The 72,089-nt window shown below is 46.9% G+C and overlaps 1 protein-coding gene across 1 annotated transcript; it reads right to left on the reverse strand.

Moving 5' to 3' along the window:
- Positions 1-20,408: 20,408 nt before the first annotated feature.
- On the reverse strand, positions 20,409-50,073 carry AKAP12 (A-kinase anchoring protein 12; the record flags this gene model as incomplete). The annotated part of the gene is made up of 5 exons (XM_084261332.1): positions 20,409-20,555; positions 21,168-23,072; positions 23,850-27,655; positions 40,263-40,449; positions 49,927-50,073. 5 exons carry the CDS (start codon positions 50,071-50,073, stop codon positions 20,547-20,549), a joined length of 6,054 nt encoding a protein of 2,017 aa, XP_084117458.1. The 3' UTR covers positions 20,409-20,546.
- Positions 50,074-72,089: the final 22,016 nt, after the last annotated feature.

Genomic DNA, 72,089 nt, shown 5'->3' on the forward strand with positions numbered 1-72,089 from the left:
AATTGAATTTGTTCTTAACCAAGTTAAAGTATTTTTTCTTGGTTGTATTTCCACACCTTTTAATCCTAAATAATAAACACAAACAAAGGAGATGTCATTTGGAGTTCTGTCACTGACTGCTATTTAGAGCTTCCTAAAAGTTGACAAATGCTTCCACGTGGCAAGATACTTCATAGCTATGAATGGAGCTATTTAGGCTACTTAAAGACAACAGTTCAATTTAACATTCCTACTTCATCACTCTAAGTATTGAGTATCTAACCCCATTGGTTACAGCAGCACACCTTTATAACGAAATCTAGGTGATAAAGGCAGGCTGTTGAAAAAGCCCAGCTGTCGCCCTACCCAGGGCAGTGTGTTTCCATTGATACAGTTCATCTTGTTCATTTGTGTTTGTGTGTAAAAATGTGTGGTGTAGTCACTGGATAATGAAGGCCCACTCATGCCAAAACCAGAACAGCAGCAAGACATCTTCTGCAGCACGCTTTGGTAATGTGCATTTGCCAGATGATCCGTGATCATCTCTAGAAGAGAAACTAACTGTCTTGATATCAAGTTTGCCATTAAAAAGGATGCATTTTAATAACATTTAGTTAGCTTCCTCCTCAGTAGAGCCTTGCTGCCATACTGGCTATGCATCCATGCTTTTGAAAAGACCATGTGTGCCAAGACGCAGACCTCAGCATGGTCTTTAGAGCAGCTGTCAGTGACTCTTGCCACTCCTTGCAGTGCCAAAGGAGCTGCCTACAGGACTTCCTCATACTCCACATCTGTTACCATGGCTGAAACTGAAGCTTTTCTGGAACCTTTGGACAGTTCCACATAGAAGACAGCAGAGCCACAAAAGGCATGTTAACACGAATGTACATTTACTGTACTGCTCCTCAGGGTTTGGAGGACGTAACCTGCCACTCCAGCATGCTCAAACACAGATCCATAGCATGTCTCCCATCAGCTTACTGTCAGGCCTGGTTTTGAAGTAGTCCTTATGCTTTCTAAGGCAGCTTCCTGATAAATCTGTGTTTCCTTTCACCCTGTCCTTAATCTCTCAACTATATAGTTAAGAGTGTTTTTGATTTTTGTTTCTACTGCACTGTGTAAATCAATTTTCATGAGTGAATTAATTATTTTGTGGATTGTCATGGTTCATTTGGGTCTCTCAAATTCACAGAGCAAGGTAGTCTGTGAATCAAACTTGACATTTCATGAACTCGTTAGATGAACATCAAACAAGGGCTCGATCCCCTTGCAACAAGCTATGAATTATCAATTCTCCAGTCAGCATGGATTCACCAAGGGGAAATCGTGCTCGACCAATCTCATAGCCTTCTATGATGTCATCACCAACTGGGTGGACGGAGGGAGAGCAGTGGATGTCGTCTACCTTGACTTTAGCAAAGCTTTCGATACTGTCTCCCACGACATCCTGATAGAGAAGCTGAGGGAACAAGGGTTAGATGAGTGGACAGTGAGGTGGGTCGAGAACTGGCTGTCGGACCGGGCTCAGAGGGTCGTGATCAGTGGAGTAGAATCTGAATGGAGGCCTGTGACTAGCGGTGTTCCCCAGGGCTCGGTGTTGGGTCCAGTCCTGTTTAATATCTTCATTGACAACCTTGATGAGGGTATAGCATCCACCCTCAGCAAGTACGCCGATGATACAAAGCTGGGAGGATTGGCTGACACGCAGGAACACTGCGCTGCCATCCAGCGAGACCTTGACAGGCTGGAGAGCTGGGCTGGGAGAAACCAGATGAGGTTCAACAAGAGCAAGTGTAAAGTCTTGCACCTGGGGAGGAACAACCGACTGTATCAGTACAGGCTGGGGGATGACCTGCTGGAAAGGAGCTCTGTGGAGAAGGACCTGGGGGTCCTGGTTGATGACAGGTTGGCTATGAGCCAGCAGTGCGCACTGGTGGCGAAGAGAGCCAATGGGATCCTGGGATGCATCAGGAAGAGTATGTCCAGCAGGTCGAAGGAAGTGATCCTCCCCCTCTACTCTGCGTTGGTCAGGCCCCACCTGGAGTACTGTGTCCAGTTCTGGGCTCCATGGTATAAAAAAGACAGGGATCTCCTGGAGAGAGTCCAGAGAAGGGCCACGAAGATGATTAAGGGCCTGGAACATCTCCCATATGAGGAAAGGCTGAGTAAGCTGGGTCTGTTCAGCCTGGAGAAAAGAAGGCTTAGGGGAGACCTAATTAGTGTTTATAAATATCTTAGACTTGGGACGCAGGGGGATTTGGCCAGCCCGTTTTCAGTGGTCTGTGGGGACAGGACTAGGGGCAATGACTGTAAGCTGGAGCATAGGAAGTTCCGCACCAACATGCGGAAGAACTTTTTCACAGTGAGGGTGACGGAGCAGTGGAATAGGCTGCCCAGGGAGGTGGTTGAGTCTCCTTCTCTGGAGATATTCAAGTCTCGTCTGGATGCCTATCTGTGTAATATGAGATAGCGAGCCTGCTTTGGCAGGGGGGTTGGACCCGATGATCTCTTGAGGTCCCTTCCAACCCCTAAGATTCTGTGATTCTGTGATTCTGTGATTTATTGTTTCAACAATTCATTAATTCACTAAGTCATTAACTCACAAACATATGAGCAAAAGAGATGTCTCACTGAGAGTAAAGGTGCTCATTCTTCCCTGTCTGTCACGCTACAGGTGTCCCCCCTCTATTACCCCGGGAAGCAGGAAAGCCTCAGCAGTTCGAGAGTTTGCCGGAGGCAGCGCTAGATGGTGCAGTCAGACCGGCACAACCACCCAGGCGCCCCGGCTCGCTGCCCGCCAGCCCTGCGCAGGGACAGACACGGCGCGCCTCAAAGAGCGGGTCCCTAACAGCGCTCCCGTACCCAGGGGCTGCACTGGGAGGCCAGAGGGAGCAGAGGGGCCTCTCGCAGCCCTGCCCTGCAGCAGGCTGGGCCCAGGGAGCCGCGCCCTCTGCACGGCGGCCGCAGAGTGCTCAAAAGCGCAAAGTCCCGAGGCTCGGAGCAGCAGGGACACAAGAGGGGCACCTTTTGTATCATCGGCCAAAAAAACCAAAAAGTAATTTTGAATATTAAATCCTGCTTTGTGTGTTTTATAGAGAGATATTAATTATACCATTGCATCTGCCATTCACAACTGACCAAGGCCATTTCCTCTTAAAATAAGCTGACTCCAATTTGGGTCAATTTCATGGTGGCATAGTCAGTCAGCCCTGCAAGCACAGCCCTGGATGAGGACAAGCACAAGCTTCTCGGAGGCCCTGAACATCGACTCTAGGCACAGTGTCTGTGGTGGTGTTAAACTGCCTGCTGCTTGTCTTTCCTGACTGCCCTACAGAAGGGTAAATCCTGGAAAACGAGAGGGCTACACACACACACTGGGTCAGGTCCTTCCACACCGACAGCAGTACTTCGCAGGCGTGAAGGGAAATAGTCACTCAGAGCACATGATCTGCACATGCTGGTGAGGAACAGAAGGCGATGCCCTCCTATCAAACCACCATCACCCCAGGAGATGGAACACAGGCCTCCACACCCAGATGTATACACAGAATACTGAGCCAGAATTGGCCAATAGTAGCCTTATGCTTCCATATGACTGCATTCTTACACGATATTTTTTTCTTAAATCTTATTTTGAGGCACACATGAGAAAGCTTTGGCAATATTGGTAATGGAAAGAGACCTGGGACATGTCCCTGGTGTGAGTGATATATGTCCATCCGATTCGTGTAAATACGAAATAATGTCGGGGCCACATAGTGCGACGTGACATTTCGGGGGCAATATAAATCGTTTCTGGCGGGAAAAGGGGGTTACGTACTGGCTCGAGCCGTCCTGCAGGTGCACGCTCGTTGCTTAGTTACCAGGTGTTGCATTGAAACGCCCGCGGGAGGCGCATGCGCAGTCACTGTTACTAACTGGACGGGTTCAGGCGGGGGAAGAACACCGACACATCGCAGGAAGTGTCTGCTCCGCAACAGTAAATAAGTATGAGATGAAGACGTGCGGGTGTGTGCGTCCTGGGGGAGTAGGAGGTGCCTGACACACCCAGCTCTGCCTGTGCACCACAGAGCTGTTTGCTTGCTTTTATTCGTTTGATAAATTGTTCAGTTTGGTTAAAATCCTGTTTGGGACCAAGTCATGTATGGCACGTGTATGCGGGAACTGAGAAAGAACCTCGGGAGAAACTTCATCCTTGTTTGTGGAGGTTATTCAAGCTCCAGGTTTTCCTGCCCTCCCGATTGTTTTTCAGTGTAGCTGTAGTACAACCCGCCTGTATAAAACGCTGTACCACAGGTATGTGTGACTTGAAGGGCGTGTCGCCGCCCAACACTCCCCTTACCTATGTGCACTCTGTGTACCGGACACGCTCCTTCTCCCTCCAACGACACGCACCGACAGCTGTGGTGACAGAGCAGCAGCCCACACGCTGCATCCCAGCTCTGAGAGGCCAAAGCGTTCAGCTTCACCCGAAAAAACCGGCAAGTTACCGGCACTCGCAGCTCGGCGCCGTCGGACGGCCCTCGGTACTTCCAGCGGGGGGCCGTGAGGAGCAATGCAGTAGCGGTAAGGAGCGGTGAGGGGCTCCGGGTGGCGGGCGGGTCAGGCCCGCAGCAGGCGGCCGGCTCCGTGAGGCAGCTGTAAGGCAGCTGCAACTGAGGGAGCGGTAACGGCCAACAGCGCCGCGCCAACCGTCTCCAGGGCAGCGCGGGGGAAGGGGTGCCGCGCATGCGCAGGGCGGGAGGGCAGCGCGGGCGGTGCGGCCGCTGGGTGGTGGGCGGCCGTTAGCCCCGTCCCGCCGCCTGTCGGAGTGAGCGTGGGGAGGCGGCGCCTGAGGAGCTGCCTGCGCTTGTCCCACCCGAAGCCAGCTGCTGGCGCGGGCAGCAGAAACTGGGGCTGCCCGGTGGGCTTTTGGTGACCCCACAATGTGCCTTCAAGCCGGACTGACTGGGGCTTTGTGTCATCTTTCCCATAGGCCAGCGTATGGCTGCCTAGGGGCAAAGGCGTGTCTCGGAGCGAAGGCCGTGATGTCACCCGCCTTCTTGGAGCCCCGTCTGCTCCAGAGTGAAGCGAAAGCAAAAATCAGCCGACGGGATCGCCCGAGATGTGGGATCAGGTTTTACCCGCAGGCGGAGCTGTGGCCGTGCGGAGTGCAGACCTGATGGGCGGTGAAAGTGCAGCCCGACCTTAATGGGGAGAAAATGAGAGGCCACTGGGCAGTGACTCAGGGAACAGTCACCTGAACTGTGAAACCCTGAGCACGCGTCTAAGGACACCACCTTTCCTCTTCCAGCGTGGAGGATGGGGTTTTTTTGTCTGGGCATTTGCTTTATTTTTATCTTACATTCTATTAACTGATTCTTCTTAAGAGAGTGGGACCATACAAGGCACAGGAGTAATGGTGAGGATTTTATATTTATAGAAGATTTTGATGTCGCAGAAGTTTCTGTGGTAACTTAGCAAGGTGGATACGTCTCACTTGGGCAGCTGGCAGTGACTGCAGTTTCACTGTGCAGTTAGTCCAGCCATGGTCTCATCTTGGAGTAAGATTGGAAGAAGGAGCTTCTGCCTTTGAATGTCTTTCACAGATGGAATTGAGAAGATGTGGCTTCTCCTCTGCTAATAGAATAGCAGCAGCAGTCCGAGGACTGGTGCTTTCCCCTTCCCTGGCCTTCCAGACAAGAGAAGGATCTACCAAATGTGGTATGCTTTCCTTTGAGAATAGGAGCACCACCCTCACTTCTCCTTAGCTCAAGGGTGTGGTGGTTTGACCCTGGCTGGGGGCCAGATGGCCACCAAGTCTTTCTATCACTCCTCTTTTCAGCTGGTCAGGAGAGAAAATATATATTGAGAGGCTTAGGGGTCGAGATAAAGACAGGGAGAGATCATTCACAGTCAAAACAGACTCAACATTGACTAAAAAAACCAACTAAAACCCAACAAGCCATCTAATTTGTTACGCTACTCTACACACACAGAGTAAAACCAGAGTAGGATAATGAGAAACAAAACCAAATCTGAAAGCATCTCTCCCCACCCCTCCCTTCTTTGCAGACTTAACTTTATTCAGGATTTCTCTTCCTTCCCCCTCCCCCAGGTGTCACAGGAGGAGATGGGAATGGGGGTTTTGGTTGGTTCCTCACAAGTTATTTTCCTTCTTTGGGGGAGCATTTCTTACACCCTTCCCCTGCTGCACCGTGGGGTCCCACCCACGGGAGACTGTCCTCCATGAACTTCTCCAATGTGAGTCTTTTCCATGAGGCATCAGCTCCTCTACCAGCTGCCCCAGCATGGGTCACCTCTATGGGGTGCAGTCTGTCAGGCCCATGCTGCTCCAGCCTGGTCCCCAAGGGAGTGACAAGTCCCTTCGGCAAACCTGCTCTAGAATGAGCCTCTCTCTCCATGGTCTGCAGATCATGCCAAGGGCTTGCTCCAGTGTGGGTCACAGCATCTTCCATGTCTCAGCCTGCTCCAGCATGAGGATCTTTCCACAGGCTGCAGGTGGGTGGGATCTCTGCTCCACAGGCTGCAGGGGGACAGCCTGCTTCTCCACGGGCTGCCAGGGAATCTCTCTCTCTATGAAGTGCCTCCTTCCCCCCCCTTCACTGACTGTGGCGCCTGCAGAGTTTCTTACATCTTTTCACTCCCTTCTGTGGTGGCAAAAAGCAGCTGCTTGCAGGTTTTTTTCGTCTTAAATGTGATTCCCAGAGGTGCTGTGACTATCGCAGATGGGCTCGGCCTTGGTTAATGATGACTCCGGCCTTGAGCCGTCTGGTGTTTGCTCTCTTGGGCCTGCAGAGAGCTTCTGTCTGCTTCTTGCAGAAGCCACCCCTACAGCCCCCTCCAATTTGCCACCAGAATCTTGACACCCAAAACCACAACAAAGGGTCATAAAAAGCATATTAGGAATTTGGAGTTGATGCTTTTTCCCCCTTCAGAAAGCATGAGAGATGGTTCCTTTTGCTCTTGAAGTAGTTGCTTTCTGCTCCAAAAAGAAGTTGTCTTACAGGAATTAGAAATTCCGAAGACCTGTGTTGGTGTCTCAGCACACGTGCTTGGTAGACCCATGAGAAAGTCGCCTTGTGTTGCAATGCCATGTACGTTTTCCTGTTGCAAGGGAGCATGAGGTGATGGCTTATTCTGCTGAAGGTCTCCTCCGGACTGCTTACAGGAGCTGAGGTTTTGCATGGTGGTAGAAAAACAGTGCAGCTGCTGCTGCCAAGAGGGTTTGTTTGCTCTGGCATGTAGCTGCTGGTAGCGGTACTCTCTTGCAGTACCACACCTCAGCGGTGACTCTGAGCTGAGTTTATTTCCTACTGCTGTCAAGGAATGTGAGAAAGCATGGCTCTGAGGGCCAAGAAATAGGGATACAATACCACTGGGGCTTAGCACCGATGTCTCTGCCATTGAGCATAAGGGAGAGAGGCCATTTGCAGAAGAGTAGCACTCAGTGTTTTAAGCTGCTTCACAGATAGTGTTGAATTGCCCTGACTGAAGCAGGAACTTCTGGAGAAAGCCCAGCTTGAAAGCATTATAGGGGAGGGCAGTTCCTCATTTTGTCCTTAAAACCTACCAGGTGAGCGGCAAAAACCTTCTTCAATGTGTGATGGGACCAAGAGGGTGTATTGGTTGGTATAATGCTGCAGTGAGAAATGTATTAGGATTACACAGGCAAGTTGCTCCAGCTACTCAGAAACCTGAGAGAGGCCCCAGTGAACCACCAGAGCAAGTCAAGCACCTGCTGAAGAGACTGCTAGGTCCAGGAATGACACTGCCTCTCTAGCTGACATGGGTGTTTGTGGCAAAGGCTTATGCTGCAGCCAGCCACACTGAACCTGTCAACAAGGCCACAATGTCAGCCCTCTCTTAGACTCCAGTTTTGATGCAGAAAAGCTGCAACTGAGAATAAGGCATCTAAATGTCACCTAGGTGCCAGTCTCGGGATCTCAGGGCAGCTGTACAGACCTTTGCCTGGAGCACACATGTAGCATTAAAGGCATTGCTTTTTGATGACCACGAGAAAAAGGTGAAGTCCTCAAAAAAGCAGGTGTTAGCATCCCTGAATTAAACCTCCCTGGCTCTGCCACAGCCTTGCCAGTTGTTCTCAAAGACTGGCAGGTCTCCCAATGGCACATGAATTCTCAGTGCACCTAACAGAGAGAAGACAATTAAAAAAACTTTACTCGTGACAACTTACTGTCTCAAGACCGTCTTACTTTCCCAAGCAGAGATGATGATAACAAAGGTCTCAGTTAAGCAAGTGCAGGGAATCTAGGGAGAGACTATACCTATCACCTTTTCTGATTCAGATTTCAGTGAAGTGCGAAAAGCTTTGGGAGTGAGGCACTCCGTGCTTACCATGGAAAGACACTTGTGCTCTTTAGCATTTTCAAAAAGCTTCACTAGAGGGCAAATGTACTTGTCCTTGTGATGACCCCACTGCCCAATCTCATGCTCTTCCTGCAATGACATAATCTCTGGTTTCCTATTCAAAATTAGGATTTATTTTCATGATTGTTCACTGCTGGACTTACTGCTATGTGTGGCTGCATTCTTACACAAAACTCTGCTGTGATTTGTAGCCCACAGTGACAGGGTATAGCATTTATCCAGGTATTCCCTATTGCTGCAGTCCCCACCAGTATCTCCGCTCCCACCTGGACGTGTGGTAAGAGGCCACAGAGAGCAGATGAGTGCCAGTGACTGAGACACATTTTACAGTTTCCTTCAGCTGTTCTGAGGGCTGCATTATGCTCTGAGGTCCGTTCCCAGATTGCGTTTTACTTTAGTAAGTTATGGAGTGGTCAGGAATATGTGCCCTAGCACAGCACATAACTCCTTTCTTATTCTGGGGCAGGGGTAACCATTGGATTTCTTGTAGCACCTCATTGTGGGCTGTTTTTTCTCCCACTTAACAATCTGAATTTGTGACCCTTGTTTCTGTTGTCCTGCTACCTCCGGTATCAATATCCCAGTTTACTCTGTGTGTATTGCAGCAAGCATCCACAGCCCATTTATGGGCTGCCCCACAGTGACCTCCTGTGGAAATTTTAACATTTACAGCTGTTTACTCAACGCACCATGAGCTGCACATGCGGTGGGTATATGGTTTAAACCTTAAAATAGGCCAGAAAATTTATGTTGGAGTCCCTGGCAGATGAAATCAAACCTCATCATATCTGCCTCCGGTGCCAGGATCATAAAATCCAAGCCTTTCACATTGATATTTGCCATCCATCGTTAAGAGGAACACTGGGAATAGCCACAGTGAGCAGTGGTTAGGCCTCCATCATCTGGTGTTAGTCACTGCTTGCCATTAGGCATTAGGTTTGACCTTGGCTGGAGGCCAGGTGTCCACCAAAGCTGCTCTATCAGTGCCCCTTGGCTAGACAGGGGAGACAAAATAAAATGAAAGGCTGATAGGTGGAGGTAAGGACAGGGAGAGATCATTCATTGATTACTGTCATGGGCAAACCAGATTCAACTCAGAAGAATTAATCTAAGTTATTACCAAACAAATCAGAATATTGAGAAATAAAACGAAATATTAAAACACCTTCCCTGACCCTTTCCTTGTTCCTGGGCTTAACTTCACTCCAAATTTCTCTCCCTCCTCCCCTCAATCAGCACATGGGGACAGGGAATGGGGGTTATGGTCAGTTCATCTCACATTGCCTTTGCCGTTCCTTCCTCCTCAGGGGGAGGACTACTAACACTCTCACCCTGCTCCAGGTACAGTCCCTCTCACAGGAGACAGTCCTCCATGAACATCTTTGATGTAAGATCTTCCCACAGGCTGTTGTTCTTCCCCCATGGGGTCACAAGTCCTGCCAGCAAGCCTGATCCAGTGTGGACACCACTTTCCACAGACCACAGGTCATGTCAGGAGCCTGTTCCAGCATGTGCTTCCCAGGGCATCGCAGCCTCTTTTGGGTGTATCCATCTGCTACAGCGTGGGGTCCTTCACAGGCTGCAGGTAGATATTTGCTCCACTGTCATCTTCCATAGGCTGCAGGGGGACAGACTGCCTCAACATGGTCTTCTCCACGGACTGCAGGGGAATCAGTGCCTGGAACACCTCATCCCCCTCTGTCTTCAGTGACCTGGGTATCTGCAGAGTTGTTCCTCTCACATCTTCTCACTCTCCTCTCTGGGTGCAATTGCTCTTGGTGGTTTTTCTGCCTTTTTAATTACGTTATCCCAGGGGTGCTATCACCACCACTGATGGGCTCCACCTTGGTGGGTCCATCTTGCGTCAGGCTGGCTCTGTCAGAGATAGGAGAAGCTTCTAGCAGCTTCTTGCAGAAGTCACTCCTGTATCCCCTCTGCTACCAAAACCTTGCCATGCAAGCCAAATACACTGCTCATACAGGAGACTTGTATGTTAAATATCTCCAGGGATGACGGCTAAATCACTTCCCTGGGCAGCCTGTTCCAGTACTTGACAACCCTTTTGATGAAGAATTTTTTCCTAATAGCGAATCTAAACCTCCCCTGGCACAACTTCCCTCTTGTTCTATTGCTTGTTACTTGGGACAAGAGGCCAGCCCCCACCTGGCTACAACCTCCTTTCAGGTAGTTGTAGAGAGTGATAAGGTCTCCCCTCAGCCTCCTTTTCTCCAGGCTAAACAACCCCAGGTCCTTCAGCTGCTCCTCATAAGACCTGTGCTCTAGACCCTTCACCAACTTTGTTGCCAATGATTCCCTGTTCTTTCACCTGTTTTGTCAATTCCATAAGAGGCCAGATGGCATCAGGAGGGATGTTGCAATGTGGAGCACTAACTAGATTGCTCTGGGCAAAAGTGACATCTGTTTGTAACAGGCTCACAGGAGTGCATCAATATGAGGCAAACTGTGCAGTGAAGGGGGTGGTTGTCCTTGATTAGTATTTTGTCCATGGGTCCACCCACAACTAACCCTTCAGGAAATCTTTACCTAGAAGGCAACTGTGGTGAGGAACTGTAAGTAAGATCAGGCAGACTGCTGGTCCATTAGGCAGATTTAATTTAGCCCTGGCCAGTGGGAGGGTAGTGACTTGCCTACGATCAAAACTAATTGTTTCTTAAATAGAGACTGTCTTTATCTACCAGTGACCCTAAGATCCTCTGCCTAAGTCATTACTTTCTTAAGTTGCACCGTGTCACTGCCATCCCTGGGTACAGGTCCCGGAGGACTGTCATGAAGAGCTGATGAGGGAAATTCAGCCAGTTGCTGTAAAACAGGTGCTGTCAGCATATTTAACTGACTCTGAGATTGTTCCTTATCTAACCCCATTTCCCATATCCACTTATGCTCAGTGGTGACTCTTACTGTTCCCCATTCTGCTTTCTCATTTACACAGAGACATGTGAGCTCTTTTCTGTTGTGTTTACTTTAGCTGAGATGTTCTGGGGTTTATGTTTTTTGGTATATGCTGGTGTGTCTGCTGACACACAGTGGAGGACCTCATGGATAGCATTACTCCTTAACCCTGGCTAATGATTCCAGTGCTGCCTCTGCTCCATTTCCATCATGCCACGGGTGTCCCCTCTATCATCTCAGGAAGCAGGAAAGCTTCAGCAGCCCGGCTGCTGGTGGATCCACTTCCAAAAGCTCTTTGGGGTAGGCTGGCACATTCCTGCCTTTCCGCTTGGCTGTTTGCTCTACGCCTTTCCTGTGGCTTGTTGGCAGTTCACTCGAAAGCCTTTCAGGCTTGCCAGAAACTACCAAACAGGTAGTCTGCAGGGCTGTGGAGAGAGCAGACCTGACTGCCTTCTGGGCCCCGTGTGTCCAGCGTACAGGCGGCTCTTCCTGCAGCCGAGCGGCTGCTCCCAGCACACGTCAGGCTGGTGTATGTCACCGCGGGCGGGCTGTTTCCTCTTTCGCGGCCGTCCGAGCCGGATGAAAGCTCACCCAGCGGGGAAGGCACCGGCTACAGCTCGCTGCCTTCGCCACATCGCTTCCTCCAGCTCTCCGGGCGCTAACGAAACAGGCAGCTTCGTAAGGAAGGTTCTACTCGCATTTGAGGCTTAATCCCTGTGGCTTGTAGGGAACCAGTGGAGCCGCCTCAGGGCCCGAAAGCAAGCGGCGACTTTGCCGGAGGCAGCGCTAGATGGTGCAGTCAGACCGGCACAACCACCCAGGCGCCCCGGCTCGCTGCCCGCCAGCCCTGCGCAGGGACAGACACGGCGCGCCCCAAAGAGCGGGTCTCTAACAGCGCTCCCGTACCCAGGGGCTGCACTGGGAGGCCAGAGGGAGCAGAGGGGCCTCTCGCAGCCCTGCCCTGCAGCAGGCTGGGCCCAGGGAGCCGCGCCCTCTGCACGGCGGCCGCAGAGTGCTCAAAAGCGCAAAGTCCCGAGGCTCGGAGCAGCAGGGACACAAGGGGAGCACCTTTTCATATCATCAGTGATGAGAAAAACGTTTTCTTTATGGTGTCGCACCTGCCGTGCAGCACCGATCAGGAGCAGGCTGGGGCCTTGGTGTCCTTACAAACATTCAGAAGGCAGGAGATGACCCTTTCTCTGCCACCAACCTTCCCTTGTCCTCAACATCTTGGCAAGGACACTGTGCCAGGGAGAGTCCTGTGTGAGGGCCTTGGATGAACATCTGTAAGCACTTGGAGGTAATGGTGGATAGATGCATGGATGGATGGATAGACAGGTAGATAGATAGGAATATATATGGGAATCGCTCATTGTTCTTGAAATTTTTGCCTCAGTGGGGAAAACAAGGCCTTTCTCTGGATCTGAGCATACAGTTCCTACAGGAAAAGATACTGAAGGCAGGAGGAGGTGTTAGTCCCCAGGAAGCAGCCCCCAAGATGCTCAGGTGTGACACGGTGTCCTTGGCCCTGAGTGAGTAGAACAGGACAGGAAGGGGAAATGACCCTCGAGGGGGCTGTTTTGTGTACCCCACACTCTGTTGGCAGCACTGCTAAGAGTGACCCATGAGCTGACGAGCAGGTGGCAGAGAAACTTCATCTGTGAGGAAACCCTGGCACTTGCCTGCAGGCTGTGTTCCAGCCGTGCCAAGGGGAAGTAACTCTTTAGGCATCGATGTGGCTGCTGTAGCTCTCTGTCCTTAGGTCCAGAGAGGGGACAGAGCCTGAGCAAGTCCTGCCAGTGGTAGTGGACGGCCACATGCACGTGCACACACAGAGTACACTAGTGTCCAGCCATTCCTCCAGCTGGGTGAGTAATGTTAATTCTCCGAGGATCAGCACTGCCACCCCCTCTGCCTGAAAAAGCCAGTGTCTTCTCCCTTTAGGGACACTCTGTTCCCATGGTTTGGTTACATTTTGAACTCACAACAGAATTAAAAAGTGTAGATTTTTTTTTTTTCTGGAATATTAACATAGGCGGCACTGCCCTTTTGACAGTCTATCTGAAGCCACGCTGAGCTGAAGAATCATTAGTATTTCAGTTTAGCTCATTTAAAATTCAAACATAACCTTCTAAATTTTGGTCTGTACCCTATATCCAGGGTAAGAGCCAGCTAAGATGGTTTTGGTGTCTCCTATTACTTAAGAAAATAGGTAATGAGGGGAGAAAGTGGGGTGCACTGAACTTTACACTACACAGGTCATAATTAATTGTCCAGGTACTTTAATATTTCTTGATTTTCGCAAATTTTAAAAACTCTTGCCCCTCTGTGGTCCTGCAGAAAGGAAAACTACTAGCTTCACAGCATCTTTGGTTCATTGCTAAGTGTTAGTTTAAAGATGCGAACTTATCTGTAAAATTAAGATATTCTTACTTCAGATGGTCATATGTATGTATGAATATATTCTTTAAAAAGCACTTCACAGAGATGCAACTGTGTCCATAAGGCCTTTATCTGCTCCAGATAAGTATTTATTGATGGACTTTGTTCTAAAGCTAGTTTTCTCTCCATTGTATATACGGGGAACTCACTTCATTTTGAGGTTTTGTTGTTTGCTTTTGTTGGGATTTGTTTTGCTTTGTGTGGGGTTTTGGGGAGGTGGATGTGGGGGTTTTTAATGATGGGGCTATGTACATAGCACGGAGTGCTTCAGAACGTTTCTGCTTGGAGAAGCAGCTCCAGGTCACAGCAGGCTCAAGTTCTGGAAAAGCATACAGGGTTAATATACAGGTGTCTTGAGGGCAGAGATTATACAAGTTCAGTACATAAAACACAAGAAGTTCCATGGAATCATAGAATGCATTAGGTTGGAAGGAGCCTTTAAAGGTCATCTAGTCCAACCCCCCTGCCTGTACTGTGTATTTCCTGGCTGCAAGACAAAAGGTAAAGAATAAAAGAGACAAGATCCTACCTTTCTCCTCCCGTTTCCCACTCATCTCTACAGAGAGGGATCTGCAGCCCCCAGGAAGCTCTCACTCGTTGCATGCCACTCTGCTTCCCCCAGCTGTTCTGAAGAACTGTTTTACTTTCTTCTGTTGCCACAAAAAGCTCACACATTAATGTTCAATGAAAGCACTCACTTTCTTCAGCTCATCTCAGTCTTTTTCTGGTATTGCAACAGATTGTGGAGCCTCTCAGACTTTCTTCTAATGCCAAGTTGGTCATCATAAACAGGTTTGTTTCCAGTACCAGCAATCTTACATTGCTTGAGACATGTTTGTCTCAGCTTCTGCGGTCTTCCAACTGTGCTCTTCTGCTTCCCTGCACGGCATCAATAGACCTACATCTCACTGCCACTTTCCTGCCAGCTGTACCCTGCCACTCAATGGGGGCAATTAATCAATGCCCTACATAATTTACAATTCAAAATTCAAGAGGCGTTAACATTATTTTTCAGTGATGTGCCAAGGTCCCTTGTTTCTGTGGTTTGTTACAGAAGTGTAACAGGCTGGCTTGCCATAGTACATTAGCCACAACCAAAAATAGGAGCTTTGAAGTTTAAAGTAGAACCATCATTACTGCTTAGATTGTAAGGTTTGATACTCCCTGGTGACCCACGCTCTTAACAGGAAAGAGGAAGCAAAATGTGGTGTCTCTTTACTGGAAAGATAAATAGCTGATAAATAACAGGAATGTCCAGAGACTTGAGACACATCAAGAAATGATTACAGAAAGAAGTATTGTATCTCTTCTTTCCATGAGCAGCTACAGGTTATGAGTGAAAAAAACCAAAATGGTAATTTCAACATAGTCAATGTGCTGCCATAGTGAATATGAGCCTACTGCTACCAGTCAATACCAGTACTGGCTTAAGGGGTTTGTCTGGGCTTCTTTGAATTAAATATACTTGTGTATGAAGAACTGCAGGCAAGGCACCCAGCCTTTGCCATGCCATTCATACTGATGCAGGCTCCTGCCCTGCATCTGCAAGGCATTAACTGTCTCTGCTGTGCGGAGGAGAGAGGATGTACGAGCCTGAATCCAATTGCAGGATCAAGACAGATTATGCAAAAATCCAATAAAAGTATTTCCCCACCAGGGAGGCTTATGCCAGAGAGAATAATGCTCTTTTCAAGATCGTTCAGCAACTAATTCTAGTTTTGAAGAGTTCTTGTCAGCTCCAGAATAATGGGCAAGTCATGTTCATCTTTGTAATTCCTAATTGTGCTGATGAAATGATAGTGAAAACACTGAGAGAGCAAAAACCAAACCAAACCCCAAATATATATGTGGGCTAAGAGAAGTTTCCCCTGAATAAACAGATTCCTATGTTTGCCTCCCTCCCTTGATGTCTTCCCAGAGGGTCTCAGCACGCACAAGAGGTGATCCCAGCACGGGTGGCTGGGGCCAGATGCACAAGCACGCAAAGCAGACACTCGCTCCCAACACTGTGGTGGGGAGGCAGCTCGGAACCCAGGGTTGCCTAGGTCTGGGCACCCTGAAGCCCTGGGCATGCACTCCCCAGGTTAAGCCACACTCAAATGCTGGCTGAGCATCGCTTCTGTTTAGTTTGTGAGCCTCGTGGCTGCTACTGGAAACGCGAAAGGAAGAAGCGCCGGTGTGGCAGTTGTGTGTCATGTTTTTCTGCTTCATACAGCTGTTTCTGTGGGAAATGACAGGCACCGCTGACCGTGTCATGCTGACCCTGGGACTGTCTGCTGAAAATCTCCTAGAAATGAGTTTGCAAGTTCACAAGGGAACCTGCTTACCAAGCGGAGAGACAGGTAGCTCAAGCGGGAGAGAAGAGGCCGCAGTACTACAAGGCTGAGGGGCCACAGGAGGCCACAACAAGGGGTCTGTTGCACGGGGGAGGAGGCAGGGATCACTGCTTCCCAAAGGCACCCAGGGATGCCTGCCTTCTAGGACAGCAGCTGGCTTGCAAATGCCTTGCAATTTTTTTACATTTCCCTCTTCTCTAGCTGCTTAGAGGAAAAGGCATCTTGTTGGTTATTCTTTCCAGTCTTCATAGGAGAGACAGAGACTTATCTGTAGGCTAGATTACGAAGACAGGGTCAAGATGCCACAGGACTTTACATAGAGCTCATCCCCTGGAAGCAGCTCCTATGGCATATTGGACTGCTGCTTCCCTCATTTCATTATATGAGTCCTAGCACGTCCACCACCAAGGACTGTGGTGTATGGGTTCTGCAAGCTCTGGCAAGGGATGTCATTTTCAAGGAAGAATAGGAGACATTTATTAAAACTGTTCTTCCTTTTTAAAGAGTTTATTTTTTTTGGAGAGCATGTTGGGGCAGAACAGACACAGGCCTTTACTACACCCTTATCTTTCATTCTTACTTTTCTAGAGACTAAAATTAGTGTCCAACTAGAAATTACATCAGTCCTAAATCAGATATCAGTATTGTGGTGGCTAAGCTTCCATCATGTTGGCAGCATCTTAAAATGTTCACAGAGCTAAGAGCCATCCCCTTTTACCACATCCCATCCATCTCCCCAAAATCAGAACTTCCCCCCCCCCCCCCCCCCCATGCATCTAATCCTACTGGCCTTCTGCTCCACATTGCTCCTCGTTCCAAACCACATCCTTCCTTGCAGGGCCGTCAACCTCCTCAGGCCTGCTCATCTCCCATGTGGCAGCATAAACCATCTGAGGAATCCTCTGTGCTTCTGGCAAGCTGCCGCCCCATCCCCAGGCACTTGCTGCATCCTAGCCATGCAGGTTCCCCAGCAAGGACAGCTGCCTCCCATATGGTCCGGGTCTGAATGGGAAAGCCAGATCCGCTTCCATAGTTAGAGCTAATAGGCAGGTTGCTCAAGCTGCTGCCAGTAAAAGAGCTTTACAAAAGAGAACACAGCACACACACCTCCCTGGGATGGAAGAGGTTTGGTCTCCAGTCCCTACCTTCATGCCTCTATAGGGAAGTAGCTGCAGATACTGGATTTAGCATTTTAGCTACAATAGGAAGGTAAAGGTGTAGCTTTACAAAATGAGTTTAGGTGTGAATCTGTGCAAGTCTTTTGAGATAGAATTGCTGCTGAACATCCTTAGCTACAGCACAGACAGCTGGAAAAATCTCACGTCTGAAGCCCAAGGCCTATGAACACAGGTCACGGGCCCCTCTGGATGTTCAGTGCCACAAGGACTATAGCCAAACTAAGCAGAAGTGGGAGAGCATAGAAGATACCGGTTATGGGCCTAAGGTCCTTAAACTACTAAACTATGCCCTTTTTTGGTGGACATTCGTGTCACTTTGTTGGGTTGGATATTTTTATACTTCAGTTATCCCAGCAAGGCATAGGACTCACTGATTTCTCATCCTGACTCACTGAATACTGTTACCTATCTTGAATTTAACAGAGAGGTTTTCCCTTTAGTCTTCTGAAGTACCTTATTCTTACTCCTTCTTTTGAAGGGTATATAGGTTTGAGAAACTTACAACCAAACTGCAGTTTAATTGTGTAACGACTCCCCTTTAACTGCTGAATGTCAGCAACGAATGAATGGTCAGGAGCAAATCCAACTCTCTGAAGATGAAGCAACCCCTCAGAAAATAATTCACACCAAGCAAGCGGAAAAAAAACCACCACATACACACATTAGAACAAATTTGCAGTTGTATTTTATTTAATCAATGAAAATCTACCTTAAAAACACAAAATCAAGTTTGGTAACCCAATACATTGGATTAGAGAAAGCTTCAAGCTTTTAAGCACAAGCCAGAAGTCACAGTCTCAAACAAGAGTTTTCTGAGGCCGAAGCAATAACGCTGGCACAAAGTAGTATCTTTATGTGGAGGCATGCCCCTTGCACCATTAGCGTGGCTTTGGGTGCAGTGTTTTTTCAGCTGTCAGTTATAAGGAGAAGCTGTTGTATTTGTTTTATATTTGGGTTTGTTGCATTGCTTACCTAGGCCCTGGATTACTGGAGAGAACAGGCGAGTTTCAGCACTCGCCTGTCCCAATTACTACCAACAGACAATTTACACTGTGGTAAAGCTAGCTTTATTTAAATGAGGTTCAGACAAGAGGTAACTTTACATATTATTAACAGCTTTGGAGCTACAAACAATTAGAATGGGGATTACACAGGTCATGCTATTGTTACTTCGCTTTACCTGCCGCAGTTGTTGCAGTATGGCTTAACGTACATAGGTATACAATTCGTACAGGTTCGGCCAAGTTTGCACTTGTGAGGTGTTACTAAGAGCACGGTTAACTTGCAAGCCAACTTAAACCTGTGGAAACCAACCAAGGTTGTTGGAATTGCCCAAAGCTAAGGGGGAAAGCTGCCGCTAACGGTGGACAGAGATAAGACTGGATTGTTGGAAACCACGTTGTTCGGCTTTAAATATTTATACAGTTTGCTCTGAGGTAAGGAGGAAACTTTTGATGCTTCCACACAGGGCAGCACCAGACGGTGCACCCACACCAGTGCAATCAGTCACATTGCTTGCTGAGCGTGCAGCCTCGAGGGGAGGCAGGCACCTGCCATAACAAGAGCGTTTGTACACTTAAAAGTTGATTTTTAAAATAAATTACTATACAGGTAGGCTAGTTGGCTATTGTTCAACTTGATGGGCATCGGCTTCACAAAGTGCCATCTATAACCTTCACTTCAGAAATCAGAGCTGAAAGTACGGACTTGTACCCCGTGCTTGATTTTAATGTAAACAACAAAAAAAAGAGGACCAGCTCCTGTTGGGGACAGATATCCCAGGATGCTCAGTCTTGGGGCTTCTTTCCACGATTAAATCACCCTGCTCATTTTGGTTTACAGCTGCTGTAAGCCCACTCTGCCTTATATAAGGGTTTTTAAGATCTCAACACCCCAAAATGCTCATCAGCTTTTTGCAATCCAAGGCAGAATTCATCACCAAGCCCTTACCCTCCCTTCCTACACCTCTCAACCCCCTCCCAGTGAAGACAGGGAATTAATAGCAGCAGGTAAGATTTCAGTAAATGCTGTGGTGGGAAAGATGTTCAGGCAGGGGTTGAGAAAGGAGGAAGCTTATATGCAGGAAGGGTGTTAGATGGTGTGGGTAAAGGCTTGGGATTGGATGGGGCAGTGACCAAAATTGAGCAGACTCTGAAATGAGGGGTGCGATTTAAGCAAGACAGCAGGGAAAAATGGTAAGTTTGGAGGACTCAGAAACCAGGGAGGACTGCAAGAGGTGGTTGGTGGATCCGACACAGGTCAGGGCTCTCCTTTTGTCTTTAGAAGTATCATAGCTCTACATTAAAATCAGAACTGGGTTTAGGATATACATATAAATATTCAAAGCAAGACAGCCAAGTTTTGAGAGATTTTACAAGGGGAAAAACCTGGAACAATAAATAGGAAACTACATGTGATGAATTTCCGCTCCAATGGTATCAATTTCCTCTCCAGGCTACTCTACAAAATCCATTTACGGGAACGCCTAAGTAGTACAGAAGTATCATAGCTCTACGTTAAAATCAGAACTGGGTTTAAGACATACATATAAATACTCAACACATTACAGTCCAGTCCTGAGACCTGAAGTCCAGAACAACAGAAGGAGGACATTCTCGATCTCCTTCCAAGCTACGCTGTAGAAGTGATTTCTGACTACATCAGGACTGCACAAATACAACTGGACGTTGGGCAGAGATACCTGAGCGGGACTGAAAGGCAGCAACCTCGAGCACCTTGCTCGAGAATTTGTGCGTGATCCAGTTCCTGCTGCTGCTAAAGACATGCCTGCTTCTCGGCCAGAAGTCTCCTGTGTTCTCATCAGTCAGCCTTCCTCTTCCCCTCACACACACACACACACCGAGCAGCACATTGAGCGGCCACTCGCGGGTCAAGTCAAGGCAGCTACGGAAGATGTGGGGCATAAGGGAGAAGGCAGAAAGAAGGTAGGGAGATGCAGGGGTGAGCAAAGGGATTCAAGGAGATGGGACAGACAGGACACACCTTAAGTGTAATAACTGTGGCATAAATTTTAGTGGTCTGTCCATTCACTCAGTTGTGCACCTCCAGTCTAAATGGTGTATTTTGGTTGGGCAGAGGCAAACGACCTTTGAATGGAACACCTGTTGGATATAGCCAACATTAACGGTTTGGTTTGGGTTTTTTCATAGAAATGACAAAAAAGGTGAGGTCTTCAAAAAGCAGATGTTAACATCCAAGAATAAAGGGTAGTGAATAAAGCTCCTGGTTCTGTCGCAGGATTGTCAGCTGTTCTCTAAGACTGGCATGTCTCCAAATGCCACGTGGATGCTTAGCACATCTGAAAAAGATGACAGCAGAAAAAGCTTTATCAATGACAACTTACTCTGTAAAGAGTATCTTATTTTCCCAAGCAGTTCTCAAAGACACAGATAAAGGTCTTGTGCTATAGTTAAGCAAGTGTGGTATATATCCTCAGGAGAGACTCCACCTATCATCTCTGATTCCAATTTCCCTGAAGTGCAAGGAGCTTTGGTACATGAGGCGTTCCATGTTTATCATGGAAGGCAACACTCACATTCTTTAGGGTTTTAAAAAGAGCTTGGTTAGAGGGGAATTGTGTTTGCCATGCATTAAGTATGTACCATATAAGCACATATCTAGGAACACTGGAAAACAGATTTTCTACCTCCCAGAAATATCACCCTGAACTTCAGGCCAAGGTAAAGGCCATTAAAGTGAGGGTAGCTGTTCAGAAAAAAACAAGGTGTTGAGTAGCCAGAGAGAACCAGTAAAGCGAGAAGAAAAAAAATAATAATGTGGCCTGCTGGTTAAACTGGGGAGCAATTGCCTTTCAACATCATAAAAAAAATTAGAGATACAGCAGTCTCAGACACTCTTGAAACTAACTCGGAAAAAAAGAAACAACTTGCTGGCTGAAAACACTACTTACATTCAAGGTCTCAGGAGCCACCAAGTTCTGACTTTGTGGACTATCACAAGATGTTCCTTCTTGGCAACTATCGTCCTCCCATGTCTGTATTTTCCCATCTTCCACTGGTGGGTGATGTTGTTCTTTCTCACTTTCTCTGCACGTTTGCTGACCTGCACATTGGTCTGGGATTTCCATAATCTGCCCGACTTCTTTTTCCTTTAATTTTGGTGGGTGCGTGTCCAGGGTGTCTTTGGTTGAATCTTCTGAAGTACTTACTTCTGATTTTGATTTCTGACGTCTCTCACTTTCCCATGAAACATCTTCAGGGCTAGTCACAATTGTTAAAGAATCCTGACTTTGTCCATCTTTCAGCATCTCAGAAGTTAACAGCGTGCATTTTACTTTTTCTGCAGTTACACGAATTTCTGGAGACTCTGTTAAGGCAGCAGTTTTCACTGTTCCAGACTGCTGGAGCTCTTGTTCTTTACTCCATGTCTCTTCCTCTTTCACTGGAAGTTGATGACCCACCAGTATACTTTCCAGAAGTTCAGGTACACTTGTTTCCGAGGGGCTTTTCTCTCTGGACTTAATGAGCTGCTCTGCCTCAAAGGCATCTGACTCTTCTGTTTCTGCCAGCTTGTCCACAGCTGTCTGGATGGCATTCAGTACAATGTGAGTGCTCTGGGACTCTATAGTCACAGAATGAACAACATCCTTCTCCGTTTCCGTGTGGGTGGGAGATGGACTGTCACTTCGAGGAACACCGTTTTGTTCGGGTCGCCCTGTGCTCTGGGGCTTCTCTTGCTCCTCTGATACTCCATTCATGGAAGCAGAAGTTCCTTGAGGCTCAGGTGCTTCTGCACTACCAAGCTCTGCAGCCTCACAGCCTGAATAGTCAACAGTAGTACCTGGGACCTCTTCAGAAGCGATTTGCCCTGGTGTGGTTGCCACGGGCTGTACAGGTTCAGCTGTTGTGCCTGCAGGCATTGTGGTGTCTACCATGACGTGCTCTTCAACTGCTGCATCTGCTACAGGCACGGGCACTTTCAGAGCCTCCAAGGGTTCAGGCTGGAGGACTGCTGAGTCGGAGCTGTCCTCTTGCACAGGTAAAACATCATGTTGGACAGCAGTTGGACACTGGTCACTTGTCACAGATTCATGTTTTCTGGTTTCTTTGGCTCCTTCCATAGATTGCTCATTTTTGTTATCTTCTTTCTGGAAGTCTTGACAGTTGGAAGGTTCTACAAGTTCTTGTTCTTTTTCCACAGCTAAGCTGCTTGGTGTTTCACATTTCTTAGGACTTAGGTCAGCGAGGATGGCACCTCCATTTTCAGTGGTATCTGTGCAGGTTGATGCCAAATCAGATACGCTGTCCACTTCAATCTGTGTGGGAGCCTCTGTGACATCACTCTCTAAGGGCGCTTCAGTTTCAAGCACAGCATCTTCCATTTTGCCACCTTCAGTTTCCTCACCGTGTGACGGGGCTTCTGTTTCTTCTCTGCCTTGTGACTCTAGGATGGACACAGAATCTTCTGCTGTAGTCTGCTGGCCAGCCCCATCCCTCACACTCTGCTCAACATCTGCCACTGCTTCCAAGCCAGTTGTTTCTGAAGGAAGGGCAGAGGGTTTTACCTCATTCTGCAGAGGAGTCTCAGTAACAGTGACTTCTGTGCTTTTCACTCCAAGGACCACAGCAACATCTTCCTCCTCCTCTCCCTGTGCAGGTGCTCTGCTAAGAACTCTTTCAGTACAAGCTTGCTCTTCTGAGTCTAAGTCAGGAATTTCATCTTGTCTTTCAGCTTTAACAGCTGCTTCTGTGCACTCTGGCCCCACGGTGAGGGTTTTACCCTCTCCTTCAAGCTGCACAGACTCTTCAGCTGTAAGCCCCAACGAAGACGTTTCATCCTCTGTCTTGTCCTCCACCTGTAGAGAATTGGAACAGACCAGTGAAAAAAGGTATGAGCAGGAAGTGACCAGGAATGTTCTGGGTGAAAAAGCACCAGAAGAGAGGACCAAAAGGAGGAGGATCATGGGAAGAGTGTGAGATGGTAACAGAGCAGTGAATCACCAAGATCCCATCTTGTGTTCTGCTTCTCAGGACACACAGCTCACTAAACAAAGGGCAGCCTAAAGCAAGGGATGGCTGACAGACATCACACAAAACAAAGACTAAGCCAGGAGGATGGTGGGGAGGTAGAGAAGGCAGCAGGAACACACCAGCACAGTAAGTCCTGTGCGTTTTAAGTTGGACAGAGCAGTGTCATTTCATTTCCTCCCCTTGCAGAAGTACCTCAGCTGCAATTGTATCTATCTCTGCAACTGAAGGTAATATCCACCATGTATGGTACCATATGGATCCCATACGTATCTCAGGTGTTCATATAAAATCTTCAGTCACATCATACTGTGCAGGAGCCCGAATGGCAATCATTTCAGCACCTCTGTATCCACGCACACCATCTCCCATTGCACGTCACCCCATTACACCCACCTCAACCTGCACACAAGCCTCAGCAGGTGCTGCTCACGGACATCTGTGTGCATGTCTCGCTGGAAATGAACTGCAGTTGCCTCAGGCTGCACAAGGAAGGTCCCTGACACTAATACAGCCAAAACCTGGTTCTACATTAGGTATAACATCTAACACTTGCTGAATTTTACTTTGACAAAATTAACCTTTCTGTTTTATGCAATACTTACTGCAGTCTGTACTTCCGGAATGCATTCCTCTCTTGTCTCATCTACTGTCAACTCTGTTACAGGTAGTTTTTCTTCTGAAGGCTCCTGCTTTGCAATCAGCTCTTCCTTGGGAGTGACAGCTGGCATGCTGTGAAACTCTCTGTCCTGTGGTGAAGGTTCCTCCACTGTCCTCTGCAGTTTGGGTGTTTCTTCATGGTCTTCTACAACTGCTTCTTCACATGTCTGCCCCTGGCTTTCATCCTGCAATACACTGACATTTTCACATCCTTCTGTGCTTTCTTTCACTGCAGCAGGTATTTCACTTCTCTCCAAACCGTCATGTAGAACACTCTCTTCAACTTGGCTTTGGCCCTGAATGCTCCCTGCACTTCCCAGGTGCTGGAAGCCAACCTCCTTGGATTCTTCCTTTATCAAGGGCTGTTCAAGCAAAACAGTTTCCTGCTCTATGACATTCTCATTTGCAGCAGCATCTTTCACTTCTGACTCAATTCCTTGTGCTGCTGTAATTACAGTTGCCACCGTGGTTCTTTCACTCACCAGCTCTGCTACATCTGCTGACCTTACTCTTTCAGCAACTTCGTGAAGAATTTTTTGTGTCTGTTTGTCCAATTCTTTCAAATTTTGTTCAGTGGCTTCTACTTCTTGTACAGGTGTAACTTCCTCTGTAGTATCTGGGGTTTCTAACTGTGAAACAGCAGAAACCATCTCAGTTGTCTCTTCAGCAAGGGACATTTCCATTGTTTCTTCAGCACAGGAAGGTTCTGCTGTCTCCAGAGCTGTCACTGCTTCTGAGGTTGGTTCTAGCTCACTTGCCGTGGCGTCATCACTTACATCCTTTCTCGTCTCTGGCACTGTCTTGGCAGATACCACCGCTTCTTCCACAATAACATCCGACTCAAATGTTTTCTCACTTTCTTTCTCTTCCTCCTCTTTTGCCTGCGTAATGCACTCTGTCAGAGCAGCAGATATCCAAGATGGTGACCTTTCTTCAATGCTGGTAACCGCCCTTTCCCCTTCCACAACAGTAACGGTAACTGCATGCACCAACCCTTCACGTGCTTGCTCAATTCTTAGAGTCTCCTCTAATTTTTCTGCTCTCTCTTCCTCTGAGGTTCGTTCTCTCATCGCTTCTGCCTCTTTCACTTGCTGGGCTTCAATTTTCTCCTGCTCTGCTGCTTCGTATTCAGATAAAGGAACAACAGCTGGAATATCTGAATCTTCCTCAGTTGTTTCTGCCATGTCTTCTCTTGCTTGTGTAAGGTGAGTTGGTTCTGGCTTTCCATCTGACTTTTTCTTCCTACGCCCAGGCATCAGTTTTCTAAATGGAACCCACGATTCATCTTTTCCAGGCTCACCATCTGATGTTGAATGCTCCAGGCTAGTACTCACAACTGAGTCTTCAGTTCTCTCTTCCATTCTGGTTTTGGATCTCCTTCTTGGAGTGACTAATCTTTTAAATGACTCCCACGTTGAGATGCCTTCACCTTCGGATGGGCTTCCAGCTTGTTCTGGGGAAGAATTCCCTTGTCCTTGATCGCTCTCCTGAGAGCTGGTAAGAATCGCATCTGTTGTCGTTTCTTTGCTCTGTCCAGACTCTTCTGTCTTTTGGCTTTCTTGACCAAGCTTATGTTCAGTTTCTTCATCAGACGATGATGATTTCCTGGCTCTTTTCTTTGAGGAGCCTACACATATAAAAGCTTCCCAGGACACAGAGGTGTCAACCTTTCTTTTTGGCTCTTCTGTGGTTTTCTCTGGTTTTTGGTCCATCCCATTTTCTTTTAATTCTCCTTGATTTTCATCAACAGCATTTTCAGTTGCAGACACTGCAACGCCCTTTGTCTTATCAGTATCTTCCTCTTTATCGCTTTCAGAAGGTCTTCTGACCCGTTTCTTGGGAGTCACCATCTTTTTAAATGATGCCCAAGGTGTAACACTTTCTCTTTTTCGTTCCACATCTGAAATTGCAGCATCTTCATTTTCAGTGACCTGCACTCCATCTACAGATTTTTCCAAAGAAGGAATTTCATTCATCTCCTCAGGAGAAGAAGCAGAACTCTCCCCCTTTTGTTCCTCTGCGCTATCTGGGGAATCTGATAAGTGCTGAATTGGTTCACCCTGTTCCCCTAACTTAGATTCTTCTCTTTTCCCTTTATGCTTTTTTCCAGACAGTTTTTTTAACCCAGTACCCGTGAAGAGTTTCTTTAAAGGGCTGCCTTGAAGTTTAGTTTTTTCTTGGGAAGAGAGCAGTTCAGCTTCGTTTGTGATACTTTCTGGAGGCCTCTTTCCAGCTGCCTCTTCAGGAGTTATTTCTGTGGTTATTTCTTCTGGTTTGATAGTATCTGTTGTAATTACGCCAGTTTTTCCCTGTAGTCCTTCATCAGTGGGTTTGACTGACTGTTGAGCATCCTCCGTGTCAACCGAATGTTCGGAAGGAGAAAAGGACTTCAACCCAGGATCACCCAGGGTCAGTTTTGTCTCATGATCTTTGCTTTCTTTCTTCTCTGCGGTTCTATCCGCATCTTCACCTCGTGTGACATCTTCTGCTGTGAGTGATGTTTTCAATTCTGCTGCTTCTATTTTTTCATCAAGTGTTTCTTTCCCCGTTGGAGCAGGTTTATTTCCATCTTGTCCTTCACATTTAAGCTGTTCACTAGACACTTCAGTTGCCACAGATCCCGCCTCAGGTTTCTTTTCAGATGATGTCTCAGTTCTGTCATCTATTTCACACTTCTCTGTTGACTCCAGTTCTCCTCCCACAGGTAGGGCTTCTGCAGATGTTTTCAATTCTCCATTCACACTGTCAGCAACAATAGATCCTACTGACCTTCTTTTTAGTGGTTTCTCTGTCACTTCACCTTCTTTCTCTTCTTCTTTGGTTTCTTCTTCCTTTTTACTAAGATCTTCTGAGACTTCCACCAGTTTTGTTTCTTGATCATCTTCTTCAGCTTTTTTCTCCTTCACACTCTCTTCCACAACTGCTGACACTACGTCCTCTTTTTGTCCTTGCTCCTCGTGCTTGATTAGCTTTTCCTTCTCACTTGCTTCGACTCCTATGGCTGCCAGAGTCTTTTGTGACTCCTGCTTTTCACCTTCAGTTGCTTCAATAATTACTGCTGTCACATCCCTTTCTTCACCTTGCTTCTCTAACTCAGGTATTTCCTCCTTTTCACCTGTTTCAGTTGCTATCGTTGCTCCCTCCTTTTCTTGCTCCTCTTCTTTCGTAGGAGACTGTGGTTCATCTTCTTTAGGCTTCCTAAAACTCTTCTTTTTTCTAAATCCAGTCCATCCCTGAGTAAAAAATTTTCTTAATGGTGATGCAGAATCAGTGGCCACGGCAGCTGACTGAGAAGAAATTTCATTTGCTTCTGGTGTTTTAGGAGATTCATCTTCTGTTTTTTCATTTTTCAGTGCCTCTTTGGTGGTGTCTTCTGCAGAGGGTGCATCCTCAGGCATCACTGTTTCTTCTGAGCCAACTTCTTTTTGCTCATCAGCTCCTTCAGGGACTTGCGCTTCTTTTTTTACAGTAAGGAGCTGAACTGGTTCCGACTTCCCCGTCTTTTCCTTCTTCACTGTGAATCTGAATCCAACAAATTTAAAAACCTTTTTAAAACCCAGATCATAAGACTGAGGCTCAGATGCGTGGTCAGGGTCTTCTGCACCCTCCTCCGAAGATGGCAACTGTTTAACTGTGTGAGCATCCTCTTTCTCAGCATCTACACCGTCCTTGGTGCTTGAGTCAGATGGACTTGTCTCCATAGCCTCAGTGTCTTCCTTCAAAGTTACACCAGAATGTTCTGTTTGTCCAACTGTTTAAACAACAACAACAAAGAACCCAGTTAGTTTCTTTCCAAATTTAATATTATATTATACCTTCCTGGAAAAATAGGTGTCATTTTTTTCTTTTTTAATCAAGCATCCCTAAACATACCTGGTTTATTATCTTGAGGCCTCTTCTACATGCCACTAATTTATTTTTTTTAAGGACTAGTTTTTGTTCTAGCACTAATTCCTTTCCTTCCTCACATCACTGTATGCATCTTTCCTGCACTGGCTGCTTGGGGAGTTTAACTCTGGCCTGGCCAGAACCAGGACAACATGCAAATGCCCCTTTCAAGGTCATGTCCACTCATTCACTTTCCTTCTCTTGCAGGTTGGGAGATTTTTTTGTTTGTTTGTTTGTAAATTTAAGGCAAATTTATGTGAGAAATAAAATTTATTTCTATCATATCATTACTCAAAGAATATGCAGAACAACACACGTAACTACTCCTGAAACACAGCTCGGTAGGTATCCTTTCCATGTGGGGAGATGCCTCTGAGGGAAAAGTAAAAAAAAAACAGAACAAAAAACATTGACCTAAAATGACAACAAGAAAATAAAAGCTCATCTTATAGCTCTGCCCCCAAAGAACAGTAAGATGTGAAAATGCCTATGGGAAATTTTCTGATTTTTCAGAATTCTCCAAAAACAGTTACAACACAACATATTTCTTTTAAAGATCATGAATCTTGGAATTCTCCCATGCATCACATCACCCCTACAGACAGACAGAAGCCTCATCTACGGCAATTCCACACTGCTTAAACTTAATGAGACTGTTGCAGTGCAAGCAGGTAAAATCCTACCTTCCACTGCTCATGAAGCTGAGTTTCCATTAACTCTCTCTTGAACAGCCTTTGAGTTTTTCCCTCAGGACACTGGCAACCACCCTCTCAGTCTTACTGGGACAAGTGAAGCATTATCACTCCCTCTGACCACGAGCTGCCAAGGTTCTCAGGCCGGCACAGAAATTAACCCCCCACCCCAAAACGCAGCTGTTAAGAAGCCAGCACACCTCCAGTTTACACAAAAATCACATGCTCCTCATGCCCCTAATAAGTCACTTTGGAGGGAAAAGGAAAGAAACACCAACACCAAGCCTTTACCTCTGCCATTCAAACACAAAAAATAAGCATGTAAAAACCACTCTTGCTTACAATGAGAATTGTAATAATTGTAATAACTGTGATAAACGTGTTTGATGATGAACAGGACAGCATGCGAAGATAATCCTGACTTCAGCAAGGCTTTTGGCACCATCTCCCATAATATCCTTGTAAGCAGGCAGGCTCAGGAAGTGTAGGCTGGATAAGCGGATAGCGAGGTGGGTTGGTAACTGGAGAAGTGGCTGAGCCCAGAGGGTGGGATAAGCAGCGCAGAGTCTAGCTGGAGGCCTGCAGCTAGCGGTGTGCCACAGGGGTCAGTGTTGGGTCTGGTCTTGCTTAACACACACATCAACGACCTGGACAAGGGGACAGAGCGTATGGGCTCCCAGCACATTTTGTGAGGATACAGAACTGGGAAAGGTGGCTGGTACACCAGAAGGCTGTGCTGCCATTCAGCAAAATCCGGACAGGAGAGTTGTGTGGAGAGGAGCCCCATGAGGCAAGCATAGGATCCTGCACCCAGGCAAGAATTAACTCCAGGCACCAGCACAGGTTAGAGGTTAGCCTGCTGGGAAGCAGCTCTGTGGAGAAGGACCAGGGAGTCCGAGTGGACAAGCTGCCCTCTGAGCCAGCAGCGGGCTCTCATGACCAAGAAAGCCAAAGGTATCCTGGGGGGGTATTAAGAACATGATTATCCTCCCCACCTACTCTACCCTGGTGAGGCCACATCTGGAGTCCTGTGCCCAGTTCTGGGCTCCCCAGTTCAATAAATACAGGGAACTTCTGGAAAGATTCCAGCAGAGGGCTATGAGGATAATGAGGGCCCTGAAGCATCTCTCATATGAGGAAAGGCTGAGAGAGCTGGGGCTGTTTAATCTAGAAGAGACTGAGAGGGGATCTCATCAATGCTTGTTAACATCCAGAAGTGGATGTCTAGAGAAAGGGGCCAGATGCTTGTCAGTGGTGCCCAGTGACAGGACACAGGGAAATGGGCACAAACTGGAACACAGGAAGTTCTGTCTGAACATGAGGAAATACTTCTTCACTCTGAGGGTGACAGAGCACTGGGACAGGCTGCCCAGAGAGGCTGTGGAGTCTCCTTCTCTGGAGATATCCAAAACCTGCCTGGACACAATCCTGCGCAACCTGCTTTAGGTAATCCTGCTTTAGCAGGAGGGTTGGACTAGATGATCTCTGGGGGTCCCTTCTAACTCCTACCATCCTGTGAATCTGTGAACCTGTAAAATCTTTGGCATGACACCAAAAGGTTACTGGGCTTGGATAATGCCCAGATTTCAGTTTAACATTGTTCTTGACCGTTGATTTTGTGCAATACATGGAAGTGCAAGGCCACATGGCAGCATACTCTTCTCTCCTACCAAACTTGCTGGAATGCTAAAATGACAAAACAATTTAAAAAAAAAAAAAAAAGAAGACATGGCCCCGTTGTTTAAAGTTGTATGTGCTACTTCAATGCCCAAAAGAGACAGAAGACCGCTTCCAAAAGTACACATGTCATTGAGTTCCTCAAAGTGATTTAGTTTTCATTTGATCCATCTTTAAGTTGTATCTAACTCTGCAGTTGGACCTGCCCTGTGCAGGGGCTGGACCACCTGATCTCCAGAGGTCCCTTCTAGCCTAGATGCTTCCTCAATTCTGCTCACTTTTGTCCCCTCTGGGAAGACCACTATCTTTATAAGCACACAGACGAGGCGCTCTAGGTAAGGCTGAAAACTAATTAATAAGCAAAACTAAATTATAATTATATTGTCTTCCAATAGCTACATAGAAGGCAAATTATTTTAATGTTCCCTACCAGCAGCCCACTAGTTGTTGTTTCTCACACAACATAAGCAAAGGTTGAAAATACTCACTGTAATTGTTAACTCAAGATTCACTTGCAAGCCTGACCTCTGAGAATACCCTAACTCCATGAGCGTCTGAAAACAGAGATGTTCAAGCTGAGTGATATGTGAGGGAGCAGGATAAGAAGAAAAGGACATTTTTTTTTTCCCAAAGAAGCCAGGAGTATTACTCCATTAGTAACACACCTCTTGCAAATGTCAGAACGCTGCACGAGCAAGGATAGCTCCCTGTAAGAACACTTCAGGCCACAGCAGGGTGAGGAAGGGGAATAAGGCTGTAAGCTGAGCTAGAAGCAGCAATAATACATTTCAACTCACTTCTCATTTTAAAATGGTTACCAAAGAAAGACTGATGTGCTAATTAATATTTTTTAAAAGCTTGTCACGGCTTAATGGCAATTCACAAAGTTAGAGGCACTTCTTCAAACATAAGGTACATACCACATATTGTATAATTATTTAGTAACAGGTACTTCGATTATTCTTCAGTTTGTCTATGCCATGAGTAATTTTTCTGGCTGAACCAGCTGTGAAATTAAACACTGATCATTTAACTTTAAATAAACATTTGTTCAGGAGCCAGACCTCTGGGCATCTCTGGTGGAAACAAGGTTTATAGAGTCATCTTTTTATTCTTGCTTTGCCTTCATGCCAGCCTGCTTACCCTTAGACACATGGAAATCTCCATCTGACATGACTTAAAGGTGGAAGAAAACAAAAAAATAAGGGGCTGAGAGTCAAGAGGGAATCCTGGGGCTAGGTGGGAGAGACCAGAGGCAGGCAAGCAATAGGTAGGGGTGGAGGAGAGATCCAGAGGCAGATCTGACTCAATATAGGCAATTGGTGGGCAGCTAGAGACACAGCTTTCTAAAGGATCCCCCTTCCTCTCAGGAGCACCCCCTAGCAATGCATGCTGACCATTCTGAAAATCTTGAGGGGGTTAAAAAAATAATTAAAAAAATCTTAAAAGTTCATCACTGCAGTTGAGGCTATTTTCTTCTTTAAATTCCTAGAACAACACAAGTTGAGTATTTAAGGGGAGTTTCAGGGGTTTACAACTAAAACAGGATTACTGTAATAAGGGAATGATACAGGATACAAATAAGTGAGGTCATACATTTCCAAAGAGAGAGATGTAAGACTAAAGTCTTACTTTAAGACTAAAGTCTTACATCTTATCTCTCATTTTGGAAATATAGACTAGAGTCTTACAACTTCATATTCATGATAAGCATTCAAGGGATTTTTGCTTATTCTAGCTGCAAAACGAGGTGTTCATACCACCCCTAAGATAAAGACTATGTCTCTAAAATCCTTTGCGGGCAAGAAAGATCTGCAGAGCTATTACAAACTCTACAGGTATGGGTGTGTATAAGGATCACAGATGCGATTACAAAACAGACAGCAGTTTGAGGGACAGTGGTAAGCTTTCTAGACTGTTAAATCAGGCTGGGAGCAATGAGGTCTTTGTGGCGAGCCCAGCAAGCATGCTACCTTGCAATGCTTCACTAGATAAATTGCAAAAGGAGAAGAGAACAGAAGCTCAACTGACTCAAGATGTGCTGCTAACACCACTCGTGGCACCTCCCTCACTCCCCTGCAGCGCACAGCTGGCTTACTTGTAGCCCTCGTCCCAACACCGCCCCTTCACGTCCACTACACAAAGCCTTTAGCCTGTCCAGAGCGTATTTCATCCCCAAGGTACAAGCTCACGCCCAAGCTCTGCATTAAGTGCCCTGCTCCAGCAGCCCCCAGTCTCCGCTTTGCCCGCTTCCTTCACGTTTAAATCGCCGGATCAGCCTTTTGATCTGGATTCCTGATGCTCTTCCTCAGCATTTGAGGAGAGAGACGCCATTCAGGAAGCCTGACTGTGTGCTGCTGTGACACAGGCCTGCAGTGCAACACATACCCAAGCGGTCCTCTCACCAGAGAGACCCCAACCAGCATCCTCACACCCAGCCAGGCACAAGAGAAACAGAGGCCCCGAGAAGTCACCTGCACGCACTGGAATTCACATTTAGCAATCAGATTCTTTAATGACGCTTTTATTAACGAGATTCTCGCCGCCCAAACAGAGTTACTGCGCTTCAGACTGCAAAGCAAACAGCGAGTAAACTCCACTTCAAAAGCTTTACAAGTTATTTACACAGGGTATTGTTGCTCAGAGCGCTGCAGCCTGTCACCGCCTCAGGTATTTCGGCCAGACAGCTGGCACTCTCTGAATGAATTTATAGAATTTGACGTTAAGAAACACAGGAGACCCTTATCCAGACACCTACGCCCACAAAATGAGAAGTCCAGTAAAGCACTGCTACAAGGACAATTTCTTTAGGTCTGCTCTGAGCAGAGCTGCCCTTCCCCAGCTACAGGCTCATCAAGGAAAACAATACAATAAAAATACATCCAGAGGCAGCCATTAAAATCTTATCATAAAATTGATCCACTTTGCTATTTGAATACACTGTGGCTAAGAACTACAGCTGACATTCTATTTTAACTGCTTACATACCAGTTAGGCTTTCCAGTGCTTTTAATTGAATCAAGGTGCTGCTTCTGTTTTGTTTTATCCTGAAGGAAGCGTACCAGGTTGGTGACCTTCAGGAATCAGAAGCACTCAATTTCACAATTTCACAGGTAGCTTAGCCCACCCTAAGAATTTATTTCTGGTTTAGCAGAATTATACTGATGGAAATGGGTATTTTCAGAATGACCAAAACCCTGTTCCATCCCATTAGAAGTGGAATGAATAAACAACACTTCTCCATTAGTAGACTGATAGACGACACTGCTGAGAGCGCAGCTGAATGCTCCCACCCTCTCATGAAAATGTGTTTCTCCCCCTGGTTGCTGCTAGAGAGTTAAAGGAAAAAATAAAAACAAGGCATCCTGACTGCAAGAGTTAAACCCACAGCACTTCATGTGCTTGCAGTCAACCATGTCAACATCTGGAACTGGTTGACTTTTCCCCCTAAGGATTTGCAGCACGGCGCTGGATTTTTTCCAGGAATTCCCTACATTCTCAATCTCTCTGATGGATGTCACAGACACCCAGCACCCGCCTCCCAAACTCCACTGGCCACTGAAAAGACTCCAGAGGACGTTGGGCTGTTTTCATTTATTCAGTGTTTAGGTATCCAGGGCCAAACCGTGCTTTCAGTCACATACACAATACTCTCAGAAGATTTGCATGAGTGTAAAGCAGCGCCAAAGCTGTAAGGCAGAAGGGGTGTTTTACAATCGTTTGCCTCCACTGTTATCTAAATTTGCTACGAATACAACTGGTAAAAACACAAACCCTACCACTCTAAAGCTCATATGACACTGAAACAGGAGAAGGCAATCAAAAAAAAAATCCCATTTGAACCAAGTGTCCATGATATACCAAGCTTTTATTTGTTAAACGCAGTTTTCCCTTAACTGCACAGTTTCTCTCATCAGTGGTAGGAATTAGCAATGGAGAAAGCAAGCCATGTTTCTAGGTTTTCACTGCAGAATGTAAGAATCGGACATTATGCCACAAACCCCAACACTTTTGACCTTAAATGTCAGGAGGTTGGTGTTAATAAACCAAACACCCCAGCCACTTCACAGTAACAAAATTAAGCAGAAATATGTCCAGGTGCTACCTTTCAAATAAGTTAATGGTTTTTTTAATTACAAGGTTTCAAGTCTGTGGCACTGCTTTTTCCTGACAACGCGCTTCGCAAGTTCTTCCTTCCTTTCCCCACCACTCGCAACATTTACTTCCACTTCAAGGTACAAATACTTACTGCTTCCTTCCTTCTATTCACTCAGTTACTTCCAAGGACTGACTTGCTGTGTTAATTGTGGGGTGGGGTTTCTTTCAGAATAATTAAATAATGAGGGTGGATTTCCAGACATCTTTGCATACTACATATCACAACGCCTACACACCGCTCCTGGGGTTGCAAATCACACTCTTCTTTCAACAAGTGCTTAAAACCACAGTAACCATTAACTTCCTCGGCTGTCACCTAAAGACAAGAATTAAGTCAAAAAATTTCACATACTTTTGCTTCCATTTTTAAAAGCAGAAAGAGACCGTTGCACCAGCTGCGGTTTTTCATGGCTCCTTAAGAGAGAGACGTCCCCAGGAAAGGACATCGTACTTAGCCTCGTGTGAAAGTGAGTTAAAGCACAATCATTTCCGCTGTGATGCTGTAACATTCCTCACAAGCCTTCTAAAAATAAAAAGGTTTTGCTTTAGCTGTACTCGCCAGCTCCAACCCAGAGACCAGCTCCTCAAATTCCAGCACGGGAAGTTGTATGCTTCATTCATTCAAGATTTTTAACGCCTCCTTCTTTCATTTCAACCTTTCAAGGAAAAGCACTAAGGATCAGAACTAGTAAAGCTCCTCTAAAGTGATTTTGTTTTTTTGTTTGTTTTCAGAGCAGAAGGGTCATTAGCCATGGCTTGGCTATACAGTTACTATTGTTAAAGACTCTTCATTGAATGAACTCACGGGAATAAACTGCTCCCAAACCAGTCCAGCTGTTCCGCTCGGGAACCAAACCAGCATGCTACAAGTACTTATGAAATTTCATGGTTACCCAAGCTGTCCATGCCTCGTGTTCAGTGACTTGACCCTGCTTTTTAAAAGCATCAGACAGATGCAACACTAGCACTCGGGCATTTGAGAAAAAAAATAAACCCCCAACAAACAGCAGAACAACAAAACCTGCTCCCTTGGGAACAAGGATGCGCTGAGCCAGACGGGTTGGAAAACGCTGGGACACTTTTGAGAATCCCTGATGATTAATGAAAACACACGAAGACAGACAGATTGAGAATTTATCCAAACGAGAGTAGCGTAAACATCAAAGACAAACTTGCCACAAAGGAGATGTAGCTGATTCTGCACCAGCGAGACACAGGATAGCTTAAGGCACTCCCACATGCCAAGAAGGAGAGGTACCCTGTCCCTTCCACAGGATGGTCACTTGTACTGCAAGCTAGACGCAGTTCTGGCAAAACGTACCATACAAGCAGCTGTGCTGCAGTGAGAGTCCATGTTTCCACTAGAATTAATAAATAAGGAAAACCTCAAGCGATCAAACTCTACAACCCTATAAAGAGATTGCTCTTGAAAAACAGTTTAACCTTTAATTACTAACAATAAAAGGAAACAAAAAAAAATAGAGAACCGTTGAGAAAAAAGACTCAGCATGTGATAAGCTCATTAAACATAGAGTTTAATGAAAACCCTATTGTAAACAGCAGTAGGATATCTCCTCCCCTACTAACTGATTCAGATCACGTACAGTCCTCCACAGAGTGAGCCCCGAACTGAGCCCGGGCTTCTGCAGGCTTTGTTGTCAATATGTATTGTAACGCTCAAGTATTTTGCACGAACAAACCCCCCACTAGCTGTTGAAGTCATTCACTAGTTCCAGTGAATAAAATAAAAACAAGTAAAGAACTATTTATATTAAGATAAAAAATTAAAATGACAGATTGCTAACAGACATACATCATCAACCTGCGAGAAACTATGATGCAAACTAGTTACACTTAGCGGGAAAAAAAGTCGAGTTAGTTTGTTGTTTGTTTTTTAATTTCATAGTGCCACTGTGTCTCCCAGGGAAAGGCAGAGGTTTGTGCAAAACCAGTAGCGCAATAAGGTGCGTTTTCTTTTTAACTCTTTCCTCCTGCAAACACCATCATCTTTTCAGAAAGCCCAGTCAGTTTACTTGGTTAGCTCTCACACTGCAGTGGCTCATGCACTACCTCCTTGTACACAGCACAAAGCACACACAGCCTCAAGTTCTTGATCCCGCAGGCTGGGATCCTGCTGCTGCACATACATGTGCACACACACATCCCCTGCCATGGTGTTTATCTCCTCCGGATTTGGCTACACTAAGACAGCTGTAGAGTAACAGCTGCATTGCTCTCATACAAGTACTTTTACAACACAGAAGCAATGCCGATGTCTACGTCTCCTTCAATTTCACCACGTTTAGCTTTTAGGTTATTTTACTGGGTTATTTATTATCATACAGGATCACCATAGAATATACTGAGTTGGAAGGGACCCATAAAGGACCATCAAGCCCAACTCGACAGAATAAAAGAATACAGCTTTGTGTCTTGATTATCAAATCAGCGCCATCAGTACAGTCACTGCCTTTTCCTTCTGATCCTCAGCTGCAGACAGGATGCCATAACCCTGCACCACAGAAGAACACCTAGCCAGAATCCTGACGCTTGGAACTGCCGCGCGTTACAAGTACCTCGGCGAGCCGCGTCCCACCGAGGGGACAAGAAACTCCAGTCTGAGCATCCTCCGCTTGGAAGCGGCTCTCACCTAGGCAGGGGTACCGAGCCGGACCTCTTCACGTCCCGCGTCCCTACGAGGGAGCGAAGCGTGGCTCAGGGCGCGGGAGACACACACACAGACACACAGACACAGACACACACACCCCGCACCAAGTCACGCAGCTGCTGCCGCGCGAAGCCCCCCGATGTCACACACGAACCCAGGCGCGGAGAGCACAGAGCAGCCGGCAGGTTCGCACCGCCACGCTGCCTCCTCACCCGTCATTGTCAGGGTCCCCAGCATTCCTGAAGCTACGCCGGCCGTGAGAAACTTCCTTCTCCCGGGCTGCGGTGCCTCCTCCCTGCGTGGAGGGGGATGCCGGGGCGCGGAGCCCGAGGACAGAAGGAGCCGAGAGGCAGCTGCGTTCCCTCCCTACCGCCCGCTCCGCTCCCGTCCCGTCCCGTCCCGTCCCCCCCGGACAGCGCCCGACGCCACGGGGTGGCTCCCGGCCCGGCCCCGCCCCTCGCCCGCCCGGCTGGGACGGGCCCCGCCGGTGGCTGGGCCCGGCTCCGGGCTCGGCTCCTCCCGTCGCGTCGCTGCCGGCAATAAAACTCGCCGCGCCTCCACCTCTCCGCCTTGCGACTGTCCCTGCGAGGGCTTCCCCGCCCCCGGAGAGGGGATGCCGGCGGCGGCGAGGAACCGCCGCTTGCTGAACCCCGGCCACCTCAGCTGCCACTGCTGTAACGCCTCCTCGGTGCAGCTGCCCACAAAGCATCCAGACCAAACCTCAACAGATGCTAGTGAAGGGCCCTAAATAGTTTACCCCTCGAACTATAAGGATGTGAAACACTTTTCTTTCTCTGTATTCAAACGTCTGCTCCTTTGCCTATCATTACCTAGGGGTCAGGGAAGGCATTTTTCTGTCTTTCTGTTTGGGTTTGTTTTTTTTTTAATTGGGATTCTCTGCTACCTAATTGCATGATAAACTGCCCCAAAATTTGCCGTTAAGAGTTTCAGAGAAGTGTCTCTCTGGATACTTGTAGTACAGTAATGTAGTATAGTACTAGTTGGTCTCACTGCTAGCAAAAAGGGAGGCAACATTATAAAATAAAATTTATAGGACCGGTATCTGATACAGGGGACCTCCTGTTATAGTTGGGTATCTCCAAAGTTCTTACGCTAGGCAGATACCTGGACCAGCCATACACATCCTTTGTGACTCTGACTGTCACCAACAACTTGCCAGGCATTCCAACCTCACAGTGGCCACCTTGATGAGTCTGGATCACCTCTCAAACGGTGAGACGCAAAGAACAATGACAACACATGAATCAACCCATCCAAAGCAAACTTCAAACATTACTTCACTGTATGCAATTACCTGTGTTGCCTCAGCGTTCGGTGTTAGGATGCTTTAGTTCTGATGCTACAGGTTTTGTAGACAAGATGAGGCAAGAAATGGAGAACATGAAGAAGCACAGAGATAAAATTCTTTCTTTACATAGCGAGCTTTCTCTGCATGGAGCATTTGAAAAGGGACCTCTTGCTAACGTTTATTCATCTGCCTAAAGATACATGGACCAGAGTCCATGAGGTCCAGAGGGGTGGATAGAAACAGCTATGAATATCTGAACATAGTCTTTACTCGAAGAACTCTTTTCAATGCTTGACCAGACAGGCATCATTTCCAGCTGTTGTTACAGGAAATACATGCTGCATTGCTTCCATAAAGGCATTTTCCCTTTGAGAGCAAACCTGTAGAATTGTTTTCCCTTTCACATAAGCTATGCTACCATGTAGGCTTGGTTCCACTGACAACAGTAAAATAAATCCTGATTAAAACAGCAACATCACACAACCACATAAGAGATGACTATCAAAGAAAGCAAAGGCTTTCCAGGCAGCCTATTCCTGTCTAAATTCCTAATGCTACCTATGCCCACAACACATCATGCATTTGGTCACATGGAACTGTCAGCTTTCTCACCCCCTTCCTCATCACACATCCTGGGAACAGCATTTCTGTACAACTGAAGCTACAACCTAGCATTACTCAACAAGAACAGTAATCTGACTATTAACTGGAAATTCACAGCATTTTAAAGACTCTCTCTGCAATGTGATCCAGAAGCCAAATACCAACATGAAGTCTTCTGACACGACTTCAAATCGTCTATTACTTTCTCTTTCTTCATAACTCTATTTAGTAAGTAACCTCTCTCCATCACTGCCCACTTAAGACTGGAATTTTAAAGAGAAGCAGCTTTTATCATGAGTGAAAGACAAACCATGTTGCACCCCATTTGTACAGCGCCAAAAGCTCCTACCAACACGATAAAAAGAAGAAATCACAAAAATCCGGCATTAACTATGGCACACTTCTTTTGGGGTAACAGCAAGTAATACAAAGGCATGGCAACACTTTTTTACTACACTTTTAAGCCCAAAGACCACCAAAGGCTACACAGTTGCCTCAGGCTGATCCCCAAGAACGCGCTCTACCACACCCTCTCCCCATCCCTTCCCAGCTCTCTCAGCAGCGTTGGTTGCCTGCACTGACTGAAAACATTTCCCCCCTCTTGCCACCGCTGCCAAAGGGGTCAGCATGCAGTGGCATCCCTGAGGTGGGTCTCTCGCTGCACAGCTGCAAGCAGGTGAGGGAAGGGGGCAGCTACAAGAGGCTGCGGAGGGCAGGAAAGGTGGGCTGCCACTTTGCACAGGAGACAGAGCAGTGCATTTCTGACGGTGCAGCAAGGCAAGAAAGAGATCCCCAGGACTCTGGGACATAGGGGTGCCTACTATAAAAGAGGTTTTATGGTCAAAAGGCAAATCTGATTAGAAGTGGTTGGAAAGGGAGCTCTAATGAAGGTGAAGACAACAGATCAGCATCCCCATCCTTTCCTGCGAATTCAAAATAGTTTATCGTCATTAACATCACTAATGAATGACCATAAAAGGATTTCTGCCCTGTGAAGGAAGGGACAGGCCTCTGCAGCAGAAGCTCCTAACACCAGAAGCGGGAACAGAGTTGTTCCTGCAGACGAAGGGCCCAGAGATTGGCAGCAGGCAAGCCGAGGCACAGCAGGGTGCACTGAGCCCAGAGAGCCACCCCTGCTGGGGAATGGGTAGCACCCCCCACCACAGACAGCTTCAATCCACAACTCCTTATCTCAACTCGGCTACAAAGAAAACCCACCCCAACAAGACAATGTTCTAGAAGAAGCACTTGAGTAACCAAAAGATTCACTGAGAGGTGGCCAGTTGAGGCCCATTTCAAATTCTCACTCCATTTAGTATCCAGGCCTCTATGACCTGCCCACTGAACAGAGGTTTTTACTTACCGTTTACTCCAGCACCCTCTGCTTGCTCTCTGGGTGGTTCCTGAAGAGGTGAAGCCTCCTCTGGCTGCTGCCCATCCAGCTCCTGAGCTGCTGTAGCAGCTCCTGGCTGCTGTGGCTCCAGTGGTGAGGCATCGTGCTCCACATTATCTCCATTAACATCAAGTACCGGTACACTTGCATCTAAAGCCTGTATGGTCAAGTATTCATTCGAAGATGGTAGGGAAGGGGAAAGAGAGAAGAAAAAAAAGGAGTATCAGTATTAGGCCAGGGGTTTGCCCTTCTCCCCCCCAATATTGTTCTTTGATTCTCATATTGGAAGCATTTTGCGAAATAAATTATTCTGTGCTTCACTGTAGTATTTCTCATTTTCAAAATTATTAACTTTAATGACTCAAACTGCTTCTGTGTGGGAAAACAACCTTACAAATGAACAAACAAGGCAAAGCACCAACAAAAAAACCCCCAAGACGTAATCTGGGACTATTTATTTTATTGTTCTCCTGCATGAAATCTGTAGAAGCAGCAAATCTTACAGTGAATTGCCTGCAACTTTGCCTAGAAATTGGTTTCTAGCATGAAGGAAAACTTCGTCGGGATAACGTGCACCTGGCTGATGGAAAGATATTTTTCATTCTTCAAAATGTCTGGCACAATTGCTCTGATATGTGCTTGAATCCTGCCAATGTTACTGCCTTTGGTATCATATTGCTTGTGATAAGCGCACCAGCAGAGGAGCAATCACACAGAAAGTGAATTATTAAGTACAGTAAGTGTGTATGTATGTGTATCTCCCATGAGGAAATTCAGTGAAACTGGGATTAAAACGTGAATTTTTGGGCCGCAGTTATTAGGCAGAAGTTATTTGTGGCAGGAGGGGGGTGGGGGGAAGTTTAGCAATTCTTTGGGACTCTCCACTATAATCTTGGGAATGTTTTCTTCCAGATTTGCCAATCTGTTTTAAAAAAAAAAATAATCTTTTTCAGCTTCTACACTTAATACATTTTAATTCCTAGATTATTTTAAAATAAAGATACAATTCTGAAAGTATGAAGCATGTCGCGGTCATTAAAAAGAATACTTCCTCACCCTGTAAATATTTGTTAATTAACTAGCTTTCCAACCAATTGTATTACCTTCCAACAAGAAGCCATTTCAACTAATTAACCATGTATTAAATCTCTTATTCCTGAAGCGTAGGTTTAAAGCTCCTCTGATAGAACAGCAAACCTTAATTACATCTCTCTGCCTTACTACTCAGCTGTGCTCCCAAAATACTGCCACCAAGGCCCCATTAATTAAGTGAAGGAACCACACGCATATCCCGCCTTTCGGTGTAATGCAACATCCACAGGCCTGAAGCCCCCACTGGGGATCAGAAAGACGCCAGGCTCCTGACAATTCTCTTCCAAACCCCACCAAAACAACCTTCTGAATGGGAAGAGCCATTTATTTGTTTTTATTAGCAATTAGCCCGCTGCACTGGAATTTCAGATCAACACACGAAGCCGCGCTGGGCAAGCAGCTTTCGTCTCATGGCTCAACCCCCTTTTCACACCCTGGGGAGGACCTGAGAGAGGCAGGCATCGTACCCCCCGCTTCTATGGGCAACGAAACACACGTTCGGGTTCCCAATTTTCAGTTCAGAAGCCCTTAATTAAACAAAATTGTTTCCACCTGGCCTCGCTGCGCTCCTCAAAGCCGCCTTTCACAGCCACATAATCCACCTCGCGAAAAAAAGGACCCCATTCTGCTCCGCTGCCAACACCGCAGATGGAATAACTTGGCTTCAGCGCTTTCACATGCTGAGACCAGATATTAAATAGAAGAACTACGGAACGGCTCAACACTCAGATTACATTCCCGCTTCTCACATCATCCTTCTCATAAATCTAAAACACAGGGACTCGGGAGGAATAAAAATGCCACACCACCGAACAAAGGCCTGTGAGGCCTGGAAAGCTCCTCTGCAACTGCGCTCGGCATTAACCAAACGGTAGTGACAGATTAAAGACAGACACAGAAAACAACCACCTAGTTCTTGAAGGGCTTTGAGATTCTTCAATACAAATTTATTAATGGACAGTTGTTATGTTTTTATATATATAAAATAAATTTTACTCATTCATCCTTGTAAGACAACTGCTCTTCCTCCAACCGCAAGAACAACTTAAGTATCACTGGCTTGGCACTCTGAAGATATAAATTCATGGGTGGACACTTCAAGATGACACCGTCAGAGTTAGCACCAACAATTCTTTGAAGTCATGAGAAAGGCAGCAGCAACACTGAATATCTCAGCACTCCTTACTTGTATTCAAACGCTTCCTTGCCTCTCTTTCCAAACCTCCCCCAGTCAGCAAAGCATCTTCAAGCTAGAGCCACATGTATAGGCACATATAGCCCCAGTGCCTGACACAGATCTGCGGGCTCTGCAAGGAAGCAGACGGAGTAGGCAGGGTCTGGGTACCCCAATGCAGCACAACATGTCTCCTTTTTTAAATTGAGCCCCGAGTGATATGACAAAGTATTAACTATGGCAACACTTACTATTCCCCCAGCTCTGAATTTAGTCTACAATCATAAGACATTCAGGAAGACAGTGACTGTGCATCATCCCAAAGACTTGTGACCCAAATTCACAAGTCACTGGATCTAGCAGATAACCCTTTGGGTCTGTAAAATGTTGTGGTATCTTTCACTATAAAAAAACAGAACTAAATGTAGAACACTACTAAATGTAAGACTACGAGCAGTTTTTACTACTGGCTAGTATAATTCTAATCCTTGTTCAACCTGCACATTAATTCAGCAATGACAGCAAGACCACATTTTGACTCAACTGTGACTGAGTCAAAATGTAAATGCAGAAAAAAACCTGAGTGTTTTCAAATTTGGTCAGACCTGCAGTAAAACCCTACCCTGCCACGGACCTTTTCACCCCAGTCCCCTGGAGAAAGAGTTTGATATAGTTCTCAGCCATAGGAGGACAAATTTAGATTTTCAAATCAAGTGTTCTACTTTAAATAAATAAATATTCAGAACTAATAAAATAATACTGTTGTATTTCCCAAATTGCAATACATGCAAAGGAGAAGAAAATATGTGTCTTTGGGGGAGGCTGTAGTATGAAGGGAGACACAACAGCATCATTAGTTTAAAAAAGAAAAGTTTTCTGTTCTAGGCTCTTTACGGGGGTCAGCGCAGTCTGTCCCACTGCATTAGTCCTCAAAAGAAACTAATTTCAATTTTCACTGATATTAACTGCTTCATTTCTCTGAAGGGATCTCAACTGTAGTTTAGCCCAATTATGTCTAATTTACTAAGCTGTGTGCTTAATTCCATTGAGAATAGTCACAAAGCTTCGACAAATATAAAGTCATAATGTAGAGAGATGGTTGAAAACCTCAAAGACAAAATGAATGGTGTCAGGAATCTCGTTATTCAGATCTGTGTATTTATCTACAGGCAATGAGACATTACAGTTGGCAGGTTTATCAACATTTATCAGGTTTCTGTGACACACATTCATCGCTCTCCTTCAATTAATTAATTAAAAACGCAGGAGAAATGCACCAATTCTTCAGCTTCTTCCTTCCCAAAACAAAGGACCATCAGCGAAGAAGCATTTCAGCTTCTGTCATGCCACTGCTATACATCACACACATGTTTTTTTTCAAAGATCTCCCTCGTATCCACCACAAAGGTGGAAGCAAAGGGCAGACATACAGATAATGAGACTACAATGCATGTCACCCTAACCACCAGCAGCTATCTGCTCCATTTTGCATGCAGTGTTACACCCAACTGTTGGACCGCGCTACACACACGGACAATTAAAAATTGATAAAGAAAACTAATGCAAAGGACTACACAAGATACAGATAAACAGCAGGTCCCTCACCTCTCATTGTACATTAGCACACACTTCATTCATGCAGTATTCTGGAGGGGCAAGTGGCACCCAGCTTCCCCCACCAGTGATCACCACCATTCCCAACATTCCTTGTGCCAGACCCAAATCATTCCAGGGATTCCTCACACCGGGCCCAAATGCACCAGAGTTAATTTTGCCTCATTCCGTTAATCCTGCTACACTGATTCTACATTAGATTACTAAAATAGCCAGATCCAGCTGTCTGAACAACTGAGCAAACTAGCATAATGGTCTCTAATATTTTTCCTTAAGTTTGATTTTGGAACTTAGGGAAAGCTTCCAGCACTGTTAGTCTACCCAGGGGGTCTGCTCTTAACACAGGCTGCTCTACTAAAGAGATCTTTAAATGCTAACAATTGGAAAAAAAAAAACCCACCTGAATTTAGGTCATTCCAACTCTTTGTTCCCAGCAGTTTGTCTTGTTTTGCATTAGCTAAGGCAGTAGAGGTTTGTGGGACACTACAAATTCCAGGTGGAGAAAACATAAGGCCATTACTGTGTAAGGCATGTAACAGCATACTTAATTTCAGTACCTTATTTCTGGGTAAACCCTCCAGCAGACAAAGTCAAGAGCATCCTCCTTACCTTTCATTCCCTCAGATCTACCCTCACCTGTCCCAACTGTCAGCCTGATTCTGTTGTGACACCTTCCTTATAGATGACCACCCTGTAAACCCACATGGCTAAACCAAAGCCAAAAGTTTTTGCTCCCAAATGACCTCTGTGATCTTATTTTGTAACCTGGGAAGGAGGCATTACTCCCAACCCCTCCTTCTAGTCCACACCTTAAGCCTGATCCAACCCGAGCTCTTTCCCAGGTCACACATCTTTCAGGTCTTTCTGCAAACCACCCCTAAGACACCTATGCACATAGGTACAGCTCACCCAGGTGCCAAGGACCAGTTAGATCCGGGACTGAGCACAAAGCAAGTTGCTCTCCTTTGAGTCACAAAGTGACTGCAACCACAGTTGAGTGCAACCACAGCTTGCACTTCCAAACAGAAGGGCTTTCAAAGACACTCCTCTTTGCATCTCTGTAGCCCTCATCACATCAAACACAAGCTAATTGCCCTGGCTTTCAAAGTGCCCGACACTCCCTCTACCACCTCCCTCTTATCTCTACCATTAGGGGGTTATTTCGCGCTTTTGGTGGATCCATGGCACTAATTTCCACTGTGCATTTTTTCAATTAAGCATTTCCATGCTTTCTCCCCAGCTACAGCACAGGCCTGGGCAGACCTTCCAACCTTAGCACCAACCTACATCAGCCTCATCCTTCTCCATTTGGAGAGAGGTACTTATTGGGAATCAGACCCTGTTGAACCAGAAGAAATCTGGGCCAAATGCCTCAAACTGCAGCGGTTTTTAACCAGGGCTCCTAGAGACGCAGTCTAGCAGTCTAGGGACTTTTCCGCCGCACTGGATTAAGCTTAGTTCTACCATCAGCCTCGGTAAAATGGGTTTTTTCAGGCTGACTCAGCTCCCTCACCAGAACGCAGTTGTTGAAACAGCAGATGTAAGTCTGTCCCAGCTGTTATTTGTCAGGCACTCAGACAATAAGACACTCTGACATCTCAGCTGGTAACCTCTTTAGAAGAGACAGTTCCAAATATTTACTGTCTAGCAGACACTTGCTCTCATTACAACGCAGGTAGCATAATCAAGTTACTACTCAGAAATGGGAACTATCCCGAAATCACTCACTGCTCCTGAGTCGGGGCCCTTGCCTGCGAGCAAGCCAGGAATCCACTACACAACATTTTAAAGTCATCAATTGCCGCAAAAGATTATCTCTGCCAAACCCAGACTTTGCTGCAAGGACAGCTTATTAGCATGCCAGTACTTTTCCAGATTCTCTCTGTAAATGTTACTCCCTACGCCATTTCAGGTGGCTGCTCCAACACAGCTCTGCTCCCTCAGCAGAGACCTGCACTAAAACCAGCACCTCTGGCTTCTGGATAAAACAGAAGCAGGGGGTTGATCTCAATTGCTTCAGCTGAGATGCTGGTAGGATGACACAGCTCTCCTCATGCCACCCACGTGGCTCTCTGTTGCCTTCCACCCCGGGGGACCTCAGAGGGCACCGCTGCGAGGGGCGGCGCGCTGGAATCTTTTCCCAGTCTCCCTCTGATGCTCAGCATCCCAACAGGAAGTCGGGTAAGAGCTGCGTCACTGCTATGACGAGAGAGACACCTCGCAAGATGGAGACACCAGAACCAACCTAACTACACGCTGCCATCAACGGAGGTGTCACCCAGCTCCCTGCCCAATCCCTGTCACAAGGTTCTGCCTTGCTCCCCTGCACCTGCTGCTTCTGCTGCCCAAGTCCCAGGAGCCAAAGCACTTCGCTAAATCAGCAGAGAATGACCTTGCCGAAGGAGCTGAACAGCTTTCCAGGGGGTTAGCTCCTGGCACCAGCTCGCCCAGTGCCAGATGCAGCAGGGGGGAAGGTGTGGGTACCCTGGGGAGGAGGCAGGAGCGGAGGACCCATGCCATTAGCCACCTCCAAGCTTTTGTTGGTCTGGGACACCCAAGGCTTGCCTGCTCTCCTCTGTGAGGCTAACAATCTGTGATTTTTTAAGTCTGTCAAACCCTTCCGAGGCCAAGCTTCAGCCTTCTGTGCTATGCTATTCAGGGCAGTCTGATGGGGAGGTTTCACAAGCAGATGAGGCTTTACCAGCTCACTGCCACCCACAGAGAAAGTCCCCCTCCTGCACTTGCTTTGTCCTGGCTCCGGGTCTCACCTGGGCATTGTAGGAGTCAAATGAAATCACTAACACAGCAGGGAACTGGCTCAGTAAAAACAAAGCCCCAAACCAAACAAACAGAAACGGAAAGGCAAGGGGAGGACCAGACACCATGCGAGGTGGCATCATCTGAGGCAAGATAGGGAAGAGGGATCGGGGAAGAAGAAGAGGAGGGGGAAAGAATATTGCAATAAGGAGATAACTCCATCAGATCAGCCTTCTGTGGGACCACACCCCATCCCTTGATCTCAACAGGACTGTGGGTGCTGATTCACAGCAGCAATGAATTCAATTCAGTTCAGGCATGAGAATGGATTAGTACTTCCAGGATCTGTCATGCTCCCCTGCTGAGAGGGCTTCCCACAGCCATGGCTACGCAAGATAAGAAGCAAGTCCTCCACCGCCTGCATTTAAACCTTGTCTGCTACAGTAAAAAAAAGCCACCAGTTTTGAGGAATATGCTGGGCTGGAAACTCTGGAGCTGCTTTATGTGTAATTCACCAGCAACTCCTGAAAGGATGGAGCGAAAAGCTGAGGTCCTGACCTCTCATGAGCCTGCATTTAACCTGCGGTGCTTGTGAGTCGACACCCAAAGGCTCCTAAATACGTCTGAAACCGCAGACCAGGTGCTTTACAGAGTCTCTTGAACCTCCTGGACTGCAGAAGCAAGGAACAGAGAACTGTATGCTCCCCCTTCCAGTAACTAGGGCACATCAAAAGCTGGTATCTGGCCAGAGCCACATGTGACTAAAACTAGCTTACCGACTACACATTTGGTCCTTTCTAGAAGAAAAGGCAAAGAGGTTTTCATGTTGTACAAAACACAACTACATCATGAAACAGACTCAGGGAATTTCCAGCGGACAAGAAAAGCCCAACTGCGGTGAGTTTTTTTATAACCTGCATTAATTAGGCTAGCTGCCTAGGCCATTTATTTGGGATTGACATGCCAAGGGTCACCCAAGCTGGACTCCATTAAAGTCACTTCTCAAAGTTTCCTTCTAGAAGAAGAGGTTATGAGAAGTGTTTTAATTAGGAATTTGCAAGAAAAAAGATGACCACCTTTCAAAATGCCCCCGCTGTATCCTCTGCAAACAAATTAGCTCTTTGCCAGACTTTTCTGGGGGCACTGCAGGATCTGGCAAGAGCCAAAAGGAGTAACGATAGAAAACTGTGCCACAAATCTGCATGAAATCACCTTACTGTAGTGAGAACCGACTAAAGGAGATACACAAACAAAAAAGCCCAAACTTCATTAAAACTTATTTTTCCTTTTTATTTAATACAATGGAAGGCAAAACTAGCTGGTTTAGAAGAACAGTAGTAATATTAACTTCTTACGGCAGGGAAATGAGGAAAGAAACTTCCCCTCCTTTAAAAAGCTCTACTTAAATAGCAAGGTAAAAATTTACTAGAAAACATTTTTCCTAAAGCATAGGAGGCACAAAACACAGTAATAATAATAATCTGTATTTGAGAACAGCATCAATGGCATTCTCTCTTTTTTTCATCTTAGTTGCCATAGCTGGATGAATATGGCTATGAATGCCACGTTCCTTCTCCAAAGCCACATTATCTGTCTTTTTAAACAGTCATGGTAGCCAAATGCTTGCCCTCCTGTAAATTCGGTGGTGCCTAAACTGCGGCATCGGAATTCTAAAACCGCCCAACACACCCGCTAAGTACTTCAACCAGCATCAATCCCTACCGCTTATTTGCTTAAAAAAAAGAAAGGAAAATAAATGCCGGTTGGTTTAAAGTTCATTCTCTATGTGGTTTTCAAATCTGTCAAAACACGCACGAGGAGGTCTGGCGGCAGCCAGGAACGATGGGAAATTCAACTTGAAAGTTAAAATCTGAATCACAAGGTCAAAGCAGCAAAGTAATAGCCGGTTCTCAGGCTCCAACACACCCACACGCCAGCTACAGAAACTTCTGCATAACCCTGCCCGAAGGACCCAAGCTCCGAGGAGCCCGAGGACGGGGAATCTCGGTATAACGTAGCATTATTTCTCCCCTAACCCGAAGCAATGCTATGTAAACACGGCGATGCACATAACCTCCCTTTCAGTCCCGGAGTCCCCTAAACGCGCCTATTCCAGAGGGATAAATGGGTTCATTCATGATCTATTTTTAAACACCAGACATGTTTTAAAAGAATTTCTTTCAATTCTTCAACGTCTTTATTAAAAATAACACATACCTTGAGCTCCTCTACTCCCGACTGGCTGAGAGTTAGCGAGGCACTCCCCTTCCCCCTGCCTCCCCCCACCCCCCGTCGTGCGGTATGACACCAGGGAGCACCAAACCCATCGCTACAGCCCACGCCGCGGCCACCACCGCCCCCTTCCCCGCCTGCCCGCGGCGGTGGGGCGGGGGAGCTGCGGCGCAAGGTGAGCCCGAGGCTTGGGGGGGGGGGGGAGTGCAGGATGGGGTGGGACGAGGGGGTGGCACGTCGGGGCTGGCGCCCAGCTGAAGCAACTGCAAAAACCGGCGGGCCGGCCGCGCCCCAACGCGCCTCCCACCTGCGTCGTCCGGGGAGAGAGGATGGCGGGGCGCAGGGGGGGGAAGAAGGCGGGAGGAGGCTGCGGAGAGCCGCGGGAGCCCTGGGTACCGCTGCGGGGCCGCAGTCGGGAGATTTCTTGGCGCAGACCCCGCCGCGGGTGGGTGCGGCCCCTCTCCCTCCCCACCACCCCCCGCCACGGCCGCACACAAAAGCGGCGACGGCGCCCCCACGGCCGCCCTCGCCCCCCGCCCCTGCTGCCGCCGGCGGGAGTTTTATGACTGCGGCTCTGGCCGTGGCGCAGTCCCAGCCCCGCAGCGGCGGTTGCCGCGCCCGGGCTCCGCGCCCGGCCCGCAGGGCGCCCTCCGGCCGCGGCAGGTGCCCGCCGCGGCGGCGGCGGGAAAGTTTCCCCGGGCCGGAGCTGCGGCGGAAGCCGCCGCCCCGCGTTCCCTTCCCGGCTCCCCGCCGCCCCTGCCTTACCTTGGCGGGCTCTGTCGGCGGCTGAGGCGCCGCCGCTTCTTCTGCCGGCAGCGGCTCCGGGGGGGTACGGGGGGGCTCAGCGGCGGTGGTCTCAGCCCCAGCCCCGTCCTGCGGGGCAGGCTGCTCGGTGGAGCTGCCGGCGCCCATGGCGCTGCCCCGCGGCCGTGCGGAGCCGCGGGCGGGGGCTGGCGGAGGGCGGTGGCGGCGCAGCCGGGAATGAAGGAGCGCGGGTCTCCGCAAACTCCTTTAGGGAGCGAGAGGAGGGGAGGAAAAAAAAAAAAAAGGAAGGGAGGAAAAAAAAAAAAAAAAGGGGCGAGCGAGAGCCAGCGAGGAAAATCACCTCCTCCCCTGGTCCCCCCGCCCGTCTGCCTCTTGCTCCATCACATGAGCAGAGCCCCGGACACGCCTTGCAGCATCAAATCGGGCTGATAAGGAGCGGCCGAGGGGGGCAGCGCTCTGCCCGTCGGCCGGGGGCCGCTTCCTCCCGGGCACCGCCGATGCTGAGGGGTGGGGGCGCCACCCGGCCCCCGACCCTCCGCGGCGCTGACTCAGCGTTTCTGCCCCCTCCCCGCCCTTACCGGGACCGGAGCCGGGGCAAGCCGCCGCCCGCCAGCACCCTCACGGGGAGATGGGGGTGGGGGGGGTGTGTGTGTGTGTGGAGTCTCTGGCCCCAGGGCTGCGCCCCCCATCCAACCGCGGTGACCTGCACCCCCTGCGAGGCTTCTGCCGGCTCCGGGGCCCCAGCCCGGAGGGCTGGCAGACCTCAGCCGTTCTGGGCCTGTCTGCAGAAGGACGGACAGATTTCAGCTGATGTGGAAAAGTAGGGTCCTGTGTTTAGGTAACTTCGGAGGAAAAAAAGCCCTAAATGCGTTTTTATCTTCTGTCGTGCAGGACAGGTTCACTGCCATCCGCTCGTGCCAGGTGAGGTGACGTAGGCAGGCAAAGCAAAGAGCACGGTGGTTTGTCTCCCAACCCAGAACATACTTCTTTTCCCATGCCACAAAAGCAGGACCAACATGTGCATAGGCATGCTCTTGCCCGGTGCTTCCCAAAAGTATCAGCAGGGAAATATCACGTACATTAAAATAAGCCAACCACAATGGCAGCGAACAGATCCCTTCGCTGTTCCTCACCATAAGCGTAAAACCTTCTTTTTTCTATCCATCCTCTGTGGAGTTCAGGGCAAAAATCGGGTACAATCTGTACATGCTACAGAACCATATACAATTTCCTTAGGAACATTTAAACCAGTACTCACCTTCCAAAACACCAGTTTGTTCAGAGGTAAGGAAAAAAAAGTAGTTCTCTTTAAAAATCCATTCCACAAGTTGCCCAATCTCAGCACACTAGTCAGGGTTGGTGCTTTTTTCCTTAAAACAACCAAGACATACAAGTCTGGGAATAAAACAGCCCCCAAAGCAGCTCCCTTTAGACAATAGGAGAACTTACCAGCCTCTTGGCATTCAGCAAAACAAAGCTGCCATAGTGGATCAGGCAGATGGAATCAACATCCCCTTTTTCTGCTGTCTCATGTTTTCAGATAGATCAGCCTTTTTCCCATATATGTTTGTGTGTGTGCGTGTCACAGCAGGAGCACACTGTCTTGCCTGCCCAACAGTTTTCTTAATCTTACATGATTTGTTCCTCATCTCCAGGAAGGTCGTATTGGGGCATTTGTTTTCCAGGAGAGCAGCAAAGGTGAGAAGAAAATGTAAATCAGTTGTGTGATCATCTGGTTCAGGGAGATGGAAACAAAACCTACCAAAAGGGGTGGTTAACTCTAGGCTTTGCCAGCCCAGAGTAATGGGCAGCTGCACACCGAAGGGCGTAATGCTTCGGTCCTCGCTGCAGGAGAAACATCTAATACCCTCCAACCTGCAGGCAGCCTCTGAGGCTGGAGACAGAGTACTTGAGGTGCCCAGCAGCTCCAGGGAGAAGAGCCTAAGAGTCTTAAGCTTCCAGTAGCATCCTTGTCAGTGTAGAACTTCCCAAAGCTACCTAATGCTGCTGAGTGACCCATCAGCCAGCACTCACAACAGGCGACTGAGGAGCCCTTTCCCAGCCTTTCCTGACTGTTGTCCTTCAGTGCCTACGTCTCTGTTGAGGGAAGAGCCGGCATCACTTCCATTCCCTACCAAAAATGCCAACCTGCCTTTCTCCCTACCTTCAGCTGCTCCTTTCCAGGCACTGCTGAGGGCCATCTTGTTTTCTCTTTCAGCCATGGACTCTCGGTGCAGACACAGAGGTCACCTCTCCTGGGTTTTGGCAATGGGAGGGCCAGCCATAGGGCTCAGAGGAGCATGGAGCAGCCAGAACAGAGCGGGTGGCAGGAGGGGAGATGAGGGATTTGCCAGGGAGTTTCTCAAGAAGGGAAATGTGACATAATTCAGGGTATGTGCCATATAATTTCCCTTTTCACTGCTCATGGACCACAAAATACTTTCTTTGCAAACAGCTAGGACACAGCTTCCTTACTCCCAACTGAACCTGTGCTGTAGTGCACACAGCACCACCTGCTCCATGCCTGGTGGTTTCAGCACAGCCACAGATGCTGGGTCAGATACTCCCTCAAAGCCTATCGACAGGGCATCCTTTTCTGAACACAGACCTCTTTCTGCTGTAACTCTTTGGCTACATCCAGATGGTGAAATAAAATTTGATAGGGACTTTTTTCTGGTTTTAAGATCGAGCAGCACAGCATAGTTTGTGTGTACACATAACTTCTCCCCCCTCCAAACTGTCACCTCTCTGCAAGCTTGTGACACAGGCAGCTATGTGCCAGTGTCCCATCCCTGTTTAGTCCCTGGTACAGACACAGCTCCTGACTCATTTCCTTTTGCATCTATTTATTTATTTGCTTTTATTTTCTTCCATGGAGTAATTATAGCAGAGGGACTTGAGGAGAGATATCCAACTTCTCCACCCTCACCCTGAGGCCAGTCAGTTCCCTTGTAGCCTTTCACCATGCTCAGTACCCTCGCCTCTACAGAAGGAATCGCCATGAGTGACAGGTCTGACTCTGGCATGTGTCAGGCTGTGTTTCTCTATCTGCTGCCCATGTGCTGGAGCAGCTAATGTCCAGACCTCTGCCGTGAAAGCCGCAACTGCCTCTTGCTATATCAAAGTGTTTTTCAGGCACGAAGCCTGTTTCTCTTGACAGCCTTTTCAGTGAAGTGGAGTCACATATGCTTCAGATGATCCTCTTCCTAAGTCACCAGGTATTGGTGCTGAGACAAGGATATTCAAGGCACTGGCAGAAGCACGCATACACATTTTTTAGGATGAAACCAAGGAAGTAAGGTAACAATTAAGTGTTCCTGGCATGGTATCTAGACCTATTTCCAGTGAAACACGTTTTTTTTGGGGAAACTCAGAGGTCCAAGCACAGGCCTTCTGAGTGGCAGGATAGTCTTAGCATTGCAGCTAGCACATGGCTGGTTTAAACACACCAGAAACCTGGGTAACTTTCATAATGGGCTTTGAAATGCTGGGTCTGTGGACAAGGCTTCATTTACATACTTATAAATAATTTGCTACTTTTCCAAAAGCATTTATAGTTGATGTAGTGCTGATGCATTTGTAGAGAAGAGATGAACTACACCTCTCATCTGGTGCTGGTGAACTATTTGCCCACTGTCTTCTGCCCCATTTGCAATTCTCCCCATCTACACCTTGCACCCCTGACTCTGCTGCTCCCCACAAGTGACCATGAGCTTTGCTGCTGCCACCTGCTTCAGCTCTGTCTGCGGAGCCATGGGGCAGCCAGGCAGTCGGCGGTGAGGTGGGGATGGATGGGGAGGTCTGGTCCCCAGCATCTGAGATGGGAAACGGGTCGCCTGCCCAGCTTGTGTGTCGGGGGCTCCCCTTATTTGATCCAGGCTGGCTGCTCTCAGGTTTGTGCAACATGGCAACTGGGAGCACTGGCAGCTGCCTGGAGCCCTGTTTACACGAACACTCCTGCTGCTTTTATCAGTGCCGGAGCCACACTGGGATATTTTTGGCATAAAAGCTAAGTGGAAACGTATCGTGTAAGTGTTCTCAAAATGGGAAGCTCTCAAGAACATACCTTGGGTCTGGTTAGAGAATATAGTGCTCTGCCTTCACCTCAGTTGTATTTACCAGCTATCTTTAGCATTCCCCCCCCGCCCCCTTTGTCCAGTTGTGATAGGAAATCCCAGGACATTGTTAGAAATAAAGGCATATGCCAGCATGTACCAGCGTAACAAAATATTGGTGGGGGTAAAAGGAAGAAAATGACAAAAATAGCCATGTAAAAATACTTTGCTTGCAAGCAGCATTGATAAGGCCATAGACAGAAGCAACCAGAAAGGAATAAATTTTGCAAATTTAGCTGGGAGAAAACCCTTTCTTTACTTCCCAGAAGCTAATGTAGCCCAGAAAAATCACACTGATAAGCAAAATGAGCAGAGCCTCCAAATGCAGTATGTTCACATCACGGAGGTGATCTGGATTGAAAATGACCACGGATAAAGACACACATCTGTGCAATTTGAAAAATAATGCAAGTAGCAGAGATGGACTTTCAGTCTTGGGTCTGATGATTATTTCAGTGAAGGTCATGCATTCAAAGAGCAAGTGTGTCACCCAGTGAGTGGCTGCAAATTACTGCAGGACCCAGAGACCAGTGTTGGACGTGCTGGAGGCCTTTCAGGAGAGTCAGACCCAGGATGTAGTACGGTTTCTCATCCCCAGCTCCTCACTTATCCTACTCTTCCTAGGAGGTGTTGGACATACAGGTTAAGCTTCGGTAGTCCAACTGTCGTCACCTGTGCGGGAGGCTCTTCACAGGAGCATGGGACAGGGCAAGTGACTGCAAAGGTCCATTCCGTTGGGAGTTTAGCTGAACGGATGCATGGCTTGGCCTGGTCACTGCCCAGATGATGCTGTCTCAGCCCTGTAAGGGGTTGCTGGGCAGCCTCTGATCTGTCTGTATCAAAATATTGGCCTTTCCAGGAGGCAAGGTTTTGGTGTTCAAGATTAGAAGAGTCAGTGGCTGAAATTTCTTTCTGCAGTGGGGAAAAAAATAATATTGCTTTGTAAAGAAAAAAAAAATCATACTGTATGACTTTTCAGAGAAGGAGGAATGTCTAAGAACCCTCTTTCATCATTCCCCTGTGAAGCCGAGTGTCTGCTTTCCTGCTAAGGAGGGAAAGCTACACCTGGGCTGTAGGTTAGTTCTGTGTTATGAGTTTGTTAATCATGCCATGTGATAGGAGAATAAATAGCATGGTGTGCAGGTGCAAGGACAGTAGATGGCCAGTGTGGACACCAGCTTAGAGGCCAGCTTAGTGTCAGTGGCAAAGATGGAAGAATGTGACCTCTGCTGCAGTGTTTTATCTGCTACACAGATAAACGCTTCTCACCCGAAAAGCCTTTCAGGCAGTGCTCTGAGGAAATGTCATCGAGGGAGGAATGTCCAGAGGAGAGAGATGAAGAGGCACAGAAGGTCCCCGTAATGCCATTAGCCCACTGTCCCAGCAGCAGGTGAGTGAGGCTGTTTTGTGTTCAGGAGGAAATCCCTGTGCCTCAGGACCGAGAGCAATGCCTGTTTCTGTTTGGAAATGCCAATGTTCTCAAGAATGGCAGGGTGCAGAGGCAGCAGGTGCTAAAACACAGCTCTGAGAATTAAATTTGAATCTAGAATGGGTTAGGTGGGAGGGGACCTCCGGAGGTCATCTGGTCCAAACTGTTGCTCAGAACCGGGAAAGCTGCAGCCTTAGCTGAGGTCATTCGGGGCTTTGTTCACGTGGGCTCTTGCTCCTCCTCACCTACTCCCAGTGCTGTCCCCTGCGTGCACATCTGTAAGTGAATCTCTCTGGTCCCAGCAGCGATACACTTCCAACCTCTGCTGCTGAGGGACCCCCATCCCCTGCAAGCCCAGGTGTCTCCCCAAGAGGCCTGCCCTTTGCCAGTCACCCCAACAGTCTCTGCCAAGCCTGTGTATCCCCATGTCCTCTCCTGAAGGCTTGGTGCCCCTTTAGGTGCAAGTGGGAAACAGCAAAATGTATTCTGAATCATGACACTAGCAAAGAGGCAACACAACAAATTTAAAAGCAAACACAGAGACCACCAGGGTCCCCTCTTGGTACCATCACATTCTTCCTCTGGCTGGAGCAAGCACTGTGCTGTTCTGCTGGCTCCCACTCAGAAATATGCTGCAAGGATGATTTCCCTAGCCCGTTACCTTGGCCTGTCTCTTTGCAGCACCCATCTGGCTCTCCATCAAGCACAACTTACTTGGCTTTGCCTTCCTTATCCAATCTCATTGTATTCATAATCTGTCTTTCAGTATTGATGATGGCCACAGCTTCCCATGCCGCATGGCTGCCCAGGGGCTTGCTGCTCCGGGGGTCCGGGAAGGTCTCCCCTCCCTCCACTGGCACTGGCGCAGGTCTGGGTTCTCCTAGCCAGATTCCAGGAACTTGGTGCCTCCTTTATTCATCAGAGGTCTCTTCTCAGTTGTCCTGTGTATATTGAAACAAGTTCTTTGGCTTTTGAGAAGGGCTGCTTTCTAAAAACGTGTTGCTCGTCTCCAGTCTGCAATGCTGGGCACAGCAGAAAGTCACAGGTTACAAATTATGCTTTCTGTGGGCTTTTTTCTTCTCATTCATCCTCCAGATGAGGAGCTGGGACCCTGCCTGCACCTGTCTGCACCGGCTGAGCACTGCAAATGGTATCTGTGAGCCTCTGTGCCACTGCCTGCCATCCCTAGAGCTACAGACAGGGATCAAATGGCGTGACAATAAGTTTAGGTTAAGGCCAAGCTCTCTGCCAGCTGGTGACTCAGAAGGGTTGGGATCAGAGGCCCTGTACTGCCAGGGCAGGGTGAAGTCTGTTTGGCTTAGCAGTGTAGCGGTGATGCTGTTCAATAACAGATTATGCCAGGGGAAAAGGTCTCTCGGTGAAGGCTGAGGGAATCTCCGTCTCTCTATTTAATCTCTGTGCTTCTGCTGCACTGTGTTATGTGGTGGCTGACAGATTTCTTGAGGAATAAAGTGTTACTCTTATTTTTCAATCTCGTTTATTGCATATTTTGAATCTGATTTCCAGAAACAATAAATATATTTGGAAACTACCCCAGACTGTGTTTTGTCATGTCAGAAAATAAACCTGGCAATGGGAAAAGTGATAATGTCTCCTAGGGTTTTAACCACCCTCCATCTAACATTGTGATTTTGTGCATTTTAATCTGTTTCAGTGAGCACTAAATCTGATTAAACTACTTTGCAAGTTACTTTAATTTCAAATCCATCGACCATTTACCCCAAAGCAGGTAATGATGTGACTACCTGCCATACCCCAAGAGTAATGTGAGACAGGGATGTAGGCTACCTGATTAGCTCTTTTTTCTGTCTAGACATCCACACTGCAGTATCAAACGCATAGTTGGATCGCTCCTCTGTCCCAAAGGGTTTATCACGTGATTAGCTGATCCCTTTCAAACAAATGGGGTGTGCAAATCTATCCAAAAGGCTGCCCAGAGCTGCATTTCTGCAGGTGGCCCTAAAGACACAGGCAGGAGATCTCTCTCTTCCCCTCCAAGGGTGAGAAATGCCGAAGGAGTTGATTGCCTTTAGGTGGCTGCTGTGGTCTCCCCATCCATCAGCTCTAAGGATATTTCTTCAGGAGAGGATGGTGGTGCAGAGACAGCAGTCCCCTGCAGATAGGGTGGTCCTGGGGAAAGCGTTCGCCTCTCTTGTGCTCCCATTCTCTGGCACAAGGCTAAATACACTGATGTGGCACTTACATTGTCCCTTTGAGACTGGGGAGCACCTGCCCACTGCATTGCACTGAGCAATGTCTTCCTGTTTGGTTTTTAGCTCTGGGAGGCAGTGCCTCTTGGTTTCACAAGAACTGATAGCTTCATGGTGTAAGAGAAGTTTAGTTAGCTGATAACTTTGCAGATGTAGGATAATACTTCATGAAAGAGTAAATGCAAACCACTGACTGAGAGATGCGTATGATAGTTAACTGTACAGTGTTAGTAAGGATGTGATCTATGGCCCCAGTTGAACCACGGCCCTTCTTAAACCATGGACTCATAGGAGTGGAAAGAATGGTATAAAAATCATCAATTTTGCCTCTCTGGCCCAAGGGAGGATCAGCTGTAACTGAGCTATTCTTAACTGCTGCTCATCCGTCCCGTTCTCAAGGACCTCCAGTAATGGAAACATTTCAGCTTCCTAAAATAATCCCTTCCCACCAATAGTCCCTTCCTGCCCCATGGTGGAGCCTGGTGCCTGCACAACACCCACCACCCCCCCACACCCCCCCCCCACTCCCCCCCTCCCCAGCTTCTGCAAGAGGCCATGGGTCTGTCCTGGAGCCTGCTGAGAGCTTTAGAGAAAGGCAGAAGGAAGGTCTTTGCCACTCTTGGGCTGTGCTAAGCTACTCTTCTCTGCAGCATCACTCTCGTGTGTTATACCCACTCTCCCTCTGTTCCAACCTCTCCTGCCTGCTCCCCTCACCCTCAAGCTGCTCCCACTCAGCTGGTGGGGCTGTGATGTAAAGTGGATCCCTGAGCCCCTCTGCATTAAGAAGAAATATGCAGTTCATGGCCAGGGGCAAAAAGCAATGATGGGACTGGAGCACAGGACAGGAATGGTGTCCAGGACTGGGAAGGTCAGAGTGTCTTCACTGGGGTTGCTGCCAGGGAAAACAGTCATGGAAGGTCACTCTGACTCACGTTTCTCATCAGTTAACTGACAGCAACTGGTCTTAACTGGGATATCCCGGAGACATTGTTACACTTCATCCCAGTCTTCCAACAAGCACCCTACACTTAACGCTTCATGGATTCCTTTCTCAAACACATCTACAGAGCCCAGTCCAAGCCCCAGCCTCAATTAAAGCAGAGGGTGTTAACAGAAGATTTTTTACATGCTGGTCCATGCCATGAACCAACCCATTATTAAACATATATTGTCTTCGGTCGTAGCAACTGAAAATCCTTGAGATATTTTTGAGTACCTGAATTTACTATTTTTCCCCTTCCCATTGAACTTTGCATAACCTTAAAAAGGGCTGAACTGACTTAAAACAGTTTTAGGAAAGAAAGAGTACTGCCCTCAAGCCCTGTCTTTGCTGCTTGTTGGTGACGTTTTGTCCTGCAGCAGCGTTTTCGCAGCAGAGCTCCGATCCCCAGCATCCGTGTTTACAGTGGGAGAGTTGACAGACTCATAAATATGGAGACCAGCGAGCACAGCTATGCTCAAAATGTTTCTTAGTGAATCACACACGCTTTTCTTATCCAAACGGAGGGAACATCGTGTTGCTAACACGGTACACAAGGTCACGTCAAATCGTGAAGTCAGAATTGTTTTCGCTTTGCCGGTTTTGCTTTCAATGCCATTATGTTCCAGGTCCAAACATTGTTCTACACTATCTCCCTTGCCTGTTTTCCAGGTGTCCCATACCAGGAACGTTTGGCCAGAAACAAACGTGTTTAGAATGAGATTTTTGAAAGAATAAAGCTTCTCTGTCCTTTTCTTCTTTTACTTTCACAGTATTTTCTGTTTGAAAGTAAATATTGCAGGAACCTAACTAATAGGTATGTCCCTGCTCTTTTTGACTGACAGCTGCTGCATCGATGGAGAAGTTGCTCAGGTGAGAGAAGCTAATGGGTGGGTTTGTGCAAATGTTTGTTTTTACATCCCTTCATTCCTCAGCCACTGGGTTGTACGAGATGGAAAGCAGGGTGGATTTGACAAACGTTTACTCCGTTTGTGCCAGTTTTCCAGCATCTCCAGACTCAACAGGAGATTCCACAGTTCTGCACATGAAGCAGATGAATAATTTAGTTATTGATTATAGAAATCCGATGCAAGATGCAAGTAAAAGGGAGAAAGGCTAAATGGCCAAGTACCCTGTTTTTCAGGGGGCATCCTTAGTTACGGCGTAACGGGGAGGAAATACTTTGGAGCATTCCATTAGATAAAAATATGCAGCCAAGAAGAATTCCAGCAAACGATAATGAATGCTCTGCTACAAATATGTAATGTGAGTAAAAGGCATTGTTCAGCAGGGCCTCTGCAAAAGCAATCTTAATCTTCTTAAATTGTTGGGCTTTTGATATTTATTCTCCCTGGTCATTACAAACATCAATTTATTTATTTTTTAAAAGTATTTCCAGTGGTGTGGGATGAGATGTCTGAAAGAACTAGAGACATGAGATAATGTGGGGTTACTACCGATGCAGTTAGTCTTCAGTTTGTTTAGTTTCAGGAAGAGCTCTGATTTTATAATGCTGCCCATTTTTCAGAGAAAAAAAAAAAAAACACTTCCAGAAGCTCTGATCCAATTGTTAAAGAAGCCAAAGTGAAACTTTCAACTCTGAATGCACAGAATAAATATTGCTCTGCATATCTTTTCTTGAGTGACTGTTAGTTTCTGGGAGCTTTCTTAACTCAACTTACTGTCTGCTGTAATTGGACATGGTAAGGAAGTGCCACATAAATTTTAGTGTCCATGTAAGCTTTTGAAAAAATAATATGTGGAAATGTATTTCTTTTTGTTTAGGTTTGTTGTGCTTCCAAATGCTCACAATGAAATACTGTGTTGGGGCAAGGGAACCGGAATTGGCAGCAACCGCCAAAAGTTCAGCTACAAACAAAAATTAACCAGATGTCTGTTTACATAATCCAGACGAAACACAAAAAGTAAACACAGGGTATTATGAAATAGCAATTAAACTGTCGGATTCATTCACTTTTAATAGTCCAATAGTGTTTTTAAAACAGAACTTTATAATCTGGCACCTTCTCTGCTCAGGAATGTCATGCTGCAATCCAGAAATGCAGGAAAGCATTACGTGTGTCAGTAGCTTAACCAAAGCAGGGAAGATGTTCGAAGATATCTGAAACAGGAATTACATGAGATAAATCTGGTATTCCAGGCAAAGCACGAACATCTTGGGAAGCTGGAAATCTTGGGTTTTGCCTCTTGGTCCAAGCGAGTTACCTTTTGCCCAAACTTCAATATAATCACTAAACAAAACAAAAAACCCCAAACAACAATAACAAAAATGGATCCTCTTCAGAAAAGATGAACAGAGTTTGCCTGAAACGGTACTGGAGACCTGAAAGGCAAAAAAAACCAACCCCAAAACCCCTGACAACTCTTTTTCAATGCCTGCATCTTGCAAGGGAATACAAATCTGGTACACTGAGAGAATGGATAAATTGTCTTGTCTGTATTAGGGTATGTAGAATTCACATCACCACCACTTAGCAACAGTTTATAACAGCAGGATTTCACCACTTTTAAAATATGTACTGAAAGCAAAAGGTTGGGGATGACCTTTCCAAATGGTCAAGAGGAATGTTTTCCTGTGAGAAGATCCTATGGGCTTCCCACCTTCTTTAGGATGTTGTGACCTTCTTGAAAAGCTCAGATGTTGGTTCTGGAGGAGGGTGGGAAAGAGGCCATCAGGTGAAAAGCTCGATGAGAAAACATCCCATGGATGGACAGCAACAGGGAGGGAAGAGGGTAGGAGTCTTTCTATACCTAGCTTCAGGAAACGATGTGCAAGGAAAGTTATCTGTGGTTTTGTAGATACCTTTCATGATACCTTGTATGATCTTTCCAGATCATACAAATCCATCTGTGGGGCAGTTTTAATTTTATTAGCTTGTTCAGATAAGTATTAACTCTTACACTCTTATCCCGCATACATTGTTATACTCTCATGTGCTCTGTGGTAGTTATGTCACAGCCATGGTAGTCTTAAGAGTTTGAGAAAACTGTGGGAAAAAGTGCATTTTCATTAGACTAGCAAATGCTACTGGAGAGAAAAAAAGGGAATCTTTTTCATAATACAAGCTCCTCTTCAGAGCTACATGACTTTTTAAATTAAACTGTGATTTGCTATGAGATGTTTCTCTTCAGCTCTAATAACTGTTATAGTTGGTAATGTAGCCTATCGCATGGCCTGTGTTAACTAGCTAAAATATTTACTTCTGCTTCTTATATGCATATGATTATCATTTTCTCATGCCTATCTGGCATCTGGCACCAGTTTAACTGTCAGATTGACCTGAAAGCACTTAATTAAGCTAGTGCAAAATCCTCGTGACCACTCATTTGAACCAGACTCATTTGATTTGGCCAGAATCAGGTAGGCACTGGTTTAAGCCGAACTGAAGTAAGTCATTCCCAGCTGATTTCAGGTGGGCTATGTAACAACATGTAACAGTGTGACTGCTTTGGGTAGTTTGGCTTGGGGTTTGATTTCACTTTTGGTAAAATACCTGCTTTTGTGTCAGCCCCCAGCCCTCATCCCACGCGTTGTGTCCCTGTGAACTGATGAAGGAGCAGCTTCATCCCCAGCATTCCCGTATTCACGTCCAGCTCCGCCTGGCCCCGCAGGAGCTACATCTGCCCTGCAGACCCAGAGGGCGATGGCTGTGGCTGAACCCTCATAAACATCTTTGTGGTAGCAGTCTCAGACAAGCCACTCTGCCAGGACATTGTATTTACTGGGGTAGTTTCTTCACCTCTGTATGAAGTAAAAAAAATTAAAAATTAAAAAAATAAACTCACATAAGTTAGCATTGATCTACTGAAACTGATTTAAGGTGTGATTTTAGCTCACTCATAGCTGTGTCAAGGCTGAGATGGGAGACCCACAACCACTCCCATCTTAAAAGCATTATTGGCAGCCAGGAGGAGTCTGATCTCTCTAGGCTAGGACGCAGTTCATTCCCAAAGTGAGGCACATCCTCGGGTATTCCCTTACGCCCTTAGGCATTGCTGCTCCTGTTACTTACATGCTGCTGTAAAAGCATCAGGGTGTTACCCGCAGTGATGCCCAGGACAAAAGGTGGCCGAGCCCAGAGGAGCAGTGTCCCTCCCAGCAGCAGCAGCAGCTGCTTTCTTAGGAGCTGCCTACTGCATTAAGAAAATGAAGTCTCACTGTTTATCAAGCAAATAAGCAAGGTTGATTCTCTACCACAGGCAAGATGTGACATTCCCATGTGACATCCCTTTCCCTCCTCCCTTCTCACCGCAACCAAGTTGAAGAAAAGGACAGTCTGGTAGAGAGCCTGGGAGGAGTGGGGAAGGCCGGCACACCCCTGTTCTCTGATGGGAGCTTTCCAGGGGGCCTGCCCTGCTCCTGGCAGCATCCCAGAGACCCGCAGGATACCCGGGCACTGCAGCCCTGAGCATCTGCCTTTGATCTCTCCTTCTTGACCTCAGAGCAACTCCATGGCCACGCCAGCCAATACTCCCCACTGGAAATAAGAAAAAGGAGAAGCTTTATAAAATATTTCTTCAGCTGGCTTTTTGTTCATCCAGAGAAGGGTCCATGTGGTGTGCCTGCCTCTTGGCTTCTTCAGCCACCTCTTGTCAGCAGAGCAGGCTCCTGGATCACAGGACAGACAGTGAGAGGGGACAGTGACAGGAGAGTGCTGCAGCAATCTTCATAGCAGAGGACACAGGGATCCCCCTTGATCTGGGGATGAAAGTCCAAAATAATGATGCAACTCTATTTTTACAATGGAAATATCAGTAACATGTTGTTTAAACAGAAATCTGCAGTTCAGTTACAAAGAAAGAGTTTAAAATTTTCTGAATTCGGAAGGTGACGCTTGCATAATGGAGTCACCATGATCACAGCTGTATAATAATATGGCCCTGGGGAATGCCATCATTTTCATTATTCATGTAGCCTGGCCTATTTTTTCCTTCTGTTCTGGAAAGACCCCTTTGTATGTGTGGGTGAGAGTATACACATATGTGTGCATGTACGTGCGTGTGTAAGAGGGGATATAGATGTAAGTTCAATTTTTTAAAATAAGCTGGGCAATACAGTTCTCCAAAACACGATTAACTCCACATGCCTTTTGCTAATGCCACTGCAGAGAGCAATACCCTCAAGGAGGGTTATGGCTAAGTGATCACGCCCATATACCCCTGAGGCATGGATTTCTGTCAGCTCTCTGAGGTCCATGCAGGGATTCCCTAGCTGCCGTGGAGTGGCTGCTGATGGAAGGATGGCAGATTCCTCCATTCACAGGACAGGAGAACCCCACCTGTGGGTCTTGTGGCCTTAAGGGACTTCAGTGCTGAAGTCCTGAAGCCTGAGACAGGCTGGAGCACCTTCTGGGCCTGTCTGGGCACAGACAGGTGGACACGGGGTCCTGTGGTGTGTGGGGGTCCATGCCACACAGGTCACTGTGAGGTGGGGGACATTGCAGGGCCCATGGGCAGGGTGACAGGGATATCACAGCAGAGGTTAGCCTCTCAGTGGTGCCATGTGTGGGTGACAAAGCCTGTAAGTGGAGCAGCTATTGCATCCTAAGGGAGCGATGCTGATAAGCCTATTGAGCAACTTGTTCTCATCTCTCAAAGTTTTCACAGATGTTGGCTACATTGAAACACTTCTACCTGATATGCTATGGGAGACAAGATGATGTCCTAGTCCAAATATCTCCATTTTTTTCTCATTTTATATTCATCACTGGAACTAAACTAGTACAGATAAATCAGAGGCGAACATTCCTTTCCTCCCCCTGACCCATGTTGTGGCTGTGGGTAGGGCTCTCCGGGATCATTCATCCTTCCTGACATTTCCCATTTCTCCCTCTTGACAAAGCCATCCTCATGTACACAGAATGGTGGCACTTAATGGTTCTCTGTGCGAACTGCTCAGCCTTGACACGCCGCCGCTTCTCAGAGTGCACAGTGAAGATGTCTAACATTTCTACACAAAAGCATTACACTTTTTCAGCATTTTAAAGTGTCACATAGTTTTATGTTAAACAAAAACAAACCCCACAAAGCTTTAGTTCTGAAGGAAAAGAGTTTAAATTGAGCCATAGTGATCGCTGTCAGAAGTGGCTTTGGATCCACAGTGGAACTGGGCTCATAGCTGCAAGCTGGTGGTGTGACAGTGGCTCTGGAAGGTACCCATCCCTAGGCAGATCCAGGGGGTTACCCTGTGGTGGCAATGCTGGCAGCCACATTTCTAAGGCATGTCTGTGTGCGTGTGTGCGTGTGTTTGTGTCACACAGACTGGTAGCTCAATCCAGTGTGAGTAGTCACCTTTCTGTTTCTGAACTCTCTGGAGAAAGTAATCATCAGAGGGGTCTCAAAGGTAGAGGGCACTTAGTGTGATGGCGAAAAGATAAGAGGTAAAGATAGTGCTGCTCATCATTCAGGCCATCTGGATTTGGTTTATGGTACACATTCCTCAGCATCTGTACTAGAGACCAGAGGATTTCCTTGTTTTCCTCAGCTTTCATTCCCTCAGCCTGTATCACAGCCACCCACCGCCGCAGACACAGCATGCTGTGTAAAAACGTTCTTTAAACTCTGTATCAAGAGAGCTATGAGAGCACAGCTACTTCCAAAAGCTGGTGGATGGGGAGTCACCTAAGGGCTGAGCATCCTTCCACCTCCCTCCCTGCGGTCACAGTGCCCTCTCTGCCTTTATTTAAGTGCGCACACGCACACTCATGCACACATAGGAGGAGTAACTAGATAAAATAGTGGAGGCGCATCACCCATCCCACGTACCCATCACCCAGCCCGTGTTATCTTCAGCTCCGTCCAGGTGGCATGAGGCTTGCTGAGGCTCACCCATTTCCCTGGGTGACAGCCTGCTGCTGTCAAACCGTGCTGGTGTGGCAGAGACCTAACACCACACCTTCCTCTGGTGGCTCATCTAGTGTTAGGATTCACAGAATTGTAAGGGTTGGGAGGGACCTCCAGAGATCATTGAGGGTACTTGGTGCTGGACCTCATGGTGCAGAGCACTGAAGCAGTGTCGGCGGCTCAGCTTTCTCCCAAAGCTTTCTCCAAGGAGAGGCGGGCAGGCTTTGTGCCGCATGGCACATCGCCTCCAGAAGCTGACAGAGAGCCAAACCCAGCATAAACACAGTCTGCTGAGACTAATGTGACAGAAATATGATACAAATAATGTCTGCACTTCCAGGTGACCCGATGGTGCAGGGCAGGGATGATTGAACAACCAGATCCATGTTCTTCCCAGCTTCACGAACCCGGGGCAGAGATGTCTCTGGTTATGGACCACATCAAAATCCTTGGACAGGGGGAGGCAGTCATTTCTTCCATCCCTCAGCTATTGGCAAAGGAGGATTGCGTCCACAGCCACTCTGGCAACATTACCTGGGTCTACAATATGCAGATTAAAGAGATGATGACCATTATACTGAGCCCTTCACCCCTTGTGAATGCTCTGAAGCAACAACAGACATACCCACTCCCTTTTACAGCCTGGGGTGCTATGGGTCTGCAGCGCTCTTATCAGCCAGATCTATGGCTTGTGTTGTTTACCACAATTTGAGGTTTGAAATTACCCTGTTAAATGAAATACAAAGCCAAGCTGAGAAAATACTAAATAGATTCGTATCCTAGTGTTGGCTGCATTCCTACAGAAATATGGATCATTACCCAAACCAAACCCTTTTCAATAATGACATTAAAAAACATGTTTATTTTTACTTTTTGCCTTCAGAAAAAAAACACAAAGTAATGTTAAAGGATATACAAAAAGAGTAAGAAAGTACCTATCTGTATCTCTGAACAGAGACATACAGAGGAAAGGCATCACAAAAGTGACTTTACCACTCCTGCAGCCTTAAGACGGCTGTTACTGTGACCTACACAGACCTACAACAGCCCTGCTTGTCTTCATGCCTCTAGCTGCAATCCTACCCCTGTAAGGGAGCCAAGCTCAAGGAGTCTGAATCAAGTGAGGCTGTCTAGGAGCTGTACGCACCAAGTGTGGGGGTGGTTTGTCCCTGTGGAATAGCACAAGGTGGTCAGAATATGGCTGAGAACCAGCAGGTTAAGTGATAATCACATCTACACTTCTTTAAAAATAGCAGAGTCTGAGGTCACTCTGCAGAAAACGGTGTTAGAAATACCACAAAGAATAATAAAGATCTGCCAGACTGGGTGTAAAAAGAGCAGCGGGAAGAACGCAGGCAGCAGAAAGGTGGAGATTTATGAGGCATTATGGAGAGAGAAGGGAGGAGAATCAGAAATGTATGTAGAGACTCCAAGGGACGTACTCTAATCTCATATCTGACAATGGATGTGCATACATAGACAAATGATTACTCCAGTGTATTGGTGAAGGCATACGTAAACAGGTGTATGCATATGCAAACATCATTTACATTCACTGTTATGAATTATGCATGTACAGTTTCCTGTAAATGCACTGGCCTGTGGCTTTTATTGGTACGAATCAGGATTCCCCCATTTTGAAAATATGGGACACAGTCCTTTGTGTCTCCTTACACCTACGCCGGAGTTTTAATAGGCTGTTGTGTGTGTTTTATAGAGGCTACGTGTCAGAGATCTACACCACGAGCAGCAGCAGACAGGGATGCTGTCAGTCTGCACGGACAGCATAGTCACCTTAAGTAACAGAGTGCTAATGTAACCAGCTTTTTCATGTTCTGAGGTGATGTAAAGGCTCATCATTTCACACGACCCAGCAAGCAAGCACCACTGACTTGGAAAGGAAGAAAAGAGCTGACATGGATGCAGCTTCGCTCTCACTCTAGTGAGATGCTCACCCAGCTTTGCTGTGTCAGGGCAGGATGTTTGGTTACAGAGCTAAATAAGATGTGATTGATCCTCGGCTGGTGATGGACTCACTGCACTGCCATGAGCATAGCACTCGCCCTTTTGTTCTTGCTCACTGCCACAGTGAAAGATGGAACATGGGGTGGGGTTTTTGGTCTTAAATGTACTGTTCAACAAAACACTGTTTGTAAGGTTCTCTGGGAGGATAAGATTTAAAGCGCTTCAGAGATGCCGGTGTTGTTGAAGGATTGCCTAAGGTCAGTGTCCTCCCAGGCAGGAGGATTTCAATTTTTATTGTGAAGGCTTTGGGGGAAATTAGAGGCCATTCCAGCATTTGGGGTGTGCCCTCTCTGCCTGAGTGTAGTCCTGTGGATGTGTAGAGTGTTAAAGCGTACTGGGGTTGGCACCTAAAGCCCAAAGATACCAGGAGACAGAGCTGCTGCCTGCTGGCAGATCTGGTCCTGACGATGGGGCAGAGTTGATAGCAAACCTCAGTTGACCTGGAAAGAAACTGAGGGGGGGACTCTCCCTCTTTCTGTCTGTTTTGAGATGGTGTGAGACTACTGCCCTGTGCTTCGCTCTCCTCCTTCCCTGACTGTGCATCTTTGCATAAAATCCTGGTGATCAATACCAAACAACTGTCTTCAGAAGAACAGTCCTTCCTTCCTTTGTTTCTTGCTAGACAAGGAGCAACCCTGCCAGCCTGTGCTGTGGGAAATGTTAGGTAATTGGCAGCCCATAAATCCAAGTAATGCCTTTTACACTGGACATTGTATAGCAGAGGTACCCCAGTCTGGAAGCAAATTTTGTTTTTCCAGCTGATACAGATGTTGCAGGAGATACCTGTACTGCAAGCCTGGCATTTCTTTTTATAGCTTTAGGCTTCGTGTATAAAACTGGTAGCATCCCATGATGTTAGCAGTATTTAAGTGGAAAGAGAAATAAAGAGAGTGGCATAAAGGATTCCTCCAGCACACAAATTTCATTCGGTGACACAGTAGCTGTGACAATGAAGCCAGTCACCCAGTCAGCGGCAGTCAGAAGGTAAAGGATGGAACTGGACAAAAATGGGCATGTTCCAGACCTTCTTAGAGCAGGAGTTCACTACAGGGATGAATTCATCTGAGCCTCAGTGAGCAGATTCAGCTCACCCTCCCACGGAAAGATAACCTTGGGGGAAAAAGAAACTAAATAAATACTTTCCTTCCTTCTGGCTGACTGAGTATCAGTGTTTACTGGAAGACAAGCACACTAGACAGACAGCAACAAGAGATGAAGCAAGGGATGAAGGAAGAGAAATGCTGTGTCAACCCCCGTTTCCCTTTCCCTCAGGAGTGAGCAGTCAGCTCGGGTCAGACACCCTGCCCCTGGTGAAAGTGCCTCCCCCAAAACTCTATCTATTCACTCCTTCCGTGTATTTGGCTAGTGGGAGAGGGGTGAGTCAGGCTGTGCTTCCAGATGTGGAGCCAGCGGGCAGCCCAGTACTACCTGGCCCCTTCCTGCTCTGCCCTGTCCTCTGCTCATTGTCCTGGGCCCTGGGCTGGTAAACCTGTTCCTGTGGCTGGAGGGGGTGGAGAATATGGTTTGGGGTAAACAACATGAGAAAAGTACTGCTTCTGTTTGGAGAGCTGTGGGGAAGCAGAGCTGGAATGGATGGTAGCTCTCCCTCACATCCTTTCTGCATGCCACTGCTCCTTCATGCACAGGGCTGTCAGCACCTGCAAGGCTTTATCCCAAGTGATTTGATTTTTCTACCCAAATTGTTCCTTATGGACTGTAACAATTTTTCATAGGGGTACATACTTTGTACTGCTTTTGAAGACTGGGTTTATTTGATTGGCTGCAACGGGTCCTCAAATTAGACCATGTTATTTTACATATTTGTTGGTTTTCTGAACATTGCATACATACTGTGCAGCTCTAATGTCCCCTGTGAATCCCATGGGCTAAAACACAGCGGCATTCTTTCCAGCTTTAAATGATACTGTAGCATCTCAGCACATTTGGAAGTCAAGCAGTGAGGTAATATGATGAAAACTCCTGTTAAATGAATCGTTTGTCCTTTCGCAGTTGGGCTGCTTGGCACATCTTGCCCAGGAGGTGAATTATTTCAGTTCTGCAAAACTCAAGTCCACAACGTTCGCTCAAGTATCAAATTAGTATCAGTGCAAAAGGGGAACAACATTAGTGATACTAATTCCCTTCTGTCTAGAGAGTTGACTGAGATGCTGTCCGTTTATATGCCTTTTTTCCTTCCCCTGCAGTGATGTGCTGTTACCTGATTAGGGCAGAATGAATGGGTAAGAAATCCTCAATCTTTACCCAAACTTGCAAAAAGGCTGAAAACAGTGAATTTTAAATGTCCTCGGTTATTTGTGAGGCTTTGCACTTTGAAATTTGGCCCAGATTCAAGGGGAGACAATAGGAGAGGTCGTTCATATGATAATTTTGACACAAAGAAAAACTAGAAAGTGCTTAGAGCCTTCTGCTTTCAGAAGAGGTTTGTAGCTTTATCTAAAATTTAATATACTCAGTCAACTTTCCAGACCTTTAGGAGCTTGCCAGCACTAGAATATGGGCTATCACTCCATCAGCAGAAATTAAGTTATTTTCAAAATAAAAATAACTGTGCTGTGTGCCCCCCCCACCCCCTCCCTCTGCCCAGGATATAACAGCTTAAGTGGTGCCTCCATCAGCACCCTGACAAGATCTTCAGGGCTTGTGGAGACACACAGGTTCTAGGTCAGCTCCAAAGGATGCTGTGGCAACAGATCCTGTATAGCTGCCTCCTTCCTTACATCGCTCTAAGCAAACTTTAGCAGTAGTAAAGAAATGAGTGAGGGAAAAAAAAAGAGAATGATGCCGAGGGACTGTTCACTAAGAATATTTACTGTGAACGAGAATAATCATGTAATTATTCTTTATTTTTTTTCCCCTACTCAGTGATCGGAAAAGCAAGCAGTGTTTCAGTTGTATCAGGAGATTTTTGGAGACCCTTGTTCAGAAAGACATCAATGGTTTTTGTATTCGGTATTTTTGAGACCCTCCTAGGGAAATGTTTTTAGAGTATTAGGCAGGAATGGAGAGGTACCTTTTGACATGGGTTAGAGTCTGGCTTACATATTTTATATTCCCACTGGCTTACATTTTTCATACTTGCTTTAGTAGCTTTTCTTTTTAGTTACATATTAAAACGGTGACCTTTAAATTCACTAATTCACAACACTACAGCACCTTCTCTTTCCTGTCTTTTAGGAATCCACAGACTGATTTAAATCTCGGCTTTCACACTGCAGATACAGCTCATACAGTGTTAGTGCAGCTCATTGGGTAAATAATTATGTGACTATGGTTTCCTATTATGTTAGACTGAAACTATAATTGCTTGTAATTCAATATGACGAAGGAAAGGAAGCATCCCACTCAGCAAATCAGGCTCCGTATGATGGCATAACTTACAAAATGCGTAGTTAGTAAAGGACTTTTCAGGACTATAAATAGCAGAAACTTGTAGATTCCAAGTGTGGAGCTTATACTGATGGAAAGAAGCAGCATTGCAGTTAGCACTATTGACATAACAAGGTAAAAAGCCTTCTGGGGCTTTCAGGGCCGAAGAGTGGAATAGGTGGGTCACATTCATTAAATATCCCACAGGATTTCTTTTTTTTTTTTTTTTCCCCTCCTTTTCAACATTTTCTGTACTTTTGATCAGTGGTGAGCAATGCTCTGGGAGTCACCAGGATATGCTTTCAAATTAAAGTTCAGATAACGTTTCTGGGTGAAATCCTGCCTCCCCTGGGAGCAGCAGGGGTTTTGCTATCGATTTGGCTGGAGGTAAGATCTCACCAGGCTGGCAGGGGGAGGGAGGAGATGCTTTTTTTTTTTTTCTTTTTATAAACTTCAAGCATGTAAAGAAGGCACTGAGACCCTTCCACAGCCAGTGAAGCTCAGCAAGAAATGCCTTGTTGATGTCTCCTGTGTGGAGGGCTCACTGGGTGTCTGGAGGTGACAATGCAACATAATGGAGTCACCTGGAGTCCCTGTCCCGAGCCATGTCCCCCGCGAAGAGCCGCCCTTGCCCCCCGTGTCATGCAGCTCACAGCTGTTGATGGGAACCCTTGTCTTGCCCTTTCTGAGGACAAGGTTTTGCTATGCTCTGGGGTTTTCAGTCCTTCCTGGTTTTGATGAAAAACATTAAAATCAAAGTGCTTCTTAGTCCCTAACAGAAAACTTGGCTTCATTTTGAATTTGAGTTCCTTCTCTATCATCTCGTTCAATTATTTGTCCATTAATGTCAGGCAATAAAATGGTTTTTAAGGTATTCGAAAAAGCACTAGAAATCTGACCATTTGCTATTGTGTGCTTGTGGAAAAGCCAAAACCAGAAATCCTCCCTTGTTCTGAAAAGAACATTTGAAGATAGTTTCATTTCCATTTGTAATCTTGAAAAACAAATTTATGAAAGGCTTTTTTCTTCTCTGCCACATGCTTTTGCTTGTCACACATTTCCTCTGTATCAAAGCTCCTCAAGGATTTGATACCTCCTGTTTAAGTGCAAATGCTTCTTACCTGCCTCCATCA

The sequence above is a fragment of the Gallinula chloropus genome (genome assembly GCF_964237585.1).
Source record: "Gallinula chloropus genome assembly, chromosome: 3".
Classification (NCBI taxonomy): Eukaryota; Metazoa; Chordata; class Aves; order Gruiformes; family Rallidae; genus Gallinula; species Gallinula chloropus.